This window comes from Hemibagrus wyckioides, linkage group LG22 (genome assembly GCF_019097595.1).
Source record: "Hemibagrus wyckioides isolate EC202008001 linkage group LG22, SWU_Hwy_1.0, whole genome shotgun sequence".
Classification (NCBI taxonomy): Eukaryota; Metazoa; Chordata; class Actinopteri; order Siluriformes; family Bagridae; genus Hemibagrus; species Hemibagrus wyckioides.
Genome location: NC_080731.1, coordinates 10906007 through 10966954, shown reverse-complemented (window position 1 = coordinate 10966954; position 60948 = coordinate 10906007). Strand labels below are relative to the sequence as shown.

General features: G+C 38.1%; 1 long non-coding RNA gene across 1 annotated transcript; it reads left to right on the top strand.

The window, feature by feature from the left end:
• The first annotated feature begins 9555 nt into the window (after window positions 1–9555).
• On the top strand, window positions 9556–46620 carry LOC131342992 (uncharacterized). Its single transcript, XR_009203092.1, has 4 exons — window positions 9556–9821; window positions 22462–22552; window positions 41706–41768; window positions 46263–46620. It is a non-coding gene; the product is annotated as an uncharacterized LOC131342992 (long non-coding RNA).
• Window positions 46621–60948: the final 14328 nt, after the last annotated feature.

Below are 60948 nucleotides of genomic sequence, written 5' to 3'. Positions count from 1 at the left end.
TATAAATAATTTGTTTAATAATATTATAATATTATAATGTGTTAAAGTATTCAAGGAAAACGCCACTCTGTAGAACATTAAATATATTAGTATTCACATATTTATGAGGTATTCACCTATTCTGGTGGCAATTTGTCTCACGTAAAGTCATTGCTAGCGCAGTTACACCAATCAGGCTTAACATTATGACCACCTGCCTAATATTGTGTTGGTCCCCCAATCTGAACAACAGTAGTTCGTCTGTTGGATCGGATCACACGGGCCAGCCTTTGCTCCCCATGTACATCAATGAGCCTTGGCCGCCCATGACCCTGTCACCGGTTCACCACTGTTCCTTCCTTGGACCACTTTTGATAGATACTGACCACTGCAGACCGGGAACACCCCACAAGAGCTGCAGTTTTGGAGATGCTCTGATCCAGTCGTCTAACCATCACAATTTGGCCCTTGTCAAACTCGCTCAAATCTTTACGCTTGTCCATTTTTCCTGCTTCTAACACATCAACTTTGAGGACAAAATGTTCACTTGCTGTCTAATATATCCCACCCACTAACAGGTGCCATGATGAGGAGATAATCAGTGTTATTTACTTCACCTCTCAGTGCTCATATTGCTATGCCTCGGTGTACAATGCCATTTAATAGAGAAGAAAATTTTAATATATAAACGTGATAACATTTTGTTGTGAGCTTAGTTTCTCTCTAACCATTTTCGAGTAACATTAATTGTTGTATTAATAAGAAAGGCAGCAAATGCTTGGACTCAAAGCTCTACGACATGGAGTTAATAATCAGTTAGTGACAAGCACATGGTATTCACATGAACGTTTGAGCTTCTTGAGTGTACAGGAGAGGAAGTGATAGAGCAGGACAGACAACAGGCTGCATCAATCTGTTGAGGAACAAATTAAAGAGGAATAAATCCTACTACACCTCTGTGAACAGGTAGTCAGATGGCATTGTGGGTAATGTAGGAAACTATTAAACAAATCAAAAATAGACTAACTCGTTAATGAAAGATTTAAAAAGAAAAGGATGGGATATGCGAAGAAAGAATTTCACTGTGCAGTAATGTATATGTGAAAAATAAAGGCTATTTCTATTTAAACAATAAGACATTTTACGCAGCATTCTCTTCAAAACAATCATTTCAGTGGACAGATCACCTCCAATAGATATAATTGTCTTAAATGAGAAACCCTGTTACAAATCTGACACCGAATCCATTCATTAGGAGCTCAAGATTTTTCTTCTGCTCTCAACATTGTATGATACTGTTCTCACGTAATGAGCCTGAACTCTAAATGAATATCAGTAGTACTCTACTCTGTGAACTTTTCTCCTTAGTATGTTAACAGATGGCACTAATCATCAACAGAAATGAAAATAGTCTGTGTAATATACACTTCTCACGGATTTTATTCTGTTTATAACACTCCTCCATTTGATTGTTTTAAAAGAATTTCATGGCTGATCTGTCTTATTGATATTATAGTAGTAAAACTAATGACCATGGTGACCTTGGCATGTAAGTTTAATTTTAGTAAAGCTGCTATTCATGAATTTTAGGTCTTTAAATCAACAACCAAAAGAAACTTGACACACCACACACTTTCACCCCACCCCTTCCTGCCAGGGAAAAAAAAAACCCATAAGGAGCAAAATGCATATTTTGCTGCATAACTCGGCACCTTCTCTTACACACAATTTGATTGGTTCATGTTCAATGTGTAGTTTTCAAGCTACGTTTTTTAAATGGTTGTTTTGATGCATGCAGTCTGGTGGCTCACAGAGTTAACATGGCCAACAGATTAATGCCACAGCAGAATGGTTTTACAAGAAACTTATCATTTAGGCTAGACTTCCCAACTATTATAAGATATCTAGAGAGCAAATGTAGGCTAATTCCTAAATGTACATCCTACTGAAAAACCTAGTTTACTCTAACCAGGCTACTAGCTACTAAATCACAGGCAGAGCTGCCTAAAGAGTTTCTGAGTTACTGCTACAAATACTGTATAGTATACTTGCTGTTTTAAAGGCAAAAAGAAAATAACAAGGTGATTAGAAAATCTCGAACATTTATTGATTCTTTTGGTCAAGCAATAAGGTAGCTGGAAACTTAAGATGGTCTTCCAGTTTGGCCAGTTCAGCAGGTAGACTGGACTAAACAGCAGAATTTTCTATGCCAAAAGCTATTCGAATGTATATAACAGTTCACTAATTTGACTGGTCAAGCTTTTAGCTCTGTTTGCTGTGTAAAATTTCATTCTTGCAATACTCCGTTGCATTGAAACTGTCAGTTTAGTCTAGTCTCCCTGTGTGTTGGCATGGAAAAACACAACACCATGAGGCTTCTCTGGGAATGATTTGTCATTGTTGGTGGTGCAAAATTGCACAAAAATTGGCCAAATTTTGTCTAATACGTCAGTGACTGCAATATTGCTTAAGTATTAATTTCATGAAGCTATCCTTTATTCAGCAGTGTTTCACTATCATATTTACAGAGGGTTTTGGGTTTTAACTTGTAGGAAGTTGCCTTTTTAAAAGCTGATGGTGTTTATTTATTGGTTGTTGTCAGAAAGTCATTTTCCCCTAATAAGCTGCTGCTTAAGCATTCAATAATTGTTACCCTGATATTTCACTCAATTTCCTATAATTCTCAGTATAACCATGAACGTCAGCATCACATGATCCATCACATGACCCATGTTCCTGTTCACAGGATTTCAGATTGTACTCACCTGTTCATACAATATAAGTAGGCTGTGAAGGCTCGTGCTGTGTTTGCCTGATGATCTGTGGACTGAGCCTTTGTTTTTGGTTTCCTCTTTCATCTAGTCTGCCTCAAGTCTTTAGGTATTTCACCTAAACTGTTTTTTAAAGTCAAGGGTTGGAGATCTTTCCTCTGTAACATCCCCCTAATCTCTGAGACACACTGGCTTTATGCACGGCTGCATAAAAATGAAATAATTGAAAGGAAACATTAAGGAAAACGTTTTCTAAACCACAATACGTGAATATGCATGTACGAGAGGTGGATGTTTTCACAAATCAACCTTAATTAATATAATCTCCTAAGCTTTAAATGAAAATGATTATATGCGTCTGGTTGCTCTGTGCTGTTTTCTATTTAGGGTGCAATACACATCATGGCCACGAGGTGGAAGCATTGCATTACTTTTCTCCACGCGTAAATTTATTAGCCACTAGAGGGCACTGTTGATCAACAATTGCCTTTTTCTATAAATGAGCGATAGTAATCTGTTTAATTGCAACACTGCTAGTAAGATTGTAGCATTATGCCAGACACAACCATTTTAACGTGTACTAGCTTAATTTTTTTTACAATCTAAAACCCTTAAAGATTCTGTTCATCTTTAGAGCACAGTGTTTCCCTATCCGGGAGAGTTAAAATCACATTAGAAAGCCAAAAACTCTTTATTATCGAGTGAATCCTCGCTGAATCTTATACTTATGTTATTTTATTTAAAGGAGTGTGATAGAAAGGGACTGTGTGCAAAAATCAAATAGTGATTTTATTAGGATTTAAGTCAGAATTGGCCATTTGTGCCAACTGTCGAGTTGTTTGTTTGTAAACATAAATAAATTAATAAATGAAATAAAATAAAATAAAATAAAATAAAATAAAATAAAATAAAATAAAATAAAATAAAATAAAATAAAATAAAATAAAATAAAAAATCCTCCATACAGTGTAGCAATTACTAAATTGTTTATAGGCAAAGTAATTTATAAAGCGTTTCACTTTAAATAAGTCGAAAGTTTTGTCCTCTTCGTCCTTATTTTATTCTGAATTACACATGCTGATCAGTACATAATGCTTGTATGACATTTCTATCAAACGTGTGCCTGCAGGATAAAGAATCATTCATAGATCATATAATTAATTCTCAATTTTTTATTCATTTTTCTTGCACGGAACAATAACCCCCCCACACACACACACACACAAAAAGAAGAAAGAGGCATATTGGCATATTGCATCTGGCTGATACAGTGATCTTGGAAGAAACAAATTGACAAATTATGGATCGTGAGCATCACTTAATGAATTTTTACACTATATACTGGCATGCATCGCGTCATTTTACAAAAGCAATTCTTCATGGAAAAAGAAAAGAAAAGAAAAGAAAAGAAAAGAAAAGAAAAGAAAGGAAAAGAAAAGAAAAGAAAAGAAAAGAAAAGAAACGAAAAGAAAAGTAAAAAGCGTTCAAAAGATACCTAAAAAAGAAAACAAGATTTCTCTTTTTTAACTGAATATAAATCAAATCTGTAACACTGAAAATCATCGCCTAGCCCTGGTCAGAACTAACAACATGTTTGTTTACAGTTTAAATATTAAATAGAGACTATATGCTATGATGCTTTTGTCACTATAATTAGGCGAGAGATAAAAAAAAAAGAAACAAATTGAACGCTTATAATGAATCTTCGTGAAGCATATATATGCCTTTAGAGAACTAATGGGTGGAACAATACACCGTAAATAAATAAATCGTGTAGGTTTCAATTCCCACTCATCTGCTAGCGTTTCATCCTGATGCATCTAATAAAACATGGTGCTGGGAATTTCAGTTCTTATGAAGCGCGTAACAAGACAATGATACTATAGCTATATGAGGTTCAGCAAACGTGATTAAAAAAAATAAATAAATAAAACGATCCGATAAAAATGTTTAAAATGTTTGCGATTTTTTTTTTTGCCATACAGTACTGTTACATCTCAATCACGATTTTTTTTATTTTTGTTTTAAGTCTTCATGTCTTATTAGACTGGTATTATTAGTTAATGAGTTCATCAGTGCGCTGCGTCTGCTTGAGCTACGGAGGAATTTTGGTGGAAATAATTGCAGGCGCTTTTAGAAAAGATGAAGCCGTTGTTCTGATTTCCTGCGTTTATAAACACATTAGCAAAGTGCTCGGAGGAACGAATTAGTAAACGGCCACGTGACCTACGTGAAGAGTGAACACGTGTAGGCATTCTCGCGCACAATACAAGGAGCTTAATTACATTCACTCGATTATCATAAACTGTAGCTGATTTATTTGGTTTATTTTTTTATTTTATTTTATTTTTTATTATTTCTCAATGACCTTTTACAATTAAGTATTGACCACGTTGCGTTATAATAGGTGTGATAGACTACACGCCGTTTCAAAGGGTTATGGGTTTTAAAGGGTTCAAAAGGGTTATTTTACACGTGCTCTTAGAGAGGAAAATGTAATATTGTGTAAAATACTCAATGGTGTATAGGTTTGCAGAAATTTATTTAAAAATCTAAAACGAAGAAGACGATTTTCTCAAATGTTTTTTTTTTTATTATTTATTTTCGTATTCACTTCATGTCCTAATTTGAAGAGATATTTAGACATCGTGTATTGTAGCTTATGTTGTCTAATTCATTGTGTGAGATTGGAAAAACAGGAATTTTTTTTTACACTTATTATACAAAATACTAGTCAAGTACAGGGACCTGTTAACAAAAAGCCCATGTGCATGTGTGTATGAGAATATTGGGTGTGTTCTGAAGGAGAGGACAAATGATTCTTGTGGAAAGAAAAAGAAAAAAATTACAAAAAATAACAAAGTGTGTACTAAGCCGGAACTAAAAATTAGTACTATATGTTTAATCTCGCTAATAGTCTGCAAAACATTTCCACTGTACAGTACCACAACCACATCCATACGCTATATGATGTGTTACATATAGTAACATACAACACAGTAATAATAATAATAATAATAATAATAATAATAATAATAATAATAATAATAATAATACGTTAAGATATATTACCCCATTTCTACACTACGCCGGTAAATTTCGCTTAAATGGATGAAACACTGCGCATGTTATACAAGGAGAAACCGCTAGGTGTCGCCAAGTATCACCGAAACGCATCCAAATGACCCAGATTTTAATTTTCCTTCATTTGAAATAAAGCCATGATGTGTCCAAATTAAAAAAAAACGAGCACTGTTAGTTACTGACCAGTTCTGCCATAATTGGACGACATATCTTCTATTAAAAGACTATTGGTGGTCATACAGCTGACCTGATAACCAGAGAGCCGTTGTGCACACCATGGCCCAAAAATCTCACAAGCTGTATTTTGCCAAAAGTACATTTTTATAATATAAATACACACACGTGTGAATGTAGAATATATATAGTCCTGATGTTTCTGCAACAATAAAAAAATTATAGCATGAATTCACAATTCACTCACTCACACACACACACACACACACACGCGTCATTTCTGTATCAATATTTAAAAAACAGACAAACAAACAAAAAAACAATTAGCGCATGCATTTGCGCAACCTGAATAAAGTCTCAAAATAATATATAGGCCCACTATATTCAGATGGATTTCTAACCTTTCACTTATTGTCTTCGGGGATCAGTCCTTCGTGATTTCTAAGCAAAAATGCAGTGCACTGTTAGCTCTATCACGACTCAAGAAAAGACCATGATAATCCAGCATTACATGTTATACTGCTGTCCTGAAAACGACTGAAAAAGGTCAAACAGCATACCAGATGACCTTATGATGTTTCATTCAGATTCAAACAAATTATTCCGACTAAAAAGAAAATACAGCATAAAAACAGTAAACTGTAATAATAATAATAATAATAATAATAATAATAATAATAATAATAATAATAATAATAGCAAGAAAGAAAGATGGCTTCATTATTTAACGGTTGTTGTGTATTGTATTGTGTTATTGTGTGAAGGCGGATAAGAAAATACTGAATAAGACTTCTAAAGGTAGGGGAAGAATGAGCCTTAAGAATTTCCATGCAAGCATTTAAACGTACTGATTTAGTAATCCCATGAAATGTGGCTGAAAATATCAGTCTCCAGAGCCAGGTCTTAAGCACGATGATTTGAGTGACTGATGCTCACAGTGGTCTAATTGGTTAAGTTTCTCATTACTGTTCAGTCGCTTTTAATTCTAGTATGGCTGAAAGACGTGTGTGTAGGCCTGTATGCGTGAGTCTAAATATGAACAGTCTACGCCGCAAACGTAAACTACATGTAGGTATTAAATTGAATCAAGTGGCTTGAATGAAATTGTAAATGTGTATGTATGTGTAACTGTCCAATAAATCGCTGAGACGATAGTTTTTGTCCTCGTTTTGTTTTACCCAAGGTTTTTTTCCCCACTTTTTTAGGTTGGGGGGGCGCCTTCCTATTCTAATTGCATTGTAAATATGCATCACCATGATAATGGGGTCGCGCGCAGGCGTAGCCCCGCCGCTCACGTGCGCTTCACAACTTCGGGCCCTCTCACTGCGTGTAGATGGAAGACCGGGTCAGAGGATAAACTAGCTTACAAGTAAAGTTCAATTTCTCTCGGTAACAAACAAGGAGACGCAACTGGGCTTATCCCGAAAATATGCATAAGCGTAGCAACACGCGTGCATATAGGACAGCACGTGTCTCGAGCCGCCTGGGATGAAAATCTTTACGTGTGCCCGCCTGGCCACTTCTATTGGGTGCCACCTCAGCTGAGCAGCTCGGAGCAAAGGTGCACAGGCTGAAGAGCGCTTACACACCAAAAAAGTTCCGGAGATGCGTGTTGCCTCGAATGTCTGCCTGCCAAAGGTAGATTATTAATGGGCGGCGGAAACTAAGCGTTGGTTTTAAGGGTAAGTGTGACGCAAAATGATGTGTCTATTCATATGAAGTTAAATGCCATAGTAAAGGGCTGAACCTGCAACCGATGAGTGATTACCGATTTCTTGTTATTAGAGGCTAGGAAACAGAGTCATTATCCATCCTGCGCGGTGGAGCTCTGGATACTTCAGTCGTCTGTGCGTACGCTGTAGTCAGTGTATTTGCATACGGCATGTAATTATGCAGTTATAACAGTCTAACAGTCTAACAGCCAGGGTGTGCAGACAGTCTGTTTCAGACTCCTAATAGGATTTATAAGTTTTTATATAAGAGTCCTGAATATATAGGCCTCATATACAGAGTATAACTCACATGTGGTGTTGCGTGATCATGCAAAATGATGCAAACTGTTACTAAACGCTTATTGTTCTTTTGTTCGACCGTCTTTGTTAGTGTACGTTGTATTTCAATAGTGTAATTCTCTGAAATTGTATATGTTGCAAACCCGAGACTTTATAAAAATGCATTCCAAGATATTCCTTTTAGCTGTGAAAATAGACTATGAAGGAAAACAAAGAAAAATGAACATTCAGAACCTACCGCTCGTCTAAAACGCTGCTGTTTAAAATAAAAGGAAATAAAGAAAACAACACAGCCACGGTCACCGTGAATGCAAAAGAGATGCAAATATACCTTTTACATATGCATCAATATTTAAAATAACACACACGCTGGAAGCGTCTGCAGCGATGAACCGAGCGGTGTCTCAGTGCGCGCGGGCGCCAGTCTCCGCTCCTTCAGCGCGCGCTCCCCGGATCCCACCATGCAGATGCTCGCCATATTCAAAACAATATACAAAACAAAACACAATTCGCGTCTATTCTCTTCAAATGGAAAACGAGCCTCTTCGGAGGAGACGAGGGTAAAATTACTCCGAGCGCAGATAGAAAGGCGACGTAAGGGGATTTGCATATTTGATGCGCTAATTTCCTTGATGTATTTAAATATGGCTGCGCGTAGCAGAGCGGCTTGTCTACGTCACTGGACGTGACCTCGTTGTTAAATCTAAACGCGAATCCGCTTGCAATCATGGAGAATTAGAAAGAGGGACAGAATTACGTGGTGTAACGTCATTACTAATTTTCTAATGCAAAAATAGCTTGTTTTTTTTAAGACTTGAAGTTGAACTTAATATTCAATAAACCTAAACATGTGATGAGAAAAGGTATAAGTAAATAATAATAATAATAATAATAATAATAATAATAATAATAATAACTCAGATAATAATAATAATAATAATAATAATAATAATGATGATGATGATAATGATAATAATAACAATAATAACAATAATATAAAATTATGGTCTACTTTTGGGCTTATTAGAAGGTTGTATGTGTAATACACATTGTGTGAAACCAACGTTCATTTATTGCTGCTAAGGCCTCGCGCGTGCTTTTTTTTAATGAATATATGAGTGAATATAGTATGATTTCTAGATTTCTGGCTTTTTATGCGATGCATTCTCTAGACACTGTTTTTCCCCCCTGCTCTAATAATGTCCTCGCTGTGTCTAAAGACGGCGAGCGCGTTCCGTCAGTCCGCTCGTGTGGGGCAGAAAAAAAAGCTCGAGGCAAATTCATTAGCGCAGTCAGTGCGTAACCTGCTCTGGGAAACTGGGGGGCTACAGTCCACGCCAATAAGGGGAACAATGGCTCCTCAGTTCAAGTCCAACAAAAGACCTGGCCAACTTGTTTGAATTTCCGAGCACGTCCATTCTTTCTCTCACAGAGAGGGAGAGGTTTTGCACCCCACCTCCCCCAATCTTCCCCCACCCTAACACTAAAAAAATCATGCCATGCCAACCCTTCTCCGCTCAACAGTGCACTTTTTCCCATTTGGTGCTGTAGACAAATAGGTTATGGGAAACTTCTCGACCCCTCCTCTCTGTCTCCCCCCATCTCGCGCTGTCTCAGTCTCTCACACACTCTCGCGCTGTCTCTAGCGCGCGTGGACTACCGGAGCAGGGAAGCACGCGTAATGAGCTAAGTATTAGCGGCAATTTTGAACCACATGCGCACAGGGTGGACTCATTAGTGAAACGGCGTTTTGCGCACCGAGATCGGATAAGGAATGTTTGGAAAGACATTCGGAGAGAAAGTGAGTACCCTTCTTCTTTATAGACAGATATGAGCACTAATTTCCTTATAAAGTTTCTCAAGCGCACTTTTACTACAGTGTCGCGTCAGTGAAGTTGAACTTTTTTTTAGTGTTACCATAAAAGTAGCGTTAATATGTGTTTCATGGCTTTTATCTGTAAAATGAAATGCCCATGGTCATAGTTGAAGCTGGTGTATCTTTATCTTCCAAAAGGTTGACAGAATTGGTTGTCAAAAAATAAATAAATAAATGAATGAATAAAAAATTATTAATTATTTCTAACAACTGTTTGAATTGTTTTGGACATATTACTGTGATGTATCCAGTATTACATCTAACTCTGCCATGCTGGTCACACAAAGTTAAATAGTCATTGACCAGCAATATGATGTTGCACTCAGTATTTCTGATCTTGCCTTGCTGCATTCGGGTGTTACACTCTTAGGTGGGTCAGACATTTTGATGTCTTTTTTGCTGTTCATGCACAGTACCTTATTTAAAATCTTTACAATCTCATAGCCCTTACTGACAAAATCTTCAATATGACTGTTTATTAAAATTGGTAATTTGTAATTAGGTAAGTGTTGCACTCTAAAATGTGCTGTAAGCATTATGGCCATCTCAGATGAGGTGAAAAAAACCAAGTGACAGAAGGCAAGCTTATAGTTTTCTTATGAAATATCAGCGTCTTTCAGTAGATCAGATGTATCAGGTGTAAGGCCTACATTACTGGTTCAGAATAACTGTGATAGAAGCCACAATTAATCATTTAGTCAGCTAATTCATTCACGCGACATGGATGGGATCTGCTGTTGTCGGATCGATCAAGAGTGGAAAATCAATAAGAGCTATGTAGCTTGTTTTATTTTATTGCACTCTCTGGACACTGCAATTAATTTAGAGAGCCACAGCAGAGCATAGTCCTGATTTATCTGAGTACAATTTCACAAAAAGCCTAACAAGGTCCCCTGCTGTAGATACATTGGTTCAAATCCAGGTTTAGTATTCTAGGTATACTGTGACAGGAAAAAAGAACAAAACACATGTATTAGACAAGACATAAAAAAAACTTTATTGTTTTCCCACGCTTACTAGCTGCATGGCTCCCTCTTGAGCGCCACCCCCGTGTGCCCCACCACCACCTCCACCACCACCACCACCTTAATCACCACAACCAAATCATGCACTCAAAATTTCAGACTGTTGCTATATTTGTGGGGTTTTTTTTCAACTCTCTTGTGCATTAACCTACACCTCACACTTAACAAATGGCTTTTTTAAGTTTCCACAATTAATGCTGGCTTTTTTTCTCTTTATTTCATGAGGACAAGCCACAGTTATCAACTACCCCCCCCCCCCAAAAAAAAGTATTCCACAGCCTCCCCCATTCTCACACACAGTTACAGTGAGGAAAAATATATATAATAGTCTATTCATTATTCCTTGCATCCTGCAAAGCAAAGTAAATACGTTTTTTATCTGTCTGCCATCACATGGAATGAAAGTCTGTCACCAAAGCTGTGATAACAGAATGAAACATGCTTTGAAGAGGATTATTTGTATTGTTAGAATCCAAATAGCTTGTCACACATGGAAAATGGCAGTCACTGCTTTGGGAATCTATCTGAAAATGGAGATGGTCAGAGTAAAAGGTTACAGGCTGTCTTACAGTAACAGAATATAAAGGCATCTCACAGTCAAACAGTCACGCGTATAAAGGCGATTCACAATCTCTGTAGCCTACAGCCAGGCCAGGCTCAGTACAACAGTGGCCATGCATGGCTTCACTGCATACCTCCATTTTCTTTAGCTATGTGCTCAAAAATCTCCATCTTCAGGGAGAGAAGGCGTCGTTTTCGGTCGCTATCTCTCCCCCCCTCTGCGATGTCACATCTCTTCCACAGCGCGGCTAAAATAGCGCGTGCCGACGGCGCACGCAAAAAAGCAAACTCCGCGTTTCTAATGACATCATCATTACCTTAACACTCCCGCTGGTCCGAGACCTTTGACCTTGTGTGGTTGGTCCAGATTTTGCTAGTGGATGGCCGTCCCCTCCCCTTAAGTTCCCCCCCTTCAGTCCCTGAGATGGCCCTATTGCCTTTCCTCAGACCGTTGGTGGCAGCGGCGCGACGGCACAGCGGAATTTCTCCTCCACTCGCTTTATTATGCCAGGCTTTTTTTTGGGCGATATATGCGTTTCCGCACACGGAACCTGTCACCCCTCGTCAAAATGATGCAAAAAAAGGAAAAGCAAGAGCTCTATATTTTGTGGCGACACCAACGCGGTGTTATTCATATGTTCACTCTTCCTCCGGAATCGGATTTCTCCTTTTGTAACGTGGCCGCCGGTTCCGCGGGATACCGATCACCGCCTGCGCAGTCTAATAGGACCAGAGGAGGCTTTTGTAAAAAAAATTGCAATGCAAATGAGGGCCTGTGCAGGGATGGCTGCACCTTCCTCACCGCGCACTCCCTCCAACTCTAATATTGGTTTATGTCACGAGTCCGGGGGATTACGGCATAGCCCAGGCTATAATTTGTGCTTTTTTAACTTCTAAGGAAAGCGTTTATTTTTAGCTCCACTTTGCGGGCTAGAGTTGTGGACAACACGGGACGACTTGATAATTAAGGAGTTGCTTTGACAACTTCACTATGTGGATGTGCACCATGGACAACCACGAGGCGTCTGGACGGATTACTGTCACGGAACTGAACTGGAAGCGAGTTGTTATCTTTGGTTATCTAGCTGTATGAGTGTGTTGGCCGTCATAAAGCTAGATAACCGAAAGTAAAAACTGCCTCCATGCTCATCGACCTTTGTGGATGCTGCAAGACTTGATGGGTTTAAGAAAGTGTGTGATTTATGTGATGTGAAGTGATGCAAACATTCAAAAGTTTTACATGCAAAATGAGAGAGGGTGGTGGGGATGTTCTATGGGGTTGTGGATATTTTTAGATATTTTTAAATCTCTCTCTCTCTCTCTCTCTCACACACACACACACACACACACACGAAAAAAAACACCTACTTTATTTTTTTTTACTGAATGATGCATGGGTGAAGAATTCCTTCTTTACACACATTGCACGACTTCTATAAGTGACAATACTCCTAAAAATTCTCGCATTTTTTTGTTGCAAAAGTCACGTGCACGCCTCGCTTTGCGATTTTTATTTTATTTTTTATTTCATTTCATTTTTTTTTTATATATATATCTGCTCTGTCGCCTTTGGCCAGGAAACGGCGCTGGCATCCCAAACAGAAATAATTAGGACATATACAGAGCTGACAAAAAAAATTGAAAAGGGGTGGGCACATGGGATAGCGTTAGGAGTTGGGGGGAGTCGCTCCTCCTTAATTGATTCCGTTAAAACGGAGCACAGGAGATGTGAACGAGCGGACGCTCCCATTCCCACGCTCGGGGGCAAGCGGCGGTGCCACAGGCCGAAACGAATATGACATACAGAGCCGGCGGGGTTTGGTGGGCTTTAGAAGGGGGGAGGACGAAGAAAAAGGGGGGATGAAGGGAGGGGGGGGGCAACAAGGGTCATGAAAAGACGTCAAGTGCACCCGACTCATCTGCATCACTTTAGAAAGTGGCGGTCCCCATGCAGCGCGCGCACGCGGGCCCCCGACCAGACGAGCTGCAGCACTAACGGCTCTGAGCGCGCGCTGGGCTTCTACACGCCACAGTGCGGGCCTCTGTATCAGCACGCTGAAGAGAAACTTCTGTCTCCTTTATAAAACTATTTTATTGTTCACTTTAGAGTAAAGCGTCGACGCAGCCTACAGAATAAAGGGGCTACAGGCGCGCTGAAAAGATGACATCACATCCTTTGTGCTCGCATTGTATTTGAACTTGAGAACTGGCAGATATTCATTCAATCGTTCTGACGCCTATATTGCTTATATTATCATCACGACATGGCGCTTAAATGCAGCCTGGTTCACAAAGACAAACCGTGAGAACAGGTTAAACGATGAAGTGATCTGTCTAAGCCAAATAAATAGACATTAGCTTTTTTTATATCTTTTTTCTTCTGCATTGGCAAAATTTGGCCTGACATTTGACCTGTATATTATTATTATTATTATTATTATTATTATTATTATTATTATTATTAGTGGTGGTAATTAGGTTTCATTAAAAAATAGAATGCATTCGCCGACCCAGTCCCAGTGTTAATGTGTGTGTGGGGGACGACCATTATCCAATGCCTCAGTGAAAAAAACACCCTGAGAGCATGAACTGTTCAGGTGCAGAGACTAACTGAGACTCAAAGCACAGTGAAACGGCTGCCTTGCCCTTTGAATGAGTCCTTGTTGTCAAGACTTGACATATCAATGTTGTGTTAAGCATTTGAAGTTAAATAAGTCATTTTTAATTGTGAAGATCCACACTGTTAACTATTTCTCTCATCACTGCAGTCTATTTCATCAGACTTTTAACAGTGGGCAAAATATTCAGAACAAATCTGTAGTTATACCAGGCAAGCCTTATTATTTATGCATGCATTTTTGTTTGCACTTATCAGTTGTGATTATTTATATATCTATTTTTGTATTTCAAGCCTTCACTGCCTGGCCCTTCATTTCACCTATTTTAAGCAAGTCTTGTAGGCACAGAGGTTGGAAAGTCATTCGAATCTATTCTAAATGTCACGGCTGCGATTTAATGCAGGGATGTACCGCAGAAAGGTGGTGAGTGGACTGGAATCTCTGCAAATTATATTTTGAAGGAGTCTTTCATTATGGCAGTGCCACATGCTTTGAGTGATAGAAATGGGTCACATTTTTCAAGGATATCAGTATTCCAGCAAGCCAGTATATGCTCTGTGTAGAATAGCTGCTGTGGTGATATGCTCCTTAGAAAAATGCATGCTGGGATTTCTCTTAAGGTTTATGCTCTTCAGACCCATAGCTGACATATAATATTATTTTACATGGGAGAAAGAAGATAGAAAATTAAAAGAGATTACAGTCCTTTTTTTTTTTTGCTGGACATTTGATGTGTACATATGGCCATGATATTTATGAGGTTTACAGAGATCACTTCAGCGCATAACTGCAAGTGTAATGAATGTTCATGCGCTTGCTACCCCGTATGAAAGATTTTCTTGATTGTGTGTGTGTGTGTGCATGTCTGTGTGTGTCTTGGGCACATTTACAGTGAACAGGGGAAAAATCCTGCCTTTTTGATTGGCTGAATAGTATAACCATGGTGACCGAGGCAGCTTATAAGTATTCATTGGGTGAGCAATCTTCATATTTTGGACTACTCCACTTCCCTCAAATGCCAAGGCCTCCTGTCTGGCTGTTCTGTTGCCCTTGATAGTAGGAAGTCTCAGATTCACATCCATTTATATTTTTAAAATTACTTTACCATGGACCTACTTGATACTAATATACTGTAATGGCAAATTTGAACTTTAAATTTATATGATATTGAATGTTAAATGCATTATTTCTCTTACAACCTTAAATACACTTATATACAGTTTATGTACTGCGTCTGCTGTATGGTTATTTGATTGTGTCTAGATGTTTTTGGTTTTTGTTATAAGAGATTTCCTAAAAAAAACGTTAAGATAAAAAGATAAGGCAATATGAGGGTACGGTAATAATTATATATCTTGGCTTGAAAGGTGACAGACTTTCTAGTTCCTTTCCTTGAACACAATGTCTTCGATCCGTCTTAACGGTAGCTTCTGGATCAATCAATTATGTGCTTTCATTATTTTCTATTTTGTTAAAATCATTTTTCAAAAAAAATATTTTTACAATGATTCGTGTGCAAAAAAAAAAGAACACGCCTAATAAGACCAGACAGGAATATATTATCCACATAAATAATTACAGCAGATGGTCTCATGCAATAATGTATTTTCCTTTATTATTAGCTCATAGTATAGTAGCTCAATTCAAGGGCGAGACTGAAGATAGATTGACTAGGTGATTGTTTAAGGCTGTAAGTGGAGGATTTAAATGAGCAGAATGCTGCCAGGAGCTGTGCATAGTCCCGCCCCTTTATGCGCTGGTCCTTGTCACATGTACCTTGCTTTTCACGTTGGTTGGTGTCGCTCTGGCAACCGGAGGTGAGCTCAGAGGGTGCATGTGAAAGAGTGTCAGTGTGTGCGTATGTGTGTACGCGTGTGTGCATTTGCATATGTGTCTGAGGTATTCGCTATAAATGAGAATGTGCAAAAGTAGGTGTGTGTGTGTGCGTGCTTAAGCATATGCATATAACAAGGCACCTTTCATCATCCTGCTACTCCATTTCCCTTCGGTCAAATCTCTGTTCATTACACTTTAATGCTCCAGCCGTCTTAAATATGATGTGATGTCCTGTCACCTCACAAGCACGCTGTGAAATTAGTCTCGTACAAACTCTGTGGGTTTCTGAGATTCTCTATATACGAGCTGAAAACAGGGATTGTATTCCCATATTCATTTTTATTGTATAAAGAATAATCAGCAATAACATCCAGGTCTTTCCAGTGCAGCCCAGTTGTGCAATAACCTAATCTGCTTCCTCAGATATCTCATTGCTGAGCTTTTGTCAGCACTCTTTTTAGTGTTCGTATTAATTACATTCCTTGGAAGTACCATGGAAATGATCTAAAAAAGAGAGAGAGAGAGAGAGAGAGAGAGAGAGAGAGAGAGAAAGAGGGAGATAAAGGTAAGAGGTTTATATCAGCTCTAACACTTGCAGCAGAGTGAGCAGGTGAGTAAGGCTTGTAAAAGCTTCGATGAAAGATTTAGCTCATTTTAAGTGCTATATTGTACCATTCTAAAGATCTGTCATGCCTTACACTAACTTAGCTGCCCTGAGCTAATTATTAATATATTTCATTCTGCTGTATAATCATAAACACTCCAGAATTTCTCGGTAATACACAAACCTGACTCAGTACAGGAGCGAGGCGGCTGGAATCTCTTCCTGATGGTTTTATAGTGTTCAACTGGAACTGACTGGCTGAGTGTCCATTTGCATTCTGCTATGCTCTGCTGAATTTAGATTATGCAAATGGACCTCATGCTATAAATAAATTGCCGTAATTGCACAGGAAAACACCTCAATTCTGTCAGATGCAAAAGCTTAAATAATGCATTTCATGCCGGTGAATTATTTACTTGTATTAATTACAAGTAACCGCCAGCCCAACACAGAGCTGTTCTTAGAAGACAATATAATCTTTGCCATTTATTTGTAAAAATAAATAAATAAATAAAAATAAGAGAGAGAGATATGAAATTTCTCATAAAGGAGGAAGAATTTGTTAGAAATGTCTTCTAGTTGAAAATAAATTGGGTGACACAAATACAATCTCACAACCTGATTTCACCAACGCCCTAATTATCTGGGCTAAATTTAGATCATACAGAATTAATAAGAGAAGATCTAGAAGACCCTGCGACTGCCATCAAATCTGCAATAAATTGCCTTTATGCTGTTTGTCAGAGGCTGCTGTTGTTTCGAAAATGTTCGCGCTCTCCAATTAAATAATTTAATCACCGCACCTGTCACAAGCGCTGACTACGTCATGCAGCGAACCACGCTTACATTAGAATCTCGACTTTATGCAAATTTGATGAGCACCACCTCATGCATATATGCGGCGGTCCCTGGAGCTGCCTGCTTAATATCCTTATTAGAAGGAGGGGGGATTAAAAATTGATGGCAGAGGTTGGGTAGGCAGATCGTACCCTTCTTTCTGCCCACGAAGTGGTAGCGCAGGGTCTGAAGCCAGTTCTATGCAACAGTGCTTCCTTCTTTCAAGGTGCCACCATCTTAAAGGGCTTAGCAGTGGCGAGCACGCGGAAGAGGGTAGGGACCTAAAATGTCCGCTGGCACAGGCTCGCGCATCCTCCTTGCTAACGTGCTCACATCAATTACAAAATTATCCAGTATCACCGAAGCCGTGCATGCTGAGCGACTCATTTGCATGCATCGACTCACCCTCCCCCCGGTACTATCAGTTTTATATGCGAATGGCTTATGGCAAGCAGCGGCGCGTCTTATCCATGCACAACACGCGCCCTTTGCACAAATGCAGGGTGGAACCCAATGCATGTTATCACAGACTGTATTCATCTATAGCACCTCATGATCGCTAGAAATTCCAAATGAATATATATTTGCTATGTGGCCTGTGGCTAGAACCTTGGTAAACCATTATATTGATATTTAAATCTGCACAGCTCTAATCTAACGTTGGATAAAAAATGAAGGCATGCCCATATCTCTGATAGATGCCAGTTGCTGTCAGATAATGCTCAGCTCATTTTAACACTGATTGGATGAGACTGAAATTGTCTTAACGGTCTACGTTTCTCAGTCCCAATCGAGTCGTAGTGTTATCGCGATTCGTCCTCGCCAAATTTCTGTTCGCTGTTCCGGCAGGCCCAGTCCACTCCAGCGTCTTAATTATTTCAAAGGTGGCTGCTTAAAACAGGGCAGCGCCGCAGCACCATTTGCATTTTGCTTTCATCTCTGTAAGCCCTCATGGCACCGTCGAGGCAAGTGTGCGGGAAATGAGTCCTAATGCTTGGCTCCATGCGACTACACCCAACTCGTACACAGGCGTGAATTGGCACACGCACAAATACACACACATGCACAGAGGGGCTTGCATTGAATTGCAGGCATATATGCAGGCATACAACAAAAGAGCTACACATGTGCTGAGAGCATTTCCATGCTGAGTTAGGTGACAAAAAAGGTAGGCACATATCTTCTGTGCACGGTGATGTAAAGACCAGGGTCAGACCCTTTTGTAGCTCGGTCAGGTAATTGCCAGGGGTGAATAGAAGCATGGAAGTGCAGACAAAGTATTGGGTTCATTTTCTATTTCTCTTTCTAGAACGTATGCCATGTGGTTTGACTAGCAGCACTCACACCTGCAATCACATGGTAATGGGCTTCTTTGGAGGTCTGTGAATTTGGCATCGAAGGGATTGTCAGAGAAGATCAAGGTCTTACATGGAAAAGTGGCAGAGAGGCATAGCTATATTGACTGGACATGTGTGATACAATGTAATTTGCCTTTAAACAAACCCTGGACTTTTGATCATATGGTGATCAGAAATGATGGTATGTATAGCACTGGCTATCCTCAATCATTTTTTGTGTATATATATCATCAAAGAAAATCCTCTGCGTTTGTGACACTCTCTGTATGCCCCATTATTCTCCAATCCTCAGTTTTGGGTGTGCACGCATGTAAATATCCTTCCGCCTACATCTCGTCGTCTCACCTCCAGGAAGTCTGGATCGTGTTGATTAGTGTGAAAATGTGCTCCTGGGGTGTTCTGCGAAACTCCCTCCCCCTCACTCGCTCGCACGCACCTGATGTGTGGAACCCCCCCTAGACTGCTGAGATGAGATGAGTGTAATTAAATTCCTGCATGTGTTAGGCCAGGCCTGTCAGCAGCTAATAAACGGAGATGAGGGAGTCTCCTGTACACTGAAATAAGACAGCAGGGCATGGAGGGCAGCCAAAGGGGAGCCAGGCAGACACTCAGACTGCAACATGACATTATTTTCACACCACCTGGTCACCATGTACGTTGGAGCTTGATAGATTTTGCGGTAAATATTTTTATAAAGTCGTTACATATATGATAAAATCAATGATCTATGCAATGTTTCTTTTATTGTCACACTACAAAACATTTCCTCTTGCATGGATATGTGGCTGCATTTGGTCGTCTCGGTAAAATAGTCACTATGCGTATTGTTTTGCTTGAATTTGGCCATGACGCATACACTGCATGCTTTTTCCTCTGCTTTGTTTGCTGGGAAGAACCCTCATTTTTCACCCAGCAGACAAGATGCAGGCTGTCAGTGGGGGAATCATACCTGGTTCCATGCTAGACCAGTCGCCCCTCGTACAGCCCAGTAGCTGCTGATTGTCAGTGTGGGGTGCTGGCAGAGAAATGCAATAACTCTAGACACCCAGGCTGTGGAACTGTAGAGGGGGATGGGTGAACTCGCAGCCTGCCAACGCTGTGTGTGAAAAAAAAGGAAAAAAAAATAAAAAACAAGTCTGCTTTTGGCCGAAAAAACACATCCTGCAGGCTAGACAAACACACGGACCTGCTTTGCTACTTCCTACCACTTCCTTATGCTCTTCCTTATCAGTCTGGAGGTAACTGTCATGGCTTTCATGGCTGTGGCTCAGCGTCATCTAATTATAAGCACCGACAGGAAATATGTCATGAGAGAGGAAGTGCATCATAGTGGTTGTGAGTATTTTCTAGGAATAAAGTAGGAAACACTGTCTGGGTTTGACGTTAATGAGGAAAAAAAGAGCAATTTATTCAGTGCTAAGCAATTATCCATTTACTTTGGAAAAAGATAGAGACTTGAGAAATGAACTGGCCCACTCATCATTATTTATTGTGTGTTTTGGCAAAATAAAATATTGCACACTGCTGTTTTTGTACAAATGAACCTTTTTCAATAAAATTAATTTTTTTTTTTTTCACATCAACTTGATCATCTGGATATTTATTTCACAATACATGCTAATTCATCTGAGTCTAATATGTGAGAAAATTATGAAAATTTAGCAAATGAATACTCTATGGTTCAAAGCTACATGGTCTGTATAGTCTGTACCCTTATTAAGTTGCTATTAAGTAGTTAATTAACATGTAACTACAACCTAAAAACTCTTAAAATCGTCATGTTTTCTTTTGAATAAATCCTTACAGATCATACATTCGGTTATTTTGTTTTTATATGTACAAACAACTTTGTCTCAGGATCTATGCTTCTCTCTATTGACCAGGGAACCAGCACATAGCCGAGCACAGTAGCTTAATAAGACGTGACAGCTGTCATTCCTCCTTTGACATCTGTTAGGAGAAAGACACCATCACTTGGACAAGGCCTGCACTGTTTTTGAGCTTGTTACAGAATAAAATACAGCTGTAAGGGTTCCCTGGCAAGCAAAATAGTTTAAACACTCTCTGGTCAATACAAAGTAACCTGGCTTAAACTGCACTGATGTAAACCGAGCTGCAAAATATGGACCAAAATATTACAACATGCTAAAATTACACAATATGCGGTGCATTAAAACTGAATATTAAATAATAACACATTTTCCACTGAACCTTGGTGAGGTATTATTATTATGTTCAGGGATAAGACAGACATTTGAAAGATCTCCCTAACCATAATGTTAACCTTTGTTAAGCTATGTCTTGTGAGTTATGATGTATTTTATATCGCATGAATTATTGAAATGGCAAGTATGGGATCATATTAATGAAAACAAACTGGTGAACATGTGACATGTTTGCAGTACCCTGACAAAATTCAATTCTTTCTTTGGATCATAGCAATGTCAAACTCACGAGCAAAATTAGACATGCTCTTAGGAAGGGAAGGGTGTCATAGAGTTGGAGAGAGATAATATAGATACGGTATAAATAAATAAATTTAAATGTCCTGCAGAGAGATCATATTAGCATAATAAATGCATCTGTGATATCGCTAATGCAAAGGCCAATATTGTGATAAAGACTGGAAATGACAACATTGTTCACAACGATTGGAGCAGGCAGAAAGTATTGCAAAAAAAAGACAAAAATGCTACCTCATGATTTTTTTTATTAATAAAATAAACCACAATCCTGCCTACTTGGTTTGTTTTTTGCTCACAAATTCAAGCCTTGTGAATTCAGAAGTAACTGCTTACAAAAGCAGATAGACTGTTAGACTGGAATGTCTTCAATCTGACCACTGCTTTAGTCAAAACAGTCAAAAGTATAGTATTCACATGTCTCCTGTATTGCTGTAGTGAGGCATCAAAAAATACTTAAATAATATACTGAAAATGGTAAATGTTGCCACCTTTATATTATACAGATCTAGTTCTGTTTGTCACATTTTTTACATTTAAAAATTTTTTTTTACATTTTTTTCTTAGTCACATTTTTTTCAGACAACTAGATAGTTAATATTGGTGTCTCATTCTTTGGTAAAAGTAATTTTATTCACCAGAATTTTTTTCACATCAGCTTGTTGACTGCTAAGTCTCGCTTTCATCTACCAGAATATCCACTGACTAGCAAGAACTTGCTATTTTGTTATATTGCAATATCACGATCTTAGTATTATAAGTCTGTGTGAAAAGCATTTTCAGATGAGGTTTATGTGGTTAACTCAAATGCCAGAGAAAACATCATCACACTGAAGTCACAATATGTTTCGGATTAGCTTTACCTAGGAAATGCATACCAAAGAAGATATGATAAAAGATAGGAAAGTGTATTTAGGCGGTTTGGACTGCATAGAGTGTTTATATCTGTGTATTGGGGTTTTAGTTGTTGGTTCCACAGCAGTAGTTCTTTGGAAAACAACTGACAAAAGAGACATTTGGTATTGTTAGCCACAAAACCGTACCTGACAGCGCATTTAAAATTGAAATCGTTACTTCAGTTGCAGAGCTTCAAACTTGGACCTGTATATGATTCCGACTGCAGGGTGAACCATAAAATGTTCTACCTTTCTCATTTTCTTCCCTTCATCATTTGTGAAAACTATAAACATCATCCAAAGGCAGAAATGTTAGCCTGTAGCTTTAAAATGCTAAATATTTATGAATCATATTTTCTATTCCGCAGAAGCCAGGAAATATGACCATAACTGACCACTGGAAGAGAGTGAAGCGAAATGGAGCTGTCTGCTTTATCCTGCAATAAAATCCAGCATAAGGTGAGCTGTGAAAAAAATGAAATGAAAAAAAAAACAGACTAACAACTTTGTCTGTGGTGAGTAGTCCTTGGCAGGTGAACTCATATAACATTTGTTTATCCAGGCTTTTATGGAGGTCCCCCCCGGTTCCTCCTTTTAAGTGTGTTTGCGTGTCTGTGCATATGCACTACGTGCCTGCAGCTAAAAATGAAAACAGTATGGTCCACTTTATCATCGCTCGGTGGTCAGCGGTATTAGCATATTGCTCCAGAACATTCTGGTTAACACAGTAAATATTATGCACAGCCAGTCTGCTGCTTTATAGGCGACAGCACCACAGCATCCCTAAGGGCTTTCACTCTTCCTTTACATTAATGCACTACATCTAAATGAAATTGAGTGACAGAAATCTCAAATATTCCAAAAAATCATTTGGTTCACAACCAAATGACAGTTCTAGTATGAACGATCTTTATGGAAATGATATTTAAGGAAAAAATGGAATAACTGAACATGTTAATCTTATATATTATATGTTTTTATAAGAATATGTAAAAAATAAAATAAAATATTTAAATAATTAAAGAAAGAATATATATATATATATATATATATATATATATATATATATATATATATATATATATATATATATATATATATTATTAAAATAATTCTTTTTTACTTTACAGTATATATAATTTAATTAATTAATTTATTTTTTTACTTTAGAATCTTCTGTTAAAGTATAAAAGACTTGAATGTATATAATGGATTATTATATTAAGGTATCATATAAATAATCATAAGGCTAATCGGCGATACACTTGTCTTTAAGGAGCTTACAGTTAAGCTGAAAAAAAACCCCACGTCTCTGTAGATGAGCAATTCTCGATGTTAATTACTGTTGCTGCCGGTTGGATATGTGCTTTTAAAGCCAATTAAAAACAGGATGTAGAGTTCACTCAGGCTTTGAAAACTACACGTCCTCCTGCCTGCAATCCGGGGCACAGTAATGATTTTTGATCAAAGGTCAGGTCTTGTTCTAATAGGCGATATGAAACATAACCCTGTCCTTATGTGTGTAGGGTAAACTAGGATGTATTTAGGATTTGCTGCAGCAGTTGCCCACAGAGAAATGTTTTTATAATTACTAGTCAGTGTAAGAGTTATGTATTTCTGCATTTGTCCATGCTCTTTAATATATTACCAGCCTGTGAATTAGTTAATTAATTGAATTTGCTGTTCACACTAATACGCTGAAATCTGCCCTGTTTGGAAACCGACGCATCCTGCTTCCTGATTCGGTTTCTCTAATGTTAGCATGTATGATATTTCTGTGCAGCTCCAATCATTCAGTTTTATGCATCTAGGATGTGATTAGAATTAGCTGAGATGAGCTAATGAAGTTCAACTGCATGATTACAATTAACCATAGATGCAAAAATGAGCTCATGCAGACAACATGCAGTCATTACTGTGTACTCTAGCTCAAACATTCACCACTAGCTAATACGTATATTTTACATAAAAAAATAATTAAATAATTCCGCATGGCATTAGTCCTGTCCAGAGCTGTCTTACACACCCCATGACGTTCACATATACCACATTTCCCCTCCTTCCAGATTTCTAGAACCTTCTTCAAAAAGAAACGTATTGCATTAATCAGCGTTTGATCCTTATTCATGTTCCCGATTTTTCCTCCTTCCAGAAAAAAATGTGATCTAGTTGAGATCTATAATTAAAGATGATAGAGCAACATTGCATTCATTAAATATCCAAGTAGCAAATGGGATGTAACGGTGCTGTGCTGCATGAGTTTAACCCACATCATTATTTTATGCCAGGAACAAAGGCTAGGCGCATAGCAAAAAAAAAAAAGATGCAAATGTATGCAAATCGCTGGCAGCAAGAGGAAGGAGTGGATAAGACAGGCTAGAGAAGACACACAGCAAAAAAAAAAAAAAAAGAAGGGGGGGGTGTTTACCTTCGCAACACAGCCATTTCGAGGCAATTGCGTTTTTAAATATTTCTCCACGATTACACTGGAGATGAAATTTAAAGGCTCTAAGGGGTCATGTTAATTTCACCTGCTTTGCATCAGACCCTCTGATTTGTTATAATATGAGCTGTTTTTATACTAAAAAACCCCTCGGTTAACCAAAATGGTCTCTTCTAAAGACAATGCAAAGCCATGAAAATCTCACTTTGCCTCATTTGAGATCACCGCTTTTTCCATTTTCTCTTTTTTGTTTTTTTATGTTGCAGTCATCATTTTAATTTTGTCTTTAGTAATGGTTAATGCAAATAAAATAAAAATTGTTAAATGATTTAAATGCTAAAAATGGTGTTTGATGCAAGGGTGGGTTTGATTCACTCTGGAATTGTATAAATGAATAAAACAATGAATCTATTTGTGTATTTCTATTCTGCGGTCAGTGCTTCGATTTGATGAGAAGTCATTAGACGAATGAATGCATAGAAATTCCTTCGAACGACATGAAAATCACAGTACTTGACAAAGATAGAAGTCTGACTAATAGATTAATAGGATACTTATGAGGAAATATTATCGGTTGTCCCTTAAGGAGCGATTAGCAATTATGTTTGTGATATTTGTGTGTGTGTGTGTGTGTGAGCATCTTTTTAAGAGTCCTATATTCACGAAAATCAGGGAGACGTATGCAGCAGCACATGAAAGCCGATTAAAATAATGCCCTCTTGCAGACAATGCTACATTTGTGATTTGTGACGCGCGCACACACACACACACACACACACACACATACACGTCTGGGCCTCTCCTCAGACCTCAGACACAATATAGTGCGAGAGGGGGCTGGGGGTGTGAAAGCATAGACAGACACTTACAATAATGCATAATGATGTTAACATTCCTGCATGTCTAATAGAGCAGCATCCAACCACAGACCGCTTGTGTGTGTGTGTGTGTGTGTGTGTGAGTGTGTGTGTGTGTGTGTTGCATACAGGGACTGGTGGGGGGTGTGGAGGGGGGGGAGGGAGAAGGTAAAGTGATAAATTAATTCATGCATCTAAGTCATGGCTGTGTTTGAATGTGGTCATTCACACCCTGATCGCACGCTCAGTGTCTCAATCCCAGAAAGGGAAAAGACAGAGACAATACAAAGACGCATCTCTCTTCACCATGCGCATGCATATATGAAATAAATCGCACCTGCCAGACAGCAGTGGCGCTTTCCCTCACGCGTGCCGCCTCTATCGTTCTAATTGGGAGCTTAGAGCGAGGTGAGATTGTCCCTTCCCCGTTCCTATCATTTTGTTAACCTCACATCAAGCGGAACCCCCTGCCAATGGGACCAGACGAATTGGATATGAAAATAGAAGTGAAACGTTTGTCAAGGGAAAGCAGACGACAGGCCGAGGGAGAGAAGGAAGAGAAAGAGAAGGACAGGGAAAAGAGACAGACAGACAGAGCGACAGACGTCGTCTCCAGAGAAGAAGGCGGGCAGCGAAAAACAGAAAAAAGCTCATTTTCCGTGGCCACCCTCGCATCGTCTGCATTGCAGATCCTCCAAAGCCTGGCAAACGTGGCACCGGAGCACAGGAGTAGCTTTATATGCTTAATACTATCTGTCCCTCGGCTGATCTTTCCTTTTTTTTCCCCTTTACCGCCCCATATTTTTTTCCCCTCTTCTGGTCTCCATAAAATGTCAAGTTAATTTCCTGGGTGGTATGAGCTACACCTTGCCATGCGCCTTGTGTGTGTGTGAGAGGTTTGTGTGTAAGCGTACACATGTGCTTGTGTGTGTGTGTTTCAAGAGTGGGGGAAGGGGAAAGAATAGAAGTAGATAGAGGTGGAGGTAGGAGCTTCAAGAGCATGCCACTGTGTATGCATGGATGTCAGTATACATATATGTGCATAGTTGTGGGTGTGACAGGGAAGTGTGTATTCATATAACCTGAGTGACAGTGTGCAGAGAGTTTTCTTCATATGTGTGTGTGCGGGTGTGAAGCTCCAGATCACTACATCCTAATTTTGCTATTTCTGGACACCAGTCAGATAACAGCTCAGTGTGTGAATGTGTGCTAATGTATATATCGTATAGTTTATAGTTTATATATAAGTGCAAGTGCTGGCATTTCCTGCAGTTAGCCCCATAAGTGCTACTCTTCTGCACATTTTCCCCTTTTCTACTATTAATATGCATGAAGCATAAAGTAAGGATTTGACTTGGTTGCAAATATATCAATTAACAAATGCATTAAAGTCATTCTCCACTCAGCTGGAGCTGAAAATAAATCCTGCTTTCCTGAAGGTTGCTTGCACACCAGTTTAAACCTAACAGTACTACACGTTTACTTCAAAGCTGTGAATGATTGGTATATTTATTGAATTTGCTAGGTGTGTGTGTGCTTTATATATATATATATATATATATATTATACATACATAAATACATACATATATGTATGTCTTTGTGTGTGTGTGTGTGTGTGTATGTGTGTTTATGCAATAGTTCTTGTGTCCTGACCTTTTTTTTATTTGTTTTTTTTCTTTGTTCCAATAACTCATTTTTGAGACACTCTTACTGTCTAAAATGGGATTTTGATTTCCATATCGAGGGGCCGTGAGATGCCAAACCACTTCCAAGCACAAAAAAAAAAAAATGTAGTTTGCAAAACAGCATTTAACATCGAAAGCTTTTTTGAAAAGTCAAACAATGTTTTCCTGAGAGACGTCTCTCCTTGTTCTGCTCAACTCTGGTGTTGTGTTCTCATATCTCATATGCCTATCATTGGAAAGTGTGTGTGTGTCTGTGTGTGTGTGTGTGTACGTGTGTGTGTTTGGGTGAATTAGAAAGGATGTGAATATGTAGTAAAGCTGTGTGTGTGTGTGTGTGTGTGTGTGTGTGTGTGAGGAGATGGTATATACAAGCATATTCTCATAGACCCGTAAAGCATTATAATATGGAGGAAAGGGATAATGTATTTGTCACTCTTGCTTATGCTGATCTATGCCTCTGCCCTACAAATGTCACATCCCATAAGCCCAAAAAATTACACCATCCCCACATAATTAAGCATATTCATGAAGCTGCTTTGCATACTGCCACTAGCCGATTGGGCAGCGCCAGGGAGAGACGTGACTGTGTGGGGAGTGTAAAATTCACACATGCAAATCCGCACCGCTACAGACTTCTCCATAATGTGATGTGGAAATGTATGTGAAAGCTACGCTGCTATTTTAGGATTACTCACAACTGGATCTGCATCATACAGTAATAATTCAGCCAGTTCTGACTTTTAATATACAGATCATACAGACAGGTGACAAATTAAAGGAAAACAACAACAACGGGGTTTTAGAAAGGTAGAATGGTGTTGAGCCAGAATTATTATGAGTGTGAATTATTTATAATAATGATAATAATAATAATTATTATTATTATTATTATTATTATTATTATCATCATTATTATTATTTTGGGAAAAATAATTGGCACTGTCAGAATTTTTCGGTTTGGGTTATCATTCAGTGTGTGTGTGTGTGTGTGTTTGTGTGTGGAGCATGGCAGGTGTGCAAATCAGTGTAGGCGAGTCTGGCATGCACGATGAGGACGCAGATTAAAAGGGGTCAGAAAACGAGAGATGGTGAGAGCAAGAAGACAGAGAAGACTGAGGAGAGTAGTTTGGCTTGTAAAAGGGGAGGAAGGGAAGGGAAGGGAAAAGTCGGCATTTTGCCATGAGAGCGCTCCTTCCCCTTGTGGCCCTGAATGCCTGTTTTTGTGCTTCGTGCACAGAGCAGCCTCAATCAGGAGCCCTCCAATTAATTAACATCCGGATCGGAGGGACGCCACGGCTTGGGTAAACAGCAACTGTTCTCTGCCTGGGGTTCCAAAACAAGGGGGCAACAATAGTGCCATTGTCCTGCCACCACTCATTAGGGGGGAGTGTGGAGGGGTGGACCTGGGTTTGGGTGTATTTATGCGTGTGTGTGTGTGTGTGTGTGTGTGTATGAGAGTGAGAGAGAGAGAGAGAGAGAGAGATGCAGAGGCAGGGAGGCCACTCTCCCATGATCCCATTACCATAGGTGGACTCTACTGCATCCTTCATGCCAGCTGCATAGAGAGAGAGAGAGAGAGAGAGAGAAAGCAAGTCTGTCATAGTATCTTCACATCAAATCTATCTGCAAGAGGAAAAGGGGTGGGGTTGAGAGGGAAAGAAAATGAAAGAAAGCTTTGTAGCTCGTTATCACAGATGAAGTGAGAAAACACAGTAGAATTACTTACATCCTTGTTAGAAGGCTTTTTTGGTTAACGTTTCCCTCTTTTTGTGAATGACCATGTGCTAGTCCTTAAACCTGGAGGAACGATGTATGCAAAGAAAAATTACATTTCATGTTGCGAATGACAAATTCGTAACTAGATGTTTTTTTAAAACAAAAATTTGCTCGTCTTGTTTATAGTCTGTATATTTAACTGGGAAGAAGAGAAACATCATGAGCAAATACGAGACTGCACAAAGAGAAATCCGTCTGTAGCAGCACTCAGATCTCTCCCTGGCCTGTCAACTTGTTTCAAATCTGCAGCCCCGTCTGTGAAACTCACTGTCTGCTCCTTATCCGTGGATATGTTAAATCATATATGACATTTTAGGAGGCCATTTTGTTAATGGATAACGCACAGGAATGCACTTGGAAACCTTGGAAACACTTCGAAGTGAGGCCTTGGAGGTTCACCCCCACCCCCACCACCACCACCACCACCATCACTACCACTAAACCACCGCCGACTATTGCAGCTGGAAAAAGCTCTTGCTTGCTTTGACGAAATGAAAGCCGCAGACGTATAGAGCCTGTGAGTGACAATGACAATTGCATATGAAATTGTTACCCCCTATCCCCTTTGGAGATTTTTACGCGCTGTTAGTGGCGGCTTCTCTGTTCTTCGGATGCTTTTCTGTACTTGGGAAATTGGCTTGATAATGGCTACAGTCTGTACCCAAAATGGCAGGAGTGTACCCCCTCCTTCCTTCTGAAAGATTGTCTGATGACTTCTGTCTGGAATTTCTCTAATTGTGCTCCATCAGGACAGCGTGTGTTACAGGCCGTGGTTATGTTAAAGCTGGCGTGTGTCCTGTGTGCGTCCATGTGTCAGACTCTTGTAACTTCCTGAATAGCACTGGTTTGTAATTAAGTAGTAATTACATGGTTATTATATGTTATAAGTTTATAAGGTACTAGCAGGCATATATGTATAATGTTTTGTATTATATTTGTTTTTTATCACATGAATAAATTCAAAGGTTAAAACTGGGTGATTCACACGTTTCCATCTCAGCTTTGCCCACGATCTTGTCCTCACTAGTACATCGTTCTGCTCGCAGACTCACAAACATCAAGGGATAATTTCGCTTGGTTACTGCATGTACCTCTGAAACGTCACATGCCTCATGTGAGTCACGTTTGTTTTAAACAACAAGGGTGCTGGTTATACAGAAGAATAAAAAGTGTTTAGTTTTAAAAGCTGTTGCTCTCACTCACTGTCATATATCAGGCAAATCTCTTGAGCCTTCGTGTTTTGTGTGGAGCCACGGGATTCGCCCGTGTACCAGCCCCCCTCCCTGTTCACCTCTGCGCATATTCCAATCCATTGTTGCATTTAAAAGAGATGCAGAGGTACATTATCAGCTCCCTTATTAAATTCTAATAAGGGACGTGTATGCCATGGCACTCAGCCAATTTCCAAAACCGTGCCAGGGGTTGGACGGGTGCCTCATTTGCACAGAGAGTAAGCGTCCGTTCATTCGTCCGGCCTCTTCCGTTAATGGCATATCACTGTGGTGACGAAACGTTATGCACAAGCAAGTAATTAATGTCGACCTGATGACACTTGCATTGGTGGCTGGCAGAACGAGCGTCACTCCACTCTCCTGAGAAAGCATTAGCTGGCTGACATGCAAGAAAATGCGCACTCCTTGAATGCGCTCTGTGTGAAGCAGAACAAAGGGATGGACAAAGAGGGAAAGAGAGGAAATGAGAATGTAAGATGATGCAGGTATAGACATGGGGGGACGAATGAGGAGAAATAGCTTCTGATGTGATCCCAGCCATCATATGAGACAGAAGGTGCTGAAAGGCTAAATTGGCACTCTAATAGAGACGGTTTCTATGCCAGCTCGTAGAATGTAGGATGAGAAGCGCATATGCATGTTTCTGTATGTCTGCGTTTGGATGGCAGGTCGCTTTAACACTCACCCAGTTGAAAGTTGGAAATCTTCAATATTTAATAGAGCGGGAGAGAGTGTGCGGTGGAGGAGGGCTGGTGCTCTAATGATTATTTGTGACAGAAGGCTATGTGTGTTGGATCACTCAGCTGAATGTAGGGCAGTGTGAGGAATCCTTGCTGCCTTTCTGCTGGTGCAGCCGAAACACCAGGGAGGGAATACCGTAGACTCTGCAGCTGATCTGAAAATGCAGTTAATATTAGATCTACTCAGTCAACTAGAGCGCATGATTTGTAGGAATCCAAAAAAGTGAGGATGATGCGGTTGGATTTCAGTTGTTATATGTATACAAATGCTAATCCCGCTCTTAACCCTAACCTTAACCTTCATCACATTTGGCAATTTTCCACTGGGAGACATGCAAGGAAATGCAAAAATATTCGAAATCTTCTTTGATCTTTAACTTAGGGTTAGTGTTAACATTGACCCTGGAGTCTTTGTTTCATATTAATAAACAATATAGTTTATACACATAAAATGCATACATTAAAAATTGTGAGAACCTGTGCTTTCTGATTCTGTGATAAAATATCACTAGTATTGATTTGTATTACATTACCATTTTCCAGCATCTTTGTTGCCTTGTATCCATGTGCAATGACAAAATAAAGTTGAATCTAATCTAATCCAATCTAATCTAATTAATACGCTCTAACTGTCATAAATAGTGCATTATAAATAGGTAGTGGTCAATTCTAATATCATTCTGAATGATATATGTAAAAAATAAAATAAAGAAAGCAGTCAGTTTGGCCATTATCACAGTATAAACCTCAGACATCATGTAGCATTATTTATTACATCACTTAAATTGAACAAATAGAGAATCCCATAAATAAAAAAAAAAGACATTTTTCTTAATTATCATTAGTTTAAATGTTAATAAAATATACCTGTAATGACTAATGTCAAAGTTTATAAAACAGTTATGTAATAATTATGTTGTGAAAATTGGTATATGAAGGTATTGCTTATTTGACTTATTTGGTTTGTTTTTTTTCTAAAAACATATCAAACAAGTTTGTTATCATGTTAATGTTATTTGTGGTGTCAAAAAATATGGCTGTTTACATTAAGTAATGCTTTAAATAATGCTTGTTAATAAAATCTTAACGAACAGCAAACAATGAAGTAGGAAGGTCAAAAATCATTTAAAAACTCACAAAATAAGTACCTTTGGTTGTCTAAAAATGGTATGTATGGTTCTCTCTTGGCATTACAAAGTTAGGTAAAAATAGTAACATAAGGCTCAAAATTATCCTTGAGCTTTAGCTTACGTTAATTCCAATGGGCTGTATTCAGCGTTACCAAGTGAAGTTCAAAAGGTGCATCAATATTTATGAGAGGAATGTTAATATTCAGAGTCGGCTTATCCTGATGCACTGAGGCCTTTTTTCAGTAGCATCTAGACCACCGCTGTTAAACATGCTTTAATTTTAAGCCTAAAAAAAAAATCAGGGGATAGAAAATATGGACTGCAGAAGCAAATCAGGTTGTTTTCTTTGCTATGAACTGCAATGCAATTTTTCATGAAAACAAAAGCCAATTTACAAGTAAAAATTTTTTAAAATAAACACCCTAATAAACATGTAGGCTGTTATATTGCCAATAAATTGTAGCATTAATAGTCTTATCTGGATTCATCATATTTAGTTCAATTTTATCTTATAAATTAGCACTTGATCCAGCACATAGTGTTTTTTCTACAGTGAAACAGCTTAAAATATGAAATCTGCTACTATAATCTACTATTATGTGCTGAAAATTAAAAGCATATGTAAGTTAATGTGGACAAATAATGTGTGTGGGGGGATACAGGCTACTTTATTCTGCTCATCATAAGCAGTTAAAAACATGCCGATGTTTTGTTAATTTAATGTGTTCTTCCAACATGCCTGACCAAGCGCTCATGTGTAACACTTACAGCTCACTTTAAGTCTAGGTAATAATTTTAATCCATATAAAATTCAGTTAAAATATAAAAATATACGCCCCATATCTTTTACTGCAACTTCGTTCACATAAAATTAAACCAGATCCAGTCATCAGGTTTCATTTATAACATGCTGTCAGTGTCTGAGCATTAAATTAAAAAAAAAATTTTTCTTCCTTTTCCTACCTCTGGTTAAGAACAGACTTTTGTAGCAAAGATCAGTGGTGTAGCAGTTGTAGCTAAGCTACCTTAGCCAGGCTCTGTAGGTGGTTGTGAGAAGAGGACAACTTTGTTTCTTAGGTGCTTCTATTCAATGGGTGATTGTATGTAGGATTAGAAATGAAGCAAAGACTGAGAGAACATACACTCAAACACACACACAGAGTCTGAATCCATGGGAATGGAGGCTGCTGAGGTTCAAGGTCAAAGCCAGAATAGAGGAGCCTGGGGGTGCATTGTCTGCCATAGCCCCACACCCACCACACACAGACACTCACACACACAAGTACATCCAGCTCTGGACAGACGCAGTTCCTCATGTCGCCATACACAAATTGGTATCTCCTGGCACAGCACCCTCTGCACCAGCTCTCAGAGTGCTTTGTGTATGTGTGTAAGAGGATGGATGTTACCTTGACTTGTCCTTGTTTAAATATATATCTCTAAACACACTGTACATGCTCTCAGCGCTTATTAAAATCCGTTTTACGTGTACAAACATTTTGCAGCCTCATGAAGTGATATAAAAAAGAAACTGAAACAATAGCCACAGCCGTGTCAGATCGCTAAACAGGCCAGCTAGCAGTGAGAAATGATCTAAGGCCCAGCTGGTGAAAAGAGAATCCGTGACTAGGCCTGGGGAAAAGAGGCAGTGATTAGCTCCTTTGTTGGAGGTCTTTTGAGCTTCATTGGTTTCAAAGAAAAGACGTCTGATGAGTCCATCCAAGCTTGGCTGAAACTTTGTATGGTAGACAAACTAAGTTATGGTGGTCCCCCTTGTGTGAGGCTGTATAACAGAAAGATACAGAACGCTCGCACATATGGTCAACCGATTTCAGGACCCCACAAAAGGACTTTATGTGCTTGTTATTGTGCACACTTAACAGAGCAAATAGACTTTGTCTGTTGCTGATTATTTATTGCTGCTCATACTAAGTTTAGTATAGTTACAAAGTTACTGAAACTTTAAGCTGTGTATTCATCATGCAGTATAAATACATTCATAGCATATTATAAAGCATGCATAATACCATATAATACCACATATAGTTGCATATTAGAAGTTATTAATACATAGACACTATTTTTAAAGCCTAAAATGTCAGATTACGTAACACATTTCATACACAATATGTTTGTATGAATATTATGAACACTAATCTACAGTTTCTTTTATTGTATATAACATATCATAACATACAACTTTGCTTTTTCCTTAAATCTTAAACTTTTAAAATAAAAAGAAAATCCTATTATTTAAAGTCTGCTATGACCTGACATAATTATTACTACTATGTATGTTATAACCTGCAGTGTAGATACAGCACTAACACTTTCTATAAAGGTCTTATCTATAATAATCTATGAACATTGTCATATCATCTTATAATGCATTCATACGCCATTACACACATTGTTACAAACGTGCATGACACTATAGACACTTATAGCAGTCTGCATTACAATTAGTGCTTATAATACTTAATATTATATAATATTTACTTAATATTTCTTTATTTAAAATGCTCATAATCTTGGTTGTGTATCAACCAAGCCAAACATTGCATAGAGCCTTATGAGAAAATATAATATAATAACTACTTACACTACTTCAACTATTTATAAATGTATTATATAAAGTGCTACAAACTGTAATGCTTTATGAATGCATTATAGCATGCTATGAACATATTCATAAGAGATCATGAATACCATTATACATTATACACATGACTTTTATAGACATTGTTACTAATAAAACATAAATTCTGCAGTGTTCTAATGAGCAGGTATCATAATGTCTTATATTGAATGGCCGATAGCTATAGCTTGTAAGCTTATGTCAGGTGTTATACGGTATAGTGTACACTATAAAAATGATAGATGCATCAATAATACATAAGGAATCATAAAGCTTTGATCAGTAAGTATAATATTTGATACTGTGGTCTAAGTCTGGCACACTTTCTGAGTCTGTTTTATATATATATATATATATACATTTTTTTAACCTGCCTGAGAACATTTCAGCATCAGCGCATGTTTCCTTGCATCTAGGCCCCAGTAAAAGAGCCAGGCTCCAGAGAATGCGTTCACTTTGCAGCCAGCTTGAGCCACATCCATTTCCAAACCTGCCATGCATAACAACTTTATTGTGCCCCAAATTGGAGCTGAAAGCAAACAGTTGGGCGAGGGAGAGCTAGCAGAAACTGTCTATGAGATTGCCTGGGAAAAAAGAATGTCAGCTTTCCTCAAGTAAAAGTAGTTCAGATCAATTAAGCCATCAGTGTTAACAGTAATGTGATAATAGTGTATTGATTAGTGAGAAGGCTTTAAATGGCTGACACATTTTAAACCAGCATAAAAGCAGGACACGGAGTGCGTAGCTGAATAGATTTTAAAGTATTCTTTTTCTCTGACTGTCCAAATCTTAAAACTGTAATATGACTGAAAGTATGTGGGCAAACACTTTCCTCTCAGGCACCGACCCAGTGTGATTTCTTGTGATAAAAGAGAGAAAATCATCAATGTCAAGCTCAAGTTCAGAATGAAGACTGAAAGACTGGGCAACCCACCCAATGAGGAAATACCCCCACCTTCTCAAAGCACCTCCCCAAACCCATGGCTGTCTAAAGCTAAAATCTTTGAATCTTGGTCAAAGGGGTACATAAATTCCCCCAGGCTAACCTGCTGTGGGCCCTAGCATGTGGACTTTTTTAGAGCGATGTCATGGCAGGACACTATCTCAAGGATTTAGATCTGGTGTTAAACCCCCTCTGGGGCTGGTTTAACCATGGGCTAAGCTGCACACACTTTCTCACCCATTCTCTTTCCTATTTCTGAACATTTTTCGTTAATGTCTATTCCTTTGCAAAACAGAATGACCTGGAGATTTGTAAGTTGTAATGAGTTCTAAAGGAAGTCGCACACTGTGTGAGTTTGAGTCAGTGTGTGAGCTGAGGGGAGTGGTCTGTTCATGGCACAGACTGGAGAGAAGAGCTAGCCCACATCTCTGAGAGCCTCAACAAAAGGCCGTCTCTGTCCATTGTGTACGAGCTGTTTTTCCCACGAGAGGCCCGTCTGGCTGAAAAGGGAGTGTATCAGTTTCCCCTGACATGGATGTTTATTCATCCTGTGGCCAACCGTGCTGCCTGCTCAAAAGGATTCACCTTACGGTTTTTGATGTGTTTGACACACACAAACATAGAGACACACATTTTTTCAGGCTTGGGGGTGTAGGTGAAAATAAAAGATACGGGGTTATGGAGTTCTGTGAGTGTGAGCTGTAGTCACGATGGAGGTGACAGAATCTAGGCCATGCACACATCTCCTACACTGGACATAGTATATGCATGGTAGTGAGGAATAAACCTAAATGATAACAATGAATAATTAGTTGAATATGTCTTGAGTAAATCACAATTCTGATCTTTTACAGTTGTATTAACACCATCCTGAACTATCCGAGTCATGTTAGGCTGTGAGAAACCAACTAAGCCATGGGATATTAACTGGTGGACTGTAGTCTAGATACCAAACCAGCAAAGTATTTTAGCGCAGTTCTTGACAAATGCTGCAGCACACCAGATAAATGTATGAACAGACCCGGTGTAGTTGAGCGATTCTAGTTTTCTAAACATGAACCAGCAGCTTCTGTTGCAGATCCTTTGTTACGGTTTATCCAATGACATGGATTCATGTAAATGATTTAGCTGAAAGCAGCTCATCGGACCAGAGACTAGCTACAGGGCTAAAGACTTTAGCTCAGAAAGGGGAGAGTTTTCACAGACTTTCTTGACATGATTAAGTATTTAAAGGTAACGGTTGTAGCTATTCAGTCATGCTAGTTGCTTTTCCAGATCTTTGAAAGTGGACCTTTACAAATTTTAGCTGAATACCCCTGGACTAAGCCATTGTGGAAAAAGCGAACCTGATTTGTACAAATTCAAATAAGCAAGGACAGAGTGCTTTGATACCAATAAGGTCTTAATTAAAGGTGTACACATTAGCTCTGCCCCAACCTTAACCTCGCTGTGTGAATTATTACCTATGGCAAATGATTAAAGGTGTTTGTGAAATAAGATTAAGTTAGGAACCCTCGAAAAAAATAATGGAAAATAATTTTCAAATGCATTGTAAAAGTTTTTGCCAAGGATGAGCAGGATTAATAGTTTCTTTTAATCCTGCTGGAACTGATGACTTCAAAAAAATTCGTACAATCCTAAAACCCGTTCTAACATGTCATCGAATATTACAGCTGTTTGGTAATAACAATATTAGTGCGGAAGTCAATCCATAATTGGTAACGTAATCCTACATCCAGATGGTAATATGGCATAAATGATGTGACAGTTCTTTGACTCTATGTACACCAATAGTTTAGGAGGCAGAAAGGTCAAAACAAACTTAACACAGTGAGCCCATCTCAAATCGGAGACTGCCATTATCGTCTAAGATAACTGCACAATCCCCTTCTCTCCTGTCGCTCTTGACCCTGTGTGAGACAATCAACAGAACTTGACGACCTGGCTGCAATGTTGAGACTCATTTTGAAAGCGCTCCATTGTCACCATGTAACAGGATGCCACAGCAGGTTTCTTGATCCACTCTTTTGGAGCTGAAAAGCTTTTTTCCCCCACTTTCTCCCCCCCTCATTTTCCAGTACAGCATCAGCTGGGAAGGTCAGCATTCTTTTATTCCTATCTCGTGGCTAAACATCTTGTGCTGGGAATACATTTTGAGGTATTTAACCATGCCTGTTCTTTGCTGTATGGAAAAAAAAAAAAAGAAAAAAGTTCTACATGTTTAGCTTAGTATGAGGACCTGGGTTCGATCAATATCAGCACTTCTTCCAACTAATTTGAAATCTAATGAAACTTGTCCTGCATGGTAGAATTTTAGACATTAATTGGAACAGCAAACATTTAGTTAATTTCATGACATGCAAACATCCTCTTTTGCTGAAAGCTAACAGTCCACCATGTCCATGCTAGACTACTGGAGAAAAAGAAAAAGGTTGTACATGTTTAGCTTAGTATGTGGACCTGGGTTTGTTCAATATCAGCACTTCTTCCAACTAATTTGAAATCTAATGAAACCTGTCTTGCTTAGTAGAATTTTCAGACATTAATTAGAACAGCAAACATTTAGCTAATTTCATGACATGCAAACATCCTCTTTTTCTGAAAGCTAACAGTCCACCATTTCCATGCTAGCCTACTGGAGCTTATCCGCATATTTGTCTTTCTAGTTTCGAGGTTCCACAGCAGGTGTGTGAGGTGGCAGACTTGTCTGAGACAAAATCATGGTTTTTAGTGTGAAAGCAAAGAGGCTGCTGTCTCTTAGCCCGTGTGTGAGCGAACTGTCAGGAATCACATTTTAGCGGCTTGTTCGGGTCACACTGGCAGAGCAGCTTCATGTTCTTTCACTCGTGCCCTGCCTTTCTCTTCCAGCGTTTGTCTTCCTTCTCCTTTTCAAATCCTGTCTTTCTTGCACTCATTTTGCCAAACGCGTGTTTGCTTTCCCAAGATGAAATTGCTTGATTGGCAGGTGCAGGAGGTTCGTTTCTATTAACATGAACACTTCAGATTTGCAATTAGGTCTGAGTAGTCTGCACGTCATCCAATGCATGAGAAAATGTGTCATATATTCAATGTAGGACGTATTTTTTCAGGGTTATGGAAATGCTCTGGGTTTGGATTTCCTTACAATCAATTGCACGCTTATTCATGCTTATTGTATAACAAAAAATCCCGTCTTTTATACACATTTTTATAATCCAATGTCAAGAAAGCTCTGTAGCTTGCTAATGTGCTATTTTAGCATCAATGTATGTAAAATAGCTATCCTTTTAATGAGTGTATCCATATTGTCTGTTTCCAAGGCACTTATGATTGCATTAACCCTCTCCGCTGTGCTTGAGTTTTCATTGCGGCGGACGACAGACATGCAAATAGCGGCATCACATTATGCAAGCTCTTTTTGTCTGGTAGGCTCGTGCAGAGATTTCTGTGTAGCCATCTGTGGTCTTTCTCTTTGGAAACGTGAGAAACTGGGCACATTTGCATAAGAATAATTGACACTTCAACCCTCCAATCATAGAGGATTATTTTAAGCATATGCGTTCGAGAATGGTGCTTCCATCTTGGATATATAAAGGAGGCAAAAGAAAAAGCAGAGTAGTCGCATGCTTGAATATTAACCCTTTATGTTTTGTTCTTTCTCTCAACTATGATACATGAATGGTGATAAATGTGATCACGATGTTTTCACTACTGTGAGCTGTATCATAAATCTAACTGCAAGCATAGACATTTTTAAGAATTTTTGTAAAAGTGTTGAATGATGGTAACATAAATATGAGTGCAGGAGTTACTGCCTCAAGATTTTGTGTGTGTGTGTGTGTGGCCTACATGGTATATGTAACTGCAAGTGCTGTTTTTGTACAGAACAGCCTCACTGTTAAATTTTTTATAATAGCTAATGAAAAGAATCACTTCTGGATGAACTGTGGCCTGAACTTCACATGTCCCTGGGCACACACACACACACACGCACGCACACACACACACACACACACACACACACACACACACACACACTACACGATACACATCCAAATTTTAATCACAGGGCTCATAAAAGGACATTAATTTTTTTTTATTTAAATTAGAAAAAGTTAAAACTTTAACAAAAAGAACAGACTTTTGTGTCCAAAATGTTTGCTTTTGGAAAAAAAAATTGTGCTTTTAAAAAGTGTTGCTTATTTTACTTTAGTCTAATGTTAGGTTTTATAGGTAACCACTCAGCCTTGGGTCTATTGTGAGTAATCTATTAGGAGGACGGGCCATTTCCTCCTTCTTTAGATAACCATGAGTTAATTTACAAACATATAAAAGATTGGAGCCTCTGGCACAAGACAGGGATGTGTGACTACCTATGTGTGTGCGTGTGTGTGTGTGTGTGTGTGTGCGTGTGCCCAAATGCATGGCCTCACCCGTCTCATAGGGTGGCGGAGTCGAGGTTTATCCAGATCTCCATGGTAACGATCCAGCCTGCCAAGGCAATACCAAACTATTGGTGCCCAGGGCAGAGCAGGCAAAGAAAGGGAGATAGAGAGAAAGATTTAAGGGGGGTTGCATGCATATCTGCTGTCTCTCCATTGTCCCATGTCCTGATCAAATTCAAACTGAAAATCTGTATTGACAATGAGAGTCATTTTTTCCCACAGGAGATGGTGTATATATATATATATATTCATGTTCATGCACACTCATTTCATGTATGATGTATAAAATCAACAATAAAAGCTTACACATTATTATTACGGATTTGTAGTCAATGTTATTGGATACGCTAACTTGTCTCCCGCTATCTCATTACCAAGCTTTTGCTGGGACCTTGGAGTTTAGATTAAATACTAAGCTACAAAATGACAAAGCAAGTCGTATCTGATCATCCCACAAGTGCAAAGGAATTAAACTGCAGCATTATATAATCATTATGTTGTGTGTGTATATACATATATATAGTAGTGGTCATTAGAATGAATACGTTACTACTATGTGTGGTAGGTTAGCCAAACTATTTCAACAATCTCATCCTTTATTTTTTCCTTTGTTCCTTGTACCACAAAACCGAATGCGGCCCAGTGCAGTAATATTTCGATAATAACATACTATTAGCTTCCACTTTATGGAAGTAGTTTTTACTGCAATATTATAGGGGTAGAAATAACAAGCTGGCGGACAGAACTTACAAGAAATGTGTCGTCTGTTTTCTTGTGTGCTTTCACAGGCATACGTTCACATGTGTCACCCTCTAGGACATCTATATGAGTCAATTCCTGATCTCAGTAGCAATTTGTTTTGTTAGATATTCAATCGATTGCATTTATTAAATGATGGTTCGAATATGATAATGCATCAACTGTCCGATTCACATTTTGGAAGCCATTGCTATTATACTTGATTATTTGATATATTTAGTTAGCATTTGGATAAGAAACCTCTTGATATTGAAGTTTCGTGACATTAATAGTGTACATCAGCAAGATTGTGTGTTGGAAAATATCGTTTTGGCATCAGAGTCTCCATAGACAGTAATATATACACTAGAATTTGGTCCCGGTGGATTTAAAAATATCACAATGATGATAGATTTTGAACGTTACAACCCCTGTTGCGCTGCTCCAGCCACTTTAGTGTTTATTTCTGACCACAAAAATAGCAACTGGGTAATAATAGGAAAAAAACTGCAATATCCCAGTGTTATATGAGTAAATTACACTGCATGAAAATGGAGCTCTAAGTCTCTTGTTGATGGCATGTGGGATCATTAACAGCCACATCCCTACGAAAGCATTTACTCTAGAGACGATCAGCCACTGGGTCACGGGTCATGACCCACACATACAATGACAAACAAACAATATTTTTGACCAGAGTTAAGTGTAACGGCTGATATACCCCCTTAAAAGGGGAATGGACTGTGCATTAAATGATTTATAATAGCTGAAATTGTTTCAGTGTACCTCGGCTGTGAGGGGAGATGCAGAATGCACGCCATGCTGCACTTTGCTTATATACTGTTAGATGTGTGGTGAGAGCATGGCTTTATCTACCCTGGCAAAAGGGATATATGTGGAAGGAAAAGTAGGTCAAGATTAGAAGGTTTGATCTGATTCAACCGGCAATATGGAGCCATCTGCAGTTCTTTCATCTGACATGCCACTGTTTATTCTTATTCCAGGTGAGAAGAGATGGGAGATGGGGTCACAGAAGAGATGGATTGCGCACTGTGCCGAGACTAAAGGTTAGTATAAGATATTTTTTCATTCATGTTAAATGAAGTAAAGGGTCACGCTTTGGGTTAGCAGAGAACCATTAGAGAAATAATTAGTCTCTACAGTCTTGAAGTGCTAAAACGCGTATAAGAAATTTAAGAACGTGGGCCGTGCTACCAGTGCTAAACATTCTCATCATATCTACACTGACTTGTAGATACTTCCTACTGTTAGATCATTCAAATAACACTTGCAATCACTTTGTATTATCAAAATTTTCTGTGACCTTGCTTGATTATGTGCATAAATATTGTTACTTGTACTGTATGTTACACCTACTCAGCAAATAACTACTCCTCATTCCTGAGACTTTTACTTCCTGACCCTTACTAACATGATTTCCAAATCTAAACAGATTGCACCAGAACTGATAATGGGTACACTTGATTATTTATGTCATACAGTTCACATTAACACGTTAGTTTATAGAATAATGCATATAATTACGTGCCTATTGAGAGCACGCCATACACTGTGCTGAAGTGGACTATTTATTAGCAGATATGTGAAGAAACTGCCACGCAAGCTAAATGTGGAGGGCTACTTAGTTTAATGGAAGCACTCAGCACTGAGAAGAAGTTTACAGTTTGATCACTGAGGACAGGGGGGTGTGATATCGAACAACGGCTAGTCAGGAAGTTTGGTTCGAGTGCGTGGATCACTTTAAGGTGATGGACAGTATGTGGACACAGGTCACACTTGAATTTGTTAAGTGCATTGTGCTGAGTCAGCAACAGCGAGACGATGATGAAACACCCGATGATGCCGAGCTTTGATCAGAGTGAGTTAGAGTATGTTCTCTTCTCTATCTCTAAAGGAACTGTAAGTCTGTAGCTGGCGGATTTAAAGCATCCTATCAGACTGGAGTACTTTTTGTTATTGTGTAATCACTGTCATAGTTGGGTGTATGAAAAATTGCTTCTGCAAAATCTGTTGAAATGTTAAAGCAGCTACGGTTTGGAACCTTGTTAAAAGGCGGAAAGGTGGAAAGCGAAAAACACTAGACTTGAGGAAACGGGTCAGATTTAAAAGAATGAACTTTGAGCCTGTTTTTTGGAAACAAGTATAAAATTCTAACAGAGTAAAATGTTTTTTTCTTCTCTGTGCAGAATTGTTTTTTACAGGACATGAGAAAAGGATCTCTTGAAAGAATTTGTACAAATAATTTATTTTTTTTAAATTCTGAAATAAAAATATAAGAGAATGCATAAACAATAACTTGAACATGAACCTTCATAGTGGTTCATACAAATAGAGCCAGGATTATTCTTCTGAATGTTATAAATGAGACCTAATATCAAAGACTTTGTAATTCTACGATTGTGTAAAATAAAAACAATACAATTAAAATGAAAAATATTTTATATCATAGTTTGTGGTGAAGATTTGAATAGTTTCCCTGCCGTGTCTTTGTATGGGTTTCTTCTGGGTTCTCTGGTTCCTCTCACCTCCTAAAAACATGGCAGTCGGTGTATGTACTTGCTATGCTAAATTGCCCCTAGGTATGGATGAGTGTGAGGATGTGTATATTCATGGTGCTTGTTTATCAACTAGAATTCCAGTCAGGATGTATTCCTGTCTCATGTCGTATGTTCCTAGGATAGTCTCCAGATCCACTGCAGTCCTGTTTAGAATAAAGCACTTACTAAAGATGAATGAATGAGTAGTAGAAGATTTTTAAAAATAGTTTCTGCTTAGACGATATTTTATGGCTCGATATCTAAAAATCACTGAATTGTCAGAACGAACCTTAAAAAGTTTAGAATTCCTGATGAACAGTCCAGTTCTGCACCTTTAAGCTTTATGTAAACTTTTTTGTAAATGTGTTATGAAGAGATGCCAAGTTTTAAGAGTTATCTCTTGGAACTAAATCTCAAAGCACTTGGGTTTAGATCTTATTTTGTTGTTTATTATAGAAGTTTTAGCTAGAAATCCACTTCTTTATAGTATTTAGGACTTTCTGTGACTTTTGTGGCAGCAGCATTGGAGGTAACCGAATTTTCAAAGTTTTGTGTGGATATTTGTGAATGTTATTATGTAGATCAGAATACAGGGCCACAAATGATAAATGGTCTGTTTATACTGAACTATTTCAGAAAACAAAAACACAGCTAGCCTCTTGCTAATGCCATGTACGTCTCTCTAGGTTCCCACAGACATCTCTGCTGATCTCGCATATTTTCCTTAGTGCAATGTAGTTATGTGGAAACCTAATACAGTAATACTCTTGTAGAAGGCTGTTGAAGGAGGTGGGAGTGAAATCCTATCAATTCTCTTTCTTGGTTATATGAAAACACAACGATCGAAATTAACAGAAGGCTAAAACGCAAGACACTCCCAGACCAGTGTTGCTCACATAAAAAAGGAAATGTCTTATCAGGTTATAGGGACGGTAAGAAAATCCATGTGAGAAGACTCAGGGCGCAATGGAACAAAAGTGCAACCTGAAATGGGGAGGACACCTGTCAGCCATTATTGTTCCCCTCTTTGTTGACAGTGAATACATGGCATCTTAAGACCTTTGAGATCTTTTTCATTCCTCAAAGCAGTGAAGTTTCTGAATACATCTCTTATGATTAAGTTCTAGCATTCATGATTTATGTATACATGCATTCCACATGTGGGTTGTTCAATAGAAGCTGATTTTTTTTTGTTGCACAAGTCAATGTGGCGTGATACACAATATTGTGATTTAATGGCACCTGGAAATGTTTTTGTTATATTACAGTAACTGTACAGTGTATTATTTTAGCATTTGTATTAGCAGTGACTGTAAACAAAAAAACATCAAAAGGTCTTAAATAGTGAAACATAAAAAGTCTCTGATAGAAAACAGATGAAGATAAAAACAAGGCAGCTTTTATAGAAAGTTGGAGGTTTTAAACTTTAAATGAAACGTTCTTTGTGCTTATAGCTTCACTTATTAATCCATTGATGAAATTCACTAAAATTGTTCTTGCTAACAGAAAAAAAAATATTTTGATCTAATGGAGCAGGTAGCAGTGTTGTGGACTCGAGTCACATGATTTCGACTTTGTCTCAGATCACAAATTTGCTGACTTAATCGTCGATCCTTTGACACTGAAAGACTAGATACATTTTCAAAGCCAAAAAAAAAATAGAAAAATAGCAAAAATGATACATTTAATAGTGTGCTGCTGTTAGTAAATCTACTATTCTTTTTTTTTACAAACAATAAATTTTCAACAAATCAGCTTCAGTATCAATTTCGAAGGTCAACGTTCAACCAATCAGGTAGCCAATCACCTTGCACAAGATACTGATAGTGTTGTAGAAAAACCTCTCTTTCACTGAAAGTTGCGGTAGCTGTGTTCCCAAAAACAGCATCATTTACCTACAAAGACTGTGCTGTTTGCAACAACAAATAGCCTGCAATATGAAGAACCTGTGGTTCAAGAATATCAGATGCAAAAGCATTTCAATCAGGCGTTTGAAGCTGGTTACAAAGCAAAACCCAAAACAAAGCCAAACTGAACTGAGATAGATGAGTGCTCTCAGTTTAAATAGTCTAAACCTTAGATTTTAACAATGATTGGTGGAGTAACTATTAATCTGGACTTAACTTCAGGACTTTGTGACTGAACATAATGACTTGACTTGGACTTATCAATCTTGACTTGAGACTTGCTAAGACCGGAGCCTTGAGTCATTGGAAAACAACCTCTGGCAGTTAGCATTTAAGACACCTATTGGTTGCAATTAGAGTGAATATTCAATTAAATATGTTAAATATGTTTAATACAGGTGTAATACTGGCTTCTTTAAGGAAATTTGAAATTGATACAAAGATACCCAGTGATTATTAAAAAGTGTTTTTGTTTGTTTGTTTCAGTATTTTATTCATAAAAATCATCTAATTAGTATTTTCAAAATGCTTGCATGCTCTGTATTAAACAGATTTGGTAAATAAATTAAATACCTGGATGTATGTCAATTTTCCAACTCCTATCCACCAGTCAGATATCTCCTTCCATGCTAAAGCTGTTAACTGGGATGTGTGAAGGCTAATGTGCCTTTAGAAATGTAAAATCAGCCAACTGCTTCTTTTTGAACTAGTGTACAACACAATATAGCATAACATACTCATAGGAAAGTGCTAACTCCCTCCTTCTGCATACATGAACTCATACAATATTTCAGCTAGCATTCTGAAAGCTGATAAAAAATCTGATGAAAGCTCTATAAAGAACCATGTATGCTACACTGAGCTCAGAAAAATAATCTTGTATTTTAAATACAATGTGTATCTAGGTACTCAAAAAGCTTTCATTTTTGTTACTTTGGGGGAACTCTTTAAATGTTTCCTTTTAGAAAGGGTTGAAACCTACCAGAAACCTTTGTAGGTAGCTAAGAATCCTTAGCATGGAAGAAAGCCTTAAGGAAAGGCTTATTGATGTGCATAGGCCTTATTTGTAACTGATATTCTCTCTCCTCATCCTCAGGTGGGAAGCATCAATGGATGACGACTTCAATCCCTTTATAGATATGACCTGGATCCCAGAGACAGATCTTCAGCTTTGTCTTGATGGATGGATTGTCTTCTTGGAGAATTTTCTGGATTATGTGTACACGTATGTGGAGTGAAAACCATATACCATAGCAGATGGAACTGGAATAAATCCACTATGGCATCTGGATTGACACAAGATCCATGACTTGAATGTTGTATACAAGTGAAATCACTATGCATTGTATGATTTTACTGCCTACTCCTTGTACAAATATTTTGGATCAAAAATGACTTGAATATGTTTGCACTATGAAGTTTATTTATACAATAAATTGTTTCTTTTTCTAGAAGGACATTTGCAGTGTGTGATTTGTTTTTCTGAGTTGTAGATGATGGAATTTATAATGTGGTGGATATTAAAATGATCAGTCTTAGCTTGACTGAAACGATAGACGTGGCTCAATCATTATTTCACGGAGAGAGAGCAATGTATTTAGAGTTATTGTTACATTCTGATAATTTAGTAGCCACTGCGATTCCTGTCGGTTTGAAATCGCAGTGAGGTAACATTCACAGCTAAAACAGTTCATATCCTATTTGTTCATACATTCCCATTTTACTTATAGCTGCCTGTCTGCTGGTCACATCGTTCCAAAACATTGCAGCCTTCTTTGATTGACTGACCTGTTAGTGGTGTTATGATAATTACAGTACATACAGTGTATATATGCAATATGACGTATCTTCTAGCCTATGCAATAAGAAATAATGATTTTATAAATAGAATTTACATAAAGAAATAAAACATGTCCCAGGCTTCTTCTGACACCCACAGTGTGCTGCTGAGATTTGATTGACACAGACATATCACACATGGCAATAGGATTTCAACCCATGATGGAATTTTATTGTCTAGCTGCACTTTTTGTTCCCTCCCCAAAATGACACTTTTGACAAATCATAATGAGAATAAGTTAAGCCAAGGAGAAAGTCCAACATTCACAATTCAGGAGTAATGTAAGTGTGCCATTTGCACAGAATTGCATCAGGAAGAGGTTCAGACACTCAGAGCCATGTGTCTTGGGGTAGGATGAGACCAGATCAGACATTCTACCCTTTCCTACTGTGTCACACAGTGTGTATCACATGGGAGCCTTGCTGTACACCTGAGCACAAAGCCAGCCATTGTGCGTGTGGAACTGTGGACCTGACCTCAGAGTCATGTGACCAGGCTCTGGCCAGGTGTTGCCTGAATCTGGAACACTGAACAGCTTCATTCTCATGACTAAAAGGGACAAAGAGATGTAAGCAGCATGATAATGAACCGTGAGTGACTGGGACAAGTATGTGTGTGTGAGTGTGGTGAGTGTGCTTCTGTGTGCCTTTCTTTCTGTACGATTTAATACCAAAAAAAAAAGCTTGGTCAACACTAAATGTACTTGACTTTTAATGGAAAATAATACCCTTACATTCCAGTAGCTTCAGTCAGATAAATCTTGCTGCAATCCTGTAAATGAAAATAAGGACAACTTCAAAATGACTGGCAGTACCTTAATCACATTAAGCAGCCAGACCGAGGGATTTCTATCGTCAATCTCTGATGATTGATGTGCCATGTTTGTAATGAATCACAGATTTAGAGCAGATCTTCCCAGAACCGGTGCTGGGTTAGCCCCAGCACAATTGGATTGGGCCAAAAGCATGTGAAACCACAAAACGGCAGAGAAGCCATGTAACAGAGTCACTTAGGATTGATCTGAAATAAACAAGAAACAAAGAGACCCAATCATTTTTTTTCTCATGTGACACTTGAATTTGCACAAAAAAGAAATAAAGCGAAAAAGCTTTTAAGGCCAAAGTAAGTGACCTTGGAAGGGTTGGGAGAGGTATTTAACTTTTAAACTCCATTACCTACTGCAAGAGTCAGTTCAGGTTTTTTTTTTTTCTTCTTTCTTTCTTTTTTTTTTCAGGCAAAAAAGAAAGCACAGTGCAGTATTTCACTTTTATCTCCAGATAGCAGGTCTTTGTGTTATCTTATTCTTATTGGGAAAGAGGGCAGAAAAGTGAAAGAGGGAGAAAAAAAAAGACTTTAAGGCAACCTGTACTCCCTGTGGACGTTGAGATACCAAACACCTCCATTCCAAACTTTTCCAACTTTCATGCAAGAGAAATGAAGCCCTGTTGTACTGTAAGAGAATCTGTTTTTTCACTTCAGCTACAGACAAACAGTAGGATGTGTTAGAACAGCCGAGAATATGCCATTGAAGCAGGGACCATTTGTGTGTGTGTGTGTGTGTGTGTGTGTGTGTGCGTGAAGGCAGGCAGCCTACAATAAAGGGAGCTTTTAGAGAAAGAACTATGTAACATATTCCCAGTGTGTCTGTCTGCTCGTCAGGATTCACAGACACGCCAGGTGATGTCCTCCAAAGTGCAGATCTGCCAATATGATGGGCCCCAGTGACAGTATATACACACACATACATATACACAGCACACTGATTTTCCACAGATGGGTGGCAATGGCCTCTGAGGTTGTTCTCTCCTTCAGACTGACAGTGATGTGTTTCATGGCATAGCTCGAGGAATCATGGCAGAGGTGGATATGACACCCGCTGCTCATGCTCATGCCTGAGTGTGAAGAGGAGTCAGGTATAGTTCCATCTGTTTTTCTAGTCGCCACTTGTTTTTACTCTTGCCATGGGAGCAATCCTGCAATTCTTCGATTTCGTTTGATGCATGTGAGCATTTGCGAACCTATGTATATATGTGTGTGTGTGTGTGTGTGTGTGTCTTATGCCTTTGTGTCTCTTTGTGCTTTGAAGCTTGCTAGATAGTGATTGATTCAGAAGTGTAGATACAGCACAGTGTGGGAGTCTCCAGAGAGGCAGAAAACCATCAAGCTGAAGCACAAGGCCAGTCATCTCGCTCTCTCTCCCCCTTCATGTTTTTACTGATATGTAACATTGGTGTTTATAGCTGAAAAAACACACAGGGGTCTTGATGTATTTGTGTGTTTATACCGGTCTGTAACATACCAGCTTTCCTGTCTCATAGGACTGACTTTTGTTTCATTGAGTTCACTGCACTTTGACGGACATACGACAAACACATCCTAAGATATTAAATAACCTGAAATCAGTGTCTGACTTTTTTTTTTAATTCAGGCTAAAATTATATTAAGCTTTCAAAAAGATACACAGAATACAAACATATTGGCCAGTAAGTTAGCCTACAATCTTAGTAGTCTATTTAATGTAGAATAAATAGTTTTTATCCATAACTATTCCTTATCTAACACCGAGAAACAAAACACTTGTACACACAATTTACTATTTAACCAACAATAGTCTGATAAATGTTGATATCCAAAAAGATTTCAGTTCAAAAGTTTGCATCTTCCATTGTGAATTTGATATAAATATCTCAACAGAGCCCATTTTCTCCCTTATAACTTTTTTTTAAAACTTTTTCTTAGCCTCTGAAAAGCTTTTGGATCCTCTCAGTTGTAATATTTGCTCCCATTCTTCCTGACATCTCTGTTATAACTCTGCCAGATTGCCTGCTCTGTACGTTTTGATCTATCTGTTATAACTCTTCTTCAAATCAGTTCTGTTGATTGAGAGGTTCATGGTAAGACTTTGACTTATTTCTTTTGGCTTTTCAAGCTATTTTTTCTGGTAATTGCTATATATATATATATATATATATATATAATCCAGAAACCACAAGGAACGTAACATGTAAGTAGTATAGTATATATTATACTGTTGAGTAACTTTATAATATCAGAGGTCCATCATGAATCAGAAAAATAAAACATTTTGGTCTGTTATTACATTAGCACTGCGTAAGTTGAAGTTATAATGTGCCTTCAATTAATGGGATCCGACATATTTATCTACTGTGCAGCATTCTTTCAGTGCTTCGTGTTTCAAAATGTTTGTTTTACCCGAAAGAAGAAAGTGGTGAAGTTGACAAAATGTTGACCCATGGGAAGATGGAGTAAGTGAGTTTGGCATGGTGGCCTTCATGCAAAGAGATAAAAAGCCACTGAGCATCTCCTCCACCCTTCTATTAGTGCTGTCATATCTCACGGGCTGAGCCTCTTTTCCCCATCAGGCCTCAGGGCAAAGTGGTTTACACAAGTGAAGCGCTTTCTGCCTTTCAATTAATCCATAGCCTAGAATCAACCCCAGCACCATTTTACTGCTTCATACAGAACAAAGCTATCGACGAGCTGAGAAACAGACTGTCAGTTCATATAATCCCTTCTTGGATTTGTGTTTTTTTGCTTTCAATCTGTCTGTTTAAAACAAAAATAAAAATAAAATAAAAAATCTGGAAACCTTTTTTGGGGTCATTTTGGGGTCAATAAAAAGATCTTTGCATACTTTCGGTAAATGCCATAAGAAAAGTCATTTTATTTTAAATGGTACGAAAGGCTGAGTTTTTCCAAATAGAGCACCATTATCACAGCAGGACATGTAAAAGTCATCTCACAATTTCCCAGCTCTAATCTAGCTGCACACTCCTAACATATGTAGGCTAATTTTCTAATTCTTTCCGAATCCCTCTTGAATTTAAATGTCTGCATCTGGTATATGACTAGTCTGGTTGCATTGTCCAGAAAGCCAGACAGCAGACTACTTCTGTCTCGCCACTGGTAAAACTCAGCTGGTGCGGTGACTAAAGAGCTGAAATTAATAGAACAAACCCTTGGCACTGCATGCCTTATATTTTAATATTTCATATTTAATTATTGATATTATATTCGCAAATTGCATAATCACTGTAAATGTTCTTGATTTGTAAACAAACTCTGTCTAGGCTCATATCCTTTCACCCCCTCCACCCTCCCATCTATCCCTATAGGCGACATGAGGTCAAGTTGTCCTATTCAGACTAGTCTTGGGGATCACTGAGTAGAGACAAAAGTGGTTCAGTCTAGCCAGAGTCTCAGCACCCTGGGATCAGACATGAACAGTGGTCCCCAGAGAGCCATCATTCATTTGTTCTCCAGCTTTATCCCTGCTTGACTTGTCTGGCACTGATGATCACCTCCTGAACCCGTCATGGTCTTCAACTTGAACTTCAGACATGAAAACACTGGGCTAGCCAACTAGTTTTCAGTTTGATACATTAAAGCATTACTACAACTGCTACTTCCCAAGCACACTTAGTTACGTTTTCTATTTAATTCTGCAGTATTCTTAATCAGGATCATGAATTTGTCTGTAAATTAAAACTGATTGTAGTGGTGGTTCTCCTCTTTTGTGTAGCGTGAGATATCCTGGCTGGATGAGCAGAGGCCCAGACAGTGCTAAGAGACTGAGGAATTAAGGATGAGACCATTTTATTGTATGACCCACAAGGGAGTGGTACCTCACACTGCTGCTCTAATTCTGAGCCTAGTGGGGTCCTTAGCATGGCTAACTTTGATGCAAATTAACTTTAAGGGTGTGAGAATATTTGGAGTGTGAGAAAATTTGGAGTGTGTGTGTGTGTGCAACAAATCAAATCCACATATTCATCCATTATTTGTCACATTATTTTCCATTTAAAACCAATATAATAATAACAGATGTCAAATCTATCTATCTATCTATCTATCTATCTATCTATCTATCTATCTATCTATCTATCTATCTATTATCGGTGGGTGACATGGTGGTGCAGTAGCATTGCCACCTCACAGCTCGTGTTACTATTGCTGTGAGTTTGTTAAGTATTCTCCAGTGTCCTCCCTCTCATCCAAACACATGCAGGTAGGTGGACTGGCTATGCTTAATTTCCCATAGGTGTGAGTGAGTGTGTGAATATATGTGTGAGTGCTGTCCTGGGATGGACAGATGGGTCCAGATCCACCACAACCCAACTCCACAACTATAGTACTAATTATTATTATAAGGCATGGGGGGGGCTGTATTGTAGGCTGAATGGCATCTCTAAATTGTCCGCAGTGTGTGAGTGTGTGTGCCCTGCAAGGGTTTGGCCCCCTCTATCCAGGATGTCCCTCGCTATGTGCCACGAGATGCCTGGGATAGTCATGGGTGTAGGTTATGGGGCGGAGAAAATGGCTGGATGGTATGAATATTACGACAAACAATAGATTCAGTATGCTTAATTACACAGACTAAAGAAGAAAAACAATGAACATCTATAATAAAGCGGTCAGCGCACATTCAGGAGAAACACATATTTCTCATTAATTCTGTCTGTTGGTCCATTCCAGTGACTGAACTATTTCTTTGAAGGACAGATTTGTGATTATTTGTGTTAACCAATTTTTAGACAGAATTTAACACATATTCATTTACACGTATATTTCATCATCTTCTTCGTCTTCCTCTTCTTCTTATTCTTAGTATAAGGAAACATAATTGAATTATTAATTGTACTTATTCTACAGGTGCAATAGACTGAGATTATGTCTGTAGTATGTCTTACAAGAAAGAGCTTGCGATACACAGTCATATTTGTATGTGAACATTCTTTATATATATGGTTTATTTATTTATAAAACACATTGAATCGTATATTATGCTTCTCAGAGGAATGAACCCTAGAGGTCTCCACTTGCACAAAGCCCCTCTGCAGTGCCCTCCACTGTACATCTCTGCACACACACACACACACACGCACACACACACACACACACACACACAGACTTGGACTTTTACATCTAATATAAGAGATCATCAGCAGTAACTAGCACAACCTTGATGTAGCGAACAAACCACAGCGATGGAATCACACAAAACACAACCAGTATTGTGCATGATACAGTGACCGCTACTGAAAGGAGATACATTCGTGAAGGTCATTCACTTCAAAAAACATATTTTGCAGTACCGTTGATTTGTTGTGTGAAAGCGGTTTCTATTGTTTTGGATGCTGCCGTTGTTGCATAAGGAGAAAAAAAATGTATCTGTGGAAAAATGAACCGTGATGCATCATTTTTGTTCACTGAATAAATACTACACAAAACACCATGCGGTGTAATTTGATATGCTTGATTAACTTGCTGGTATTATGGCACTGGATGATATATCGTGATGTTCTTTATGTTATATGTTGACAGCAAACCATCATATGAAGGCACACACTCCCAGACTTTCCCACTATGTAATGTATCTGTACACTTGATTTGGGTGGAGGGTTGTGGACTGCAGCTGCCTGTCTGGCTTGTCTGAATGAGAAGAGGGAGCTGCTACTGTTTTCCTGTGTGTGAGTGTGTGTATGCGTATGTCTGTATGGGCAGGGGCGACACAGACTGTGAATGCTTCTCCTGATGAGAGATGGAGGCATATTGAAAAGTATATTAAATTACCCTGATTAACAATTTAGCCACGAACAGGGGCACTGCCGAGGAGCTCTATGGGGAGGCTCCCATGCCATTCAGGACCAGAGTGCCAGGGTCAAAAGGTTCCCCAAGTTCACAGGCTCTGGGCCTTTTGTTATGCTAACACACTCGCTCCAAATCAGCTGCCCCTGTACTGCGGCCAGACAGAAATTATTCCCTGAGAACTTTTTTTTTTCAGGGTTGTTATTCCTGGTCAGTGGTTCAAGCTGAAGGTTTTATTTATTGTGGAGGATTCAAGATAGTGGGAAAGGAGTCAGAGCTACAGCAAGAGCTGTGTTTCAGCATATGTGTGTCTGTGTGCCAGTGAGAGAACATCAGAAAAGTCAGACAATAATTTATTTTCAATTAATTGACTTTTAATAATAATAGTAATAATAATAATAATATTATTAAATAAATAAATATTAAATTAGATTAATATTAATATTAAATTAAATAAATATATAAATAAATAAAAAATAAGTAGTGTTATTATTATTATTATTATTATTATTATTATTATTATTATTATTATTATTATTATTATTATTGACTTTGTTGTTGTTTTGATTTGGCTATCATATATAAACATATATCTTAATTGTGTTTCTTTTTTTTTTAGATAAGAACTACCAGGTGGAGCTTTATAAAAAATCTAAATTGTCCTTGTTTAATATAAAAAATAAATAAATAATCATTTGTTTGTGTTAAATCAAAATTATTTATTAGAGTCATTTGACTATTTTGGACAAATATGGACAAATTTTGGACATGCCACAAAGCTACAAAATCTGCCAGTTTTGAGTGAAGTCTTCAGGTGTTTTTTTGTGGATTGAATGAGATGTAACAAAACAGTATAAATTCAGTGTTGGGGATTTGCTGTGTAAAAACATGCCAGCAGATAAAACCATGTATTGGTCAGTTCCACTGTGGTCTCTAGGGAGAACCAATCAGCTCACAGAACATAGTATGGTGAGGAGATAACACGCCCCTGAGGTCAGGGCCAAACGCCCGGTCAAACACTCTTAACCCTGGGGTCAAGGTCTTTAACACCGCAACACGTGCTTGACTTTCATTTACCGGATGCGTGCCTCTGTTTTAATTCATATCTGTTAGAACAATTGCAAAATTAAACACAGACTATGTGCAGCAACCCGGGGATTATCTTTTTGAATCTCTAGGCGTAAGGAAAATGAAAGAATTTAATAAATAATATATTACATACATATAAAATCTCAATGAAATAATTATACTGAGCAAAAAGACTGGAGGATAAATTTGATTTTATATTCAGCTGGCAATTTCATGTTGTTTTCATCTATTATCTTCTTGATATGTTTCAGGCGTAGCTTATAAGGACATTCACAAAAGCTTAGAAATGATAAAGGAAATGAAAGACATAAGCCGTGTGCCGTTTGACTACCAACATTCCTGTTAAAAATGATCAGTGCTGAATGAACGCCTACAACACCGAATTCATTCCTGCTTTATTTTTCACATATACAGGAATGACTTAACTGTAGACACACCATGCATGATGCACAAACATGTCATGATTTAAAATAATAATGATAATAATAATAATAATAATAATAATAATAATAATAATAAAATGAAATCAGTTTGAAAATTAAACTGGAAGGTGATGGTAGGTGAAAATATGGAAGGCAAAGTGTTGGCATTATGCACTGGAAATAGGCGTGTAGATAAGAACACAACAACGAAAACAATAATAATAATAATAATAATAATAATAATAATAAAAATAAAGAGTACTGAGTTTGCATTTTGTGCAAGGCCTTGTCCATGTCTCACTGTCTCCTTCTGCTTCATCAGCTTTGTCTCTTGTCCGTGAATGAAATACAGACAACATTTTTCATATCCAGTCTAGCTTCGTCTGGATGTTTAATTACCCGATCTTGAGAATTCTCTCTCTCTCTCTCTCTCTCCTCCCCCTTTACTTTAATTATAACATCTCACCCTGTGCACAAATGCAATGAAGGACTCAGTTGATTGCATCAGATGCAGATCCAACACCAGTGTTTCATTCACATTAATTTTTTTTTTACTTTAAAATATTTTTTTCTGCTTGTTTTACATAGGTGATTTATTTATTTATTTATTTATTCATTTTGTGAAGCAGTCTATTCTTCTAAAATAAGATATCATGCCATCAAAATTTGCATTGCTTTTTCATGGGGCATGCAATGTAAAAAAAAAAAAAAAAGAATGCTTCAGATACAAATGCTCTAATACAGCAAGGCTTATTTCCATCTTAAGGTAAGATGCACCAGCAGACTCACTGATTTTCAAAGCATTATTCACTCAGAATACAATGTCAATTAATACATTGATAATTTACACGTTAACCAAATTATGTATTGTGACTGTATTATATTTGTGATTTTTATGAGACTGGATCCCTGAAGCTTATTGAAGACCACTGTGAATAATAATAATAATAATAATAATAATAATAATAATAATAAATGTATTTGCTCTTTCACTTTATACCACATGCTACTTTGAAGCAGGTCTAAAAAAAAAAAAAAAGCACTTTTTTACGAAACAAAATTTGGAATTTTCCTTTAATGTGTCATTTTAATCACTCACTATTAAGCACACTGGGATTACAGTGTGTCTGAAAGGCTAATGAGAAAGGAGGCCATCTCCATTTCAGCAGAGCCCGGGTTGAAGGAGCTGCCAGTCATTAGATAGACACTTCACAGCAACAACTGGGTGAGGTGATGGAGTGAAAGGTGTACGAGCAGCACCGCAGGGGGTCCGCCTGACCCAACAGGCCCACAAAGCGGTCCTCTCAGACCCGGTCCGCCCCTCTTTTCAGGCCTGTCGCTTCTCTGTGGAGTCTGACACAAAGAGAAAAAAAAGGCCTAGACCAATCCCACTACACAAAAGTAAAGTAATCCCCCCTCACCATTACAATTTTGCTGCTGCTGTAAATGAACGTTAGTCACATTAACACATTATAAGGCACCCTCGCAATTAGGTGACAGCGCATTCTTTCAGTATTTGGAATAAACCAAATACTCACATTGAAGCTTTATCGTCTTTTATTTTTCATATTTTTCACCACACACAATTTATTCCCTCCTTTCCTGCGAGAGGGACACCTGAAGTACTCAGACTGGGTCTAATGTCAACAGTGCTCTGAGGTGACATTTACATCCACACAAGACATTTAAATATGTGTGACAAAAAATAATCATAAAAAAAAATACAACACAGCTACTCTGATCCTTTTAAATCACATTATGTCTAAAAAAAAATCACATGACATTTGATAGAAAGAGTTTGATTCTTTTAAATGGGCCAGATAGCGTAATGGCATATAAATGCCACTTGTGCATTTCATAAAACAAGGGCAAAGAAAAGCGAATACTGTATACACGGCTGAAACAGCAACGGCTGTGACGTTCCGCTTATATTCTCCCCTTATTTTCACAGTCGTGCCAGAATTATAAAGTATTCATTCATCATAATTAAGGGCATCATCATGATTTTAGGTATCACATGTACACACAGTTTGATTTTATCATGCAAACTACATTTGCATTATAATTTACACAAGAATAAGGCATGAGAAGCCGTATAGCTCTTCTCTCTCTGTCTCTCTCTCTCTCTCTCTCTCTCTCACACTCATTTTAAATCATGTTTGATTAATAAAAGATGGGACAGAGACTAATCCTGCTCACTTTCTAAATGGTAAGAACTGCTTGTCATTAAAAATAAAGCATGACATTCCAAAATGTGTGTGTTTGATTGAATATGCAAAGGCTAGACTGTAGTATTCTTTGTAGTCTTTATCTGTACTGCAAGGCTGGGGAGTTGAACAAAAGACACGACATCAAGAAGCGATCACATGGATATGGAGCAAAAAAAAAAAAAAAAATGTGTGAAAGTTGACTGTGTATTCCCCAACCTAGATATGTTCCTTCTAAAAATACAACCCACTGAAACGAGCCTAATGAAAAGAATAGACTGTGGTGACACACTATAAAAAATTAAGGTAGGAGTGAGAGACATATACAGTACATCTACAGACTGGTGACAAATTAAAGGACAGATCTATAGCTCTGTTATGCTGTGGAGGGGGGGGGGGGGGTATTTAATTTTGCTTTACTGGTTCCTGCAGAGAGAAAGGTTACAGAAAAGCAATACAAAGTTTGGATCATCTTTATTCTATGATAAAAATATATTGATCCTAATGGAAGTGGTCTCTTCCCTGAACCACAGAGCACGAGAGCTCTCTGAATGCTTTGATGAGGATGAAAATGATGTAAATCAAATGCCTTAGTCTTCACAGTTAATAGATATCAACACAATTGACCATCTATAGGTGATTTTGGTGTGAAATGTTAAATAGCGCTATATTCCACCTTCAGTAAATCAGGGGCATGTTGTAGCTCAGTGGTTTAGATGTTGGCTAACTGATCAGAAGTTTATGAGTTCAAACCCCAGGGCTGCAAGTGCTGGGGCCCCTGAGCAAGGCCCTTAACTCCCAATTGCTCAGTTGTATAGATAAAATTTAAGTCAGGCTGGAGAAGGGCGTCTGCCAAATGTAAACAAAACTAAACAAGGGAAAATCTTGAATAGTATTAATCCCTCCAGTATATGTGTAAAATCTATGCCAAGTTGAAGCTGTTCTGGAGGTTTGTAATGAACTAACACCTTACATCACTGGAGTGAATGTACAATTTCTGAGAAAACACGAATGACTTTCACATTGTAACTGTTACAAATATACAGCAGATCATCTAATAATATACTATTCCTTACAAACACTTGCATACTATTATTGTTCCATTCGGTTCTTGAGGTAAAAGTACTCGAATAAATAAGTAGAAAAAAAATAATGGATGAAAGCTGAATGCGTGTCTTGAGGAACTTGTATCAGCGCTACATACACTGTCATAGTGCAAAGAATAGTTTAGCTGTACACTGCAAAAAATTTCAAGATAATTTAACTTAGAAAGGAAAGTTCACCGGCTGCCTTAAACATTTAAGTTGGATATAAGCTTTCTTTCAACTCAGAAGCAGACAAGATAATAGATTACTTTAAGTTTCTTTTTTTAAAAAAAAAAAGTTATACAACTGAGGTCAAGATCCAAATCCTGCCATGACAATTAGAGTTAAAGAAAAGAAATAAGTTTACATAAGTTAAAGAATTGCTTGTGTTTTACAATGTAGTTATTTTCTTGATAAGGCTTGACATAAAACTTTACAATAAGCAGTAATCACTGAATTAATACTTACTTCGGTATAAACTAATCATGAGTTAAGACATGATTAGTACTAATCATTAACTAACGAAGAGCTTACCTTAACTACATGAGTCTTATGAATTAATTCATGAATAATGACCACATGTTAGACATGATCATTAGTTAAAAGTATAAATTAAAATGTAGAGGTAAACAAAATCAAACCGAAAGCTCTATGTGAAAAAATAAGACTGAAATATGCCTCATTTCAGTTGTTTGTAGAATTTGCCATATGCCGCTGTGTACACAAACCTCACTGGATGGTGTTGGATCACTTTCATAATTTACACTGATCCTCCACTGATCAAACGGAGAAAGATAATAATAAACAGCAAGAATTTCACCTCAACCTGTTTTGCATCATTTTCCATCCATCCATCCATTTCTCTTCCAATCCCACTGTAGCACTGGTACGTGCTCTGGGGGGCTCGGGCCCGGGGCTTTGCTCCTTTACCCACAAGCATGAAATTAATACGGTAACATTTATTCATTTAGAAGACATTATTATTTATTAACATTTAAAACCAGTCTTCTATAAGATTATTTCCCGGTGTTTTACCGCATCAATTGAGTCACTCAGCTTTAAATAGTTATGAACATTTACTCATTTCTATTCTGTGTTTCTATCTTGCTCATGACTTCGGCCTCTGGTGTCTCCATCAAGACGTCTGTGCACGTTCATAATCTTTCTTATAGAGCATGTTTGATCGTGTTTAGCCCTTTGTGTTAATTAATACATTAACCAATAATCATGTACTAACATGTACTTAAGGTGGTCGTTATTTAGGGACAAATTCATGTCTTATGTTGTACTTCAAAAAGCTTTTCATTAGTTCATAGTCAGTAATGGATTTGTTATAGCAATAATACTTTTTTGAAAGGCCATGTAGAGTTAAATTTTAGTTCAAATTAAAATGACAAATTTGAGCTGAAATAACATTTTCTATCCAAATAAATGTGAATTCATTTCTTTTCTTACTAAAATTACTAGTTAAACCCGTGTATTCACTCTTCACTCTTTGGACCCTTTGCACTCTTAAAAAAATAAAATTCCTTTATGCGGCACGGTCCCGCTCACTGTGTGTATGGAGTTTGCATGTTCTCCTCGTGCTTGGTGGGTTTCCTCCGGGTGCTCCGGTTTCCTCCCACAGTCCAAAGACATGCTTCTAGGCTGACTGGAGTCTCTAAATTGCACGTAGTGTGTGATTGCGTGAGTGAATGAGTGTGTGTGTGTGCCCTGCGATGGGTTGGTACTCCGTCTAGGGTGTATCCTGCCTTGATGCCCGATGACACCTGAGAGCACAGGTTCCCCGTGACCCGAGGATAGATCGGATAAGAGGTACAGACAATGAAAAAAATTATGTCTTTATCTCAATCCCAAACAATATAGATAACTAATAATTTGTGATTAATGTTTGCAATTGCTAGATCATATTTAACCCTCCACTTATCCTTGGGGTCAATTTGCGAGAACTACTGAGGGTTCAGACGACATGCGGAGGGGAAAATATAATTTCTCAGAGACCCTGAGGAAAAGATATCTTACTATTCCTGATAACAGAAATTTAGCTACTTCCAAAATGTTATAAATAACAAAAAAATATCTACTTAGAAATCAAATAAAAGCATTAAAAACCAAACAAAAATAAGATCTTTCTGTCGAAAATGAGGTCAATCAGTGAGATTTTATGCTGATTTGTAAATTTTTCTATAGAAATTCTGGGTGTTTAGGAGAATGGGGTGGCGGGGTGGGTTGGGATTATGTTTTATTTAAAAAGCTACTTAGGTAGTCAACAAAGAAACATAAAATACCTGACAAAAATTATATTCTGGAGGTTGAAATTGCTGGCGTCAAATTGACCCCAAGGGCAAAATGTTTTTGCAAATTTGAGGATAACAAGAGGATTAACAATGAGAGTGACATTTGTTTTTGTGGAAAAAGTTATAATTTGTGTAACGAAATATACTATAATAAAGACATTCATCTAGAAAATAAATTGAAATGGAAGAATGTTTCAATTAATGTTTATTATTCTGAGGTGATTTATGAAATG